Source organism: Borostomias antarcticus, assembly GCF_949987555.1.
Source record: "Borostomias antarcticus genome assembly, chromosome: 5".
NCBI classification, from domain to species: Eukaryota; Metazoa; Chordata; class Actinopteri; order Stomiiformes; family Stomiidae; genus Borostomias; species Borostomias antarcticus.
The window spans coordinates 19293668-19364778 of NC_140238.1; the positions used below are offsets into that span (position 1 = coordinate 19293668).

The 71111-nt window shown below is 46.6% G+C and overlaps 3 protein-coding genes and 1 pseudogene across 7 annotated transcripts; 2 read left to right on the top strand and 2 right to left on the bottom strand.

The window, feature by feature from the left end:
* Positions 1-893: 893 nt before the first annotated feature.
* On the top strand, positions 894-16802 carry luzp1 (leucine zipper protein 1; the record flags this gene model as incomplete). Its single annotated transcript, XM_084438276.1, has 3 exons — positions 894-3980; positions 12470-12731; positions 16596-16802. 2 exons carry the CDS (start codon positions 894-896, stop codon positions 12689-12691), a joined length of 3309 nt encoding a protein of 1102 aa, XP_084294402.1. The 3' UTR covers positions 12692-12731; positions 16596-16802.
* An 8985-nt stretch (positions 16803-25787) lies between these two features.
* On the bottom strand, positions 25788-41056 carry kdm1a (lysine (K)-specific demethylase 1a). Its single transcript, XM_084438852.1, has 22 exons — positions 41015-41056; positions 40250-40301; positions 39280-39588; positions 38452-38617; positions 38074-38207; positions 37753-37831; positions 37528-37620; positions 36997-37103; positions 36597-36678; positions 36262-36356; positions 35132-35149; positions 34402-34544; positions 33867-33957; positions 33368-33502; positions 31892-31965; positions 31336-31447; positions 30297-30429; positions 29921-30108; positions 28858-28972; positions 28547-28674; positions 28111-28257; positions 25788-27553 (listed from the first exon to the last, which is right to left on the bottom strand). Exons 2-22 carry the CDS (start codon positions 40292-40294, stop codon positions 27362-27364), a joined length of 2586 nt encoding a protein of 861 aa, XP_084294978.1. The 5' UTR covers positions 40295-40301; positions 41015-41056; the 3' UTR covers positions 25788-27361.
* Positions 41057-41182: 126 nt separating this feature from the next.
* tmem30b (transmembrane protein 30B) lies at positions 41183-47169 on the top strand. Of its 4 annotated transcripts, none has more exons than XM_084438676.1 (8): positions 41183-41307; positions 42429-42634; positions 43051-43158; positions 43293-43400; positions 43962-44052; positions 44171-44308; positions 44592-44798; positions 46401-47169. In XM_084438676.1, exons 2-8 carry the CDS (start codon positions 42449-42451, stop codon positions 46577-46579), a joined length of 1017 nt encoding a protein of 338 aa, XP_084294802.1. In that variant the 5' UTR covers positions 41183-41307; positions 42429-42448; the 3' UTR covers positions 46580-47169. The 4 variants fall into 4 exon arrangements, with proteins under 4 accessions (XP_084294802.1, XP_084294799.1, XP_084294801.1 ...); XM_084438673.1 differs by lacking the exon at positions 41183-41307 and adding an exon at positions 41368-41773; XM_084438675.1 differs by lacking the exon at positions 41183-41307 and adding an exon at positions 41655-41778.
* Positions 47170-57774: 10605 nt separating this feature from the next.
* On the bottom strand, positions 57775-59403 carry LOC311309657 (NLR family CARD domain-containing protein 3-like; annotated as a pseudogene). Its single transcript has 2 exons — positions 59395-59403; positions 57775-59006 (listed from the first exon to the last, which is right to left on the bottom strand). The product of its transcript is annotated as an NLR family CARD domain-containing protein 3-like (transcript).
* Between the last annotated feature and the right edge of the window lie 11708 nt (positions 59404-71111).

A 71111-nucleotide genomic window follows, 5' to 3' on the forward strand; every position in this document is an offset into this window, starting at 1 on the left:
TCAGCCGTTTCTTCCTCTGGTGAATGGTGTTCCATTCACTCTGATAATAATTAATAACCTGTCATATTATAGTCGACTACTGTGTGTGTGTGTGTGTGTGTGTGTGTGTGTGTGAGAGTGTGTGTGTGTGTGTGTGTGTGTGTGTGTGCGCGCATGCGCACGGGCAGGCGCTTGCTAGTTTGTGCTATTCATCCCTCTAGCCAGTGTTCCATTCAGACCAGTGCATTAGCGTGTGTGGTTGGCCAATAGCAGCCTCGCCCCCAGCTCTCCTCCCTGCTCTAGTCGGGGTTTGTGTTGCAGTAATCAGGCGGAACTGGGAAATCATATGCTGAGTATGCAGGTCTGCTACAGTGTGCAATCAATTACAGGCAAACTAGACTCATTCTCTCTCTCTCTCTCTCTCTCTCTCTCTCTCTCTCCTTCTCTCCCTCCTGCTGCATTCCTTTTCTTCTGCCATCCTCAGGCCTTTTTACACCTCAGTAAACTTAAATCAATGCTGTTGTAGTAGTTTTTTGCCCAGTGTTACTTCACCACTACTTGTGTGTGTGCTGACTGATCGAATATTCATAATGACCTCTGTAGTAATTATTTCCTTTACTTTCTCTCCTCTAGATGATTCACATCCATGTTGAGCTGCGGCCTGAGGGAACATCTACCACTTAGAGGATCACCTGACCTCAGGAGAGGAGAGAGGAGAGGACAGGGAGAGGCTGAAGGAACTTGTCTCTACCCAGCTACACTGACCTGGGACTCTGAACCAAGGCACGGGAAACCAAGGATCACCACACAAATGTGGACCTCCCAAAACGTTGTGAAATAATATCCCTCCTCTCTCTCTCTCTCTCTCTCTCTGAAACAACAAATCTACAAGAACGAGAACAACAAACTCGGCCATGTCCGAATACAAAGACACCACCAACCGCCACCTGCGGCACAAGCTGCAGAGCCTTGGCCGGCGTCTGGACGAGCTGGAGGAGGCCACCAGCAAGCTACAGAAGTCTGAGGACGAGCTCCTGGACCTGCAGGACAAGGTCATCCAGGCCGAGGGCAGCAACTCTGCCCTGCTGGGCGACGTTGAGGCACTGCGCAAGCGCCTCCTCAAGATCGAGGGCAAGGACGAGGAGGTGTGCAAGGCCGAGGACCTGTGCCGCACGGTGCGGGAGAAGCTGGAGGAGGAGGAGAGCCTGACCAAGGAGCTGAAGGCGGAGATCGAGCGCCTGCAGCAGCGGATGGCCGAGCTGGAGAAGCTGGAGGAGGCCTTCGGCAAGAGCAAGTCGGACTGCAGCCAGCTGTGCCTGAGTCTCAACGAGGAGAAGAACCTGACCAGGAAGCTCTCGTCGGAGCTGGAGGCCCTGAAGGCGCGGATGAAGGAGGTGGACAGCTCGGAGGCCAGGCTGGACCGGGCGGAGCAGGCCCTGACCGGGGAGCTGGAGAAACTCAAGGGCTTCACTCAGACGTTCGCGAGCGAACGCAAGCGCCTCCTGGAGAAGCAGCGGGAGGACGAGAAGCTGATTCTGAAGCTGACGGAGAAGCTGGAGAGGCAGAAGAACCGGACGGGCCTGGTGGACTCAGGACGCGCTGACCTGAGGGAGCTCCGCATTGAGGACGACCTCTCCCCCGGCCTGACTGGCAAGCTGGGCCGCAAGAAGAGCCTGGACTACGTGAAGCTGTCCGACGACGTCGGCCTGAGGAACAAGTCAGAGAACGAGAAGAACAGCTTGGAGGGCCAGGAGGACAACAAGGTGAGGGAGCTGACCCAGGAGGTGGAGCGGCTGAAGGGGCGTCTGAAGCAACTGGAGCTGGTGGAGGAGGACCTCAAGAACACCGAGTCCAAGAACGGGGAACTCCAGGAGAAGTTCCAGAAGGAGCGGAGCCGCACCCGGCTCCTCAGCGAGCAGGTGGAGCAGCTCCGGACGCAGCTCGGTGCCGCCGGCGCGGCCCCCGGCGGCAGCCACGGAAACGGTGGCCCCGCCAAGGTCCTGGAGAACGGCAAGGCGGAGAACGAGGAGATCAACGTGAGGGGGGGTTTCCGGCAGGAGAAGCCCAAGTACCGGAGTGCCGCCGCCACCGAGCCTGCCACTCCCAAGCTCAAGACCCGGGAGTTGTCTCCCCAGCACAAGAGAGAGACCAAGCTGAGGAGCAAAGACCTGGGCCACTCCGAGGAGAGCCCCAAGTCTGTCAGGAGGGCTCTCAGTCCCGCGCACAAGAGCAGGCGGACCCCCAAGACCACCGCCGCCTCCGATAACGGAGTCAGGGAAACGGGGAGGGTAGCGGAGGAGAAGAGCGACAGGGCGGCCGCCCACAGCGCAGCTAGCTCGTCCTCCGGCGACGGTAAGAAGGCCTCTGTCCTCAGCCGCTACCCCCCAGCGGCCAACGACCAGAAGTCATGGAAGACCTCCCAGAAACCCGGCGAGAGCGAGAGCAAGAAGCTCCGGGTGGAGAAGTTCTCCAGGCTCTACGCGGGCAGCGACAGTGAGTCCAACAACTCTGACGTGGTGCTGGAGAGCTCCGGTAAGGCCAACAACGTCTCCCCCCCCGAGAAGGATGGGTCCTCCGATCCGGAGCTTCTGGACCAGGTCCAAGATGGCCTCCCGCCGGCACCGCCTGGCGTCTCCAAGGCCAACGGCTCCTACACGGCCTACAGGTCTCACGTCTCCCCTCTGCTACCCAGCGACCACGGGTCGGAAGGCCATTCCTCGGCCTCCGAGACCGAATCCACCGGGTCCAGGCCCTCGGAACCGGAACCGGTGGCCGAGGTGACCGCGCTGAGCAGTCGAAGTGCAACTCCCAAGTACCCCAGATACTCCCGGCTGCAGCCGGACTCCCCCTCCGAGGGTTCCTCCTGCATGAGTTCCTTTGACGAAGAGCTCCAGAGACACCTCCTGGCTGCTGAGGGTGGCTCCCAGGAGACGTACACCCCCTTGGGGATCGAGATCCGCCGCATCTGCAGCCCCCGGGAGGCCCTGAGGTCCAAGGCTGTCATCAAGCCCGCCATAGTGGAGATAGACCGGAAGGAAGTCATGATGTCAGGCGGAGGGGCCGAGCCCTTAACGACCAACGGCAAGCCTAAGATCTCCACGAAACCGGTTCTGACCAGTAAAATGACCAGTAGCATCACCATCTACCCCAACGACCCCAGCTCTTCTCGAACCAGCAGCCGCAGCAGCAGCGTGTCCAGCGAACCACCAATCAGAGAGCGGCACACGTCCACCAGCAACATCCTGATCGGTCCATCCAGCGAGCACCGCGGCTCTGTCTCCATCCCGTACGAGATCTCCATCCCCAAGAGTGAGATCACCCTGAGGCCCAGCCTGGACCCCGGGGAGGACCCCGGCCCCCAGGGGGCGCTGGAGGCCACCAGAGTGGTAGAGACACACCTGCGCTCTCGCAGCAGCTTCAACCTGCAGTCTCCAGAGACCACCTCCGACTTCAACAATGACACGGAGTCCGGCTTCGAGAGCAGTAGCAGCAGCACGACCACCGTCACCAGCTGGCGAAGCCACGCCCACGGCCACGCCCTCGGCGGGCACGCTTCCCTAGACGACAGCCTGCCGGAGATGAGGAACGTGACAGTGCGGAGCACCTGGAGGAACCGGTCCGCGGACGAGCCCTGCTACCGTGGCGGCGGCGTCGGGAGCGGGGTCAGGACTGATGGAGGGTCGGAGGACGAAGTGGAGTCGGCGACCACCTGGAGGGCTTACCGCGCCACCACCATCCTGGACACAGAGGACGCACTGAACGCCACCGCCGTGGCGGGCGTCGTTTCGGCCGCGAGCACCGTTTCGGCGGCCCAGCGGGCGGCCAAGCCGTCGCCGGCGGAGGTTTACATGCGCAGGATCAACAGCGGGGAGACCTGCGGCGGCGGCGAGGCACCACGCCGAAGCAAGAGCGCCCTGTCGACCACGGAGGCCGCAGGCTTGGGGAGGAGCATACCCCACGAGCCCGTCAGCTCCCAGTCCTGGGGAAGGACACCGCCCACGGTGAGTAGACTATTTGGAGGAATACACATAACTAGCCCAGCGTATCATAACATAATACAAAACACCATGTTTATCTGCTCAGTTTTCATAAGATTTTTGGCAGCTCTTTTAATGCCTTTTAATTTGTCTCACAAGATGATACTGTATCTGACAGCCTCGGATCTCTGTTCAAGTTCTGGGTGAAAAGTGAACATTTTTCTGGCAGAATTTAGCCGATATTACATGCTTGGGATGAATTTTGAAGATAAGGAGAGAAAATACTCCCTTGTACGAGCATTAACGGAAGCTGGAGAAAGTGTTTTCTACCCTGTTCCATTTCTGGGAGATATTTAGGATCTATTAATATGATGGATAGTTCCTTGCATTGCTGCTCCACATATATTTTCATAAGGTTTTGTTTACATTGGATCTCCGAGTCTTGTCTTGAGACGTTACATCTGGCGCTTGGGCATCCAACGGGTCATTTGTTAGCTTCAGATAAGTATTTTTAGCTCTGTTCTCCCTGTGCAGAAGTCCGTCAGAGAGTGAGTGAGTGTGTGTATGGGGGCTGTTTTCTTTCTGTCTGTACTGTAACTAAATCTCCGAGCCAGTTTGGCAGCCGGTGAACCTGTGTCTGGGTTGTGGCTGCATACCTCACCTTCAGACGACTCCCCTCACCCATAACCAGATAAAAAAACAAATTGCGGTCGAGCGTATCTATCGCTGTATCCCTTTTTAGCTAAACGCGTTTTGTCTTTTGGAGAAAGACGGGAGCGTTTCTCCGGGGTCTCCGCCGTGCGTCCAGAGCGTCGTGGGCTGATGTTTCCCCTGACGCCAGGCCTGCGGCGTCCAGCTTAGCGCAGCGGTTCTCCCGCCTGGCGCGCGGGCCGCTGCCCAATTTAGCACAAAGAGGAAAAGGGTGGGACGAAGAAGAAACTAGAGAGATGACAGAAAAAGAAAAGACTTCAACACTGGGGGGAGAAAAAAACGTTAGGAAAACCCACAAGGCAGGGAAAATAGCTTGCTTGTATGTTTGCCGGCCAGCCAGCCGGAGAGTTTAGCCGACTGTGCCGTGCCAGGCTATTCCTGTCATAATTGAAGATGGGCATTGTTGTTCAAAGGCTCACCTCTGAGCGGCCTGCCCGCCTGCAGACAGCTGGGGAGGGATCCCCACAATGCAGTGTGGCGCGTCGGCACGCTGTGTGTCCAGGATGTTGCGGTGCCGCGCGGCAAACGTCCTGTTTGATGTTTCGGTGTAGCTGGTGTCGCAGGGGTCGTTCGGAACCGCAGTCTTGTGATGAGGTCATCTAGACCTACCTGAGACTTGAAAAAGTCCTCTTGGTCTGGAGGAGAGGTTATTTCTGTGTTTTGGCCATGTGTGGAGGTCTGCGGCCTCTCCTGGTACTGAAGGTTAACCAGCGTGTCAGAGAGCTGAGGTGAACATAACTAATGACCTGCTGTCACAACCACCTTGTCTGTTTGTCAAATGGCTAGACTAACACTGACAAAACTGGGGATGCTGCAATAACACCTCCATGTGTGTCAGCCTGCCAGGCCGGCCAGGACCTGTGGCTCTGCCATGGATTCTAGTGTTTTTCTCTGGAGATAAACCGGACGTGACCAGGAGGGAAGATTAATGTCACTGGCTACTAGCCCCTCCAGCTTCACCCTCATACTCTCACCCCCTCGCCCCCACCTCCATCCATCAGCCAAGCCCGTCAGTCTTCTACTGTATGTCTTCTATTTGAGGCATATGTGAAGGGAGACTAACATGAATGGTGATAAAAAGGTCATTTATATAGTCTGTATTATATATCACCAACAATTCCTCATAACTCAACCCAGTCATGTTTATTCAGTAGAGACGGATGTGTATAGTTATTATGGGTTGTGGGACATCATCACACTGTTAGTGTTGTTGTTGTTGTTGTACTTGAGGACAGAGGGCCATGGGGACAGGACCCTGTTTGATGACAAAGCTGTTCACAGTAGCATGAGAAGGACGGCTCAGTATTGTTTCTCATGTTTACCTGGTCAGCTGCTCTCCTGCGTCATGCTCTCTGTGTACACACACACGTGCATGCATGGACACACACACGCGCACATCCCACCCCCCCTCAGTCATACCAAACAAAGCCGGCCCAGACCCTGTCCCCACACTGGGCCCCATATCTCCAGCAGCCCCGTCATTAAATAACCACGCGAGGTCCAACACCAAGGCCTTAGAACTTATAATTCTGCCGCGTTCCAGATAGGATTTTGAGCTCGTAAGTTACGACTTCAAGTCACGACTCACAACTTCATAGAGTTCCAGGCAAACTGTCTGAATGCGTGGCATTCTGGATAAATGTAAACAAGCCGATATGGTAAAAGCTTGAGATTCGGCACATTGTCAGAGCTGGCAAGCTAAACATTGTATGCCTAATTTCGCTATGCTAAGAAATCGTACTTTACATTTTATTTATTGACATCATCAACTTTTCGCCGTTTGCATGGTCACGTTCAGGTTTACCTTAATGTTAGCTAGCTAGCACTAGCTATCTCTTGTCAACATATTTGGGCATCATTACATACACATAGCAGGTTGTGGTGCATAATCGTTTGTATTATTTTGATTACAACGTACAAATTTACTTTACGTTGCCCTAAAGTTATCTTTGTCGCCATACCCATGGGGGCTGCCATCTTGCTTAGAGGGCTGTGTGACGTCAGAGAGCACAACTGGGAGTACATCGATCTGTACGAGTTCACGGGTGGGAAGTTACGGGTTTGTCTGCCATTCCAGAGCATTTTCACATGTAGGAGGTCGGAAAAACACGAGTTACGGGTTGCCTGGAAAGCGCCATTACTGTCACTCTACAACGGTAGCCCCTCCCTCTCGTTATTAGCTGTCAAAAGGCTCAATTAAATCAGTCGACTCCCCCCTCTCTATCGAGTCCCCCTGGGTCCTGCTGCGTCTAGGTCTGCTCTCTCCATCTCTTTCTCCATTACTTTCTTCCCTCAAATTCAAATATGCTTTATTGGCATGACAGATGAAAATCCTACATTGCTAAAGCAGTATAGAAAATTATTAACATTGACATAAAAAATGAATGTACAATAATGTACAAGTATCAGCAATACAATCAAAACCATCTAACAACAATTCTGTTTAATATAATAAAATGGAGATGAATAAACTCAGGAATCAGGATACATATTTATTTTATGAAAGAAAATCTCTCAAATCTTTATTTATTTATTTATTTATCTATCACAGTATAGTAAAAAGTGAGATTCTGTTCCTGATGACAAAGTGGCCTCCCTGGGTAGCCAGTCCTGCCTGTGGCTGCCTGTTTCTATGGCCAGGCTGCGTCCACTCAGGCTGTATACTGTCGTTTTTCAGATTTCTATCAGTCACAGCAGTCAGGCATCCTGCCACCATCTACTCTGTTTAGGGTCAAATATAATTTGTTTGTGATTTGGTGGTTTCGTTCCAATAGTTTATATAATTTTATTTTTTGTCTTGAGATGATTTGGTTGGGCCAGATTGATTGGTGTTGGTCCTGAAGCCCTGGTGTTTGGGCCAGATTGATTGGTGTTGGTCCTGAAGCCCTGGTGTTTGGGCCAGATTGATTGGTGTTGGTCCTGAAGCCCTGGTGTTTGGGCCAGATTGATTGGTGTTGGTCCTGAAGCCCTGGTGTTTGGGCCAGATTGATTGGTGTTGGTCCTGAAGCACTGGTGTTTGGGGGCAGAGCTTCAGGACCAGCTGGCAGAGATCCCCTCTTTGTTCAAATCTGGCACTGAAGGGCTTTGTAGTGGTAGGAGTGGGGTCACAGATGTTTCCAGAATTTGATGGCTCTCTTTTGAATTTTTATTTTTAAAAGGTATTGGCCAAGTTCTGCCCTGCATGCATTATTGTGTCTGTGAACTGTTATTATGCTTTTGCACAATTGTGCATGAAAGGCTTCCAGCGGATGTTTTTCACATTTTGGGAAATCTCTCTGGGCTGGTTATGGGCCACACACTTCACTGCCATAATAATATTTTATTCGGGTCTATTGCGGAGTTTAGGATTTTGAGCCAGGTCCTAATTGGAATGTCAGTAGGAATGTTTCTTGTGACGCTGTAAAAACCCCTTCTTGCCTTCTCTTTCTGCTCATTCACAGCCATGCCAACATGTCCAGTGCAATTGATAATCAAGCCTTAATATGTAGAATGTTTTGCATGTTCAATTTCTGCGTTTCCTGATGTGAATGAATTTTTCTGAGAGTTGGGTTGTTTTTGAAGGGTCAATATTTTGGTCTGTTTCATATTTACAGTTAGTGCCTATGTTTGGCTGAACTTGTGGAGGATGTCCCGGCTTTGCTGTAATCTCTCTCTGGAGGGAGACAGGAGGACCAGGTCCATCGCTCTTGCCTGCCCCCCCCCCCCTTGTCCGTGCCCCGTCTCAGGTCATTTGTTTGAGCGGGCTGTCAGGTCGATTCCACCACATGGAGCTGAACCCCGGCAGGTTGATCTGGCCGTCCCTCCCTTCCCTCATCACTCACGCGGCAGATAGACTGGTAGCGGCCGGCTGCTGCTGGAGCACTCTACCAGCTGTGAGCTGATTAACTGCTCTAATTTGTTGTGATTCCCTCTGTCTTCAATCAGTCAGTGTCACCCCCCCCCCCTCTCTCTCTCTCTCTCAAAGGGACTATAATTATAAATCAGAAGCTAGCCTTTAAAACATGTCTCCTTCCACCCCAGTATCACCAAACACCCAGCACCCTTTCAGATCCCACTTGTGCGTACAGTATATTACTATACCAGTACGAGCGCGGGGCGGGGGAAGGCTTTTACTGTTTAGATCTGCAGTCAATAGAGCGGTTAGGAGAGTGGGGAGGAGGGAGAAGCGATCGCCGTGTCAAAGGTCAAAAGCAGTTAGTGGAATTTGCATCTAGCAGACGACTCTGGTTATGTAGTGGGAGGGTGCGGCTGCAGGTTGGAACAGTGTTACAGCCGGTCGGCAATAACTGCCGTTCCATACATAGACATATGATGATGACCGTGATGTGATGACTGGTTTTACGACCATAGATCGGTCAGCGCTGCAGGTATATCATGTGCGGCACCTAACCCCCCCCCCCCCGATTTACCATCTGCTGAAGTGAGGTAGACTGAGTGTGTGACTGTTGGAGCAGTATTCAGTTATTCAGTAGCAGAACTAAGTGGCGCTGATCTCCCGGCACCTTGGTCAACTCCACCGGCCATGCTGCTTGTAATGGTAATAGAGAGTAGCCATACTGGAGAGTGATGACAGCAGTGATGATGACTGATGACTAGCGCCACTCAATCAATAGTCATTTAGGAGAAGACACAGCACTTGATTCCATATGGCACCCTAGAGTGGTCTGGACCTGCTGACAGCTCATCGATTAGCTATCTATCTTATATATAAATATGTATATATTATTTGACTGTCATTAGTTTCAGTTCTTCTATGCAGGGTGATCTCCTCCTGGAAGGTCACTGTCAAGGCACGGTTTTTATAGCCAGTATTCAATCAATGGCCATTCCCTGGACCTGTGCAACCCAATGTGAAACAGTGTTCAAATGATCTGTGTTCATGGCTAGCCATGTTGCTCATGCTGAGGTCAAACCAGAGCAGAGCACAGTGGTCAGCCAGGCTAGAGACTAAACGACTGCATCCACAGTCTCACCACCATGCTATCCTCGCCTCCCAGCGCAGAACAGAACACTGTAGCGCCCCCACTTCTGCAACACCCCCAGATCTCAGCTGATATGTGAGTGGGCTGTGAACTTATGCTTGGCTTCTGGCCCATGGGTCGATGTGGCTGATGGAGATAGGAAAACATCCTTTGTGGGGTCCAAACCCCCCCACCCCCCCTGGCAGCGAGGTGAAATGTGAGGCTGGAGCTGTTCGCCTGGGTTTTTGCCTGACATGACCCAAAACAATCTGGAAAACCAATTTGTTGTCAGGAGTTGAACTTGGAAAGTTGTGCAGAGCGCATGTAGGTGGGTTGAAACATCACACAGGGAAAGTGATCGAGAAACAGTCTCTGTAAGGTATGTTAGAGTTATTAAAGCCCCTGCCTGGACGAAGCAAACCTCACTCAAAATAAACATTAATAAGCAGATTGAATTAAGGCTCCTCTGAAACATATCACCCTGGATGTCATGAGTAGGGTCTGTTTGGAGAGCGACCTGGAGGTCATGAGTAGGGTCTGTTTGGAGAGCGTCCTGGCACGCAGACTCCCTCATAGGGATATGGATTTAAAGTGTGGGGAATGTTAGCCAAGAAAGGACAGATTTAACATGAGCCGTGAAACATGCGCTACATCTTTCATGCATGCAAACTGTTTGATAGTGGCCGTTTAGAGGGGAAGTGTTTTCCTGTCTGCCTCAGGCTGATAGATAACTGAAATGAACTCTGAAACTTGTTTTCAAGGTCCCAGATTATTCTGTATTGACTTAAAACTGCACAATCCATGTACTGTATCTTCCTCTGACAGATAATGTACTAACCTGTCAGTAGATAAGGGCTCAGCAAAGACTAGTGAAAAACAATAATAACTATACGCACATCGCCGGCGGATACTGGGTCAAATGTAGATACTATTGTAGAGAGAGTGGAGCCCGCTCACCGATATCACACTACAGACTTCTTCATTATCAGCAAAGGTTTACACACTACTCTCGTTTTCTTGAGTAGTCAGATATGAGTTATTGTTTGTGATCTGGACTTCCTGTAAATACCAGCAGCATCCAATCAGAGCTCCTATCCTAGGAGGAGGAGAGGTTTAGAGCAGGTCTGTAATTGGCACCTCAAGGCTTCCATACTTCGCCTCAACTCTGGATGTCTTGCTCTTCATGTGACACAGCAGATTACCTGGGGCCATTCGTGACATCCTGACTGGCATTCCTGCTGCTCAAATCAAGATTTAGTAACACAGAGTTTACGTCGCCCTCACACAGTTACTGTGAGAATGTTCTGTGTGTGTCTTTGTACAGTATATGCTGTGCTTGCTTTACCCACTTGATTCGAGATCTGGACTTTGTCTTCAGTTGTACCCTAACAGTCCTTTTGTTTAAAACAAGGAGTTACTAAAGAAAAATGCCAAGAATCACAGTCAATAGCTGATAGAATTGGAGCAACTGTTCTTTTCAGCCAGTGTAAATGTACTGAACATAGATAGAATCCATCATAGGCTAAGTGCTCTTGAATCTCATTTAAGGCTAGCAGTTACACAGTAACTGGGTTCTGGGTTGGCAGTCAAACACAATGCCAGTCAGGCCTGGTGGTTTTCTCCTAGTGCAGCATAACCCTCCTGTTACCATAGAAGGAGAATGTGCTGCTGGGGCGGTTTCCTGCCACTGGTGACCAGGACAGGAAGTGGCCGTGTTGGGCCGGCCCATTTGGCAGTGCTCGGGTCGTAGCAGGCTTCCTGTCTGTGACTGCTTCTTCCCCAGGAGACACGGCTCTTAATTTAGGCCAATTAGCAACGCTTAGCTCTCTGCTCCCCTGCTCTACTCTTCTCTACTGTACTCTCCTCACCTCCTTTCCTCTTTCTCCTCCTCTCCTCTGCTCTCTTCTCTCCAGCTCTCTCCTTATCTCCTCTCTCCCTTCTCCTCTCCCCACGTTCTCCTCCCCTTTACTCTCCTCTCTTCTCTTCTCCCCTGCTCCTCTCCTCTCTACCCCTCTCCTCCTCTCCTCTCCTCTGTCTCCTCTCCTTTCCTCTCTTCTCCTCTGCTCCTCTCCACCTCTTTCCTCTCCTCTCATCCTCTCTCCTTCTCTTCCCTCTATCTTTCTCCTTCTCTCGTCTCCACCTCCTCTTTCTCTTCCTCTCCTCTCCACCTCTCTCTCCTCTTCAGTCTTATTTTCTCCTTTGCTCCTCTCCTATCCACCTCTCTCCTTCTCTCCTCTCCTCTCCTCTCCTCTCATCCTCTTCAGTCTTCTTTTCTCCTCTGCTCTGCTCCTCTCCTCCTCTCTCTCATCATCTCCTCTCCTCTCCCCTGCAGCATGGAGGCTGTCAGGACCAGGGCCCAGCTTCTAGCCATCCGCCCGCCCGCCTGTCACTAATTATGGGCCTTTTTTTTAAAGGCTGAATTACAGGCGGTCGGTTAGTCTGTTTAGAACTCCACCGCCGTCTCTCACTCTGCCGAGAGGAAGGTTATTGAGGTCGCCTCGGAACAGTTGCTACAGGGCGTTTAGTCTTGAGTCAAGCCACCCAAAGCAGATTAGAAATCCCTCATCTTGGGGTGTCTGTGGGAGTTTTCTGGTTGTGGGGGGGAATTTTTCCAGATTTTTATGTGGGGAAAATCCAAATTACAGTCATAATATAACCTCGTGCCAGATTTCACTTCCTCTCCTCCTCAGAGGCTGCTAACTAAACAGGTCGTTTCTGTAAACAAGAATATATCACCCCGTCGACTGGTTAAATTAAGGTCACATTAAATCAAATGAAAAAAAGGGGCCGGCCTCTAAAGTGTGTGTTGTGTCTGTTCCCGTGTGTCCGACCACCGTGCAGGCTGCGGAGGACGCCAGCCCCAGCCCCAACCCCGCGTCCTGGAGGAGGCAGGGCCCTGGTGACCCCCCCTGCGAGCCCCGGGGCTCCCGGGCGGACAGGGATGGCAGGGGGGCCACCCCCAAGGGGGAGCTGTGGTCCAGCAGGGGTCACCACGGCGCCTGGGCCGAGGGGAGGGCCGGGTCGGCGACGCGACCGTGGAGCAACCGTCAGTCTGACAACTAAGAGACCACGGCCCTCAGTACCCCCGCAGAACACAGTCCAGGTAAGATACAATACAGACCCCCCTCTCTCTCTCTGCCTGTCTGTCTGTCTGTCTGTCTGTGTCTGGTTCTCTCTCTCTCTTTGCCTGTCTGTCTGTCTGTCTGTCTGTCTGTGTCTGGTTTCCTCTTTCTCTCTCTCTCTCTGTGTTTTATCTCCATACGTTAAATAACCAGGCCAGGTCCAGCCTGGCTTATGTGTGTTGGCTGGCTTGTTTCTGTGCGGGACTGGTAGGACGGTAATGTCTGATAAATAAAGATGGGTCTTGTCACCTGGACACATCAGTTCCAATGCTTCCAATGCTAATCCAGCACAATAAGAGCGGGATAGCCAGTTAGCTCAACTAGCAGCAGCTTCCATAACATTAATGGTAACGGTCAGTGGCTAAAGCAGTTACACTGATGATAACATAAAGTCATCCCCACCAGGAACCCCGGTCTCCTGGGTGGGAGTCCAATGCTCTCACCACTACTCTACTTGTGCAGTGGAGATCGGCGGGTGGGTTTTGGTGTCCTTCTTCCAGTCCCTAGTGTGGGTTGGGGTTAGAATATGGGTTGGGGTTGGGACAGGATCAGATCTATAAGGCAAGTGGTAAAGGTTGGAGTGAAAGGATGAACATGTGAAGGTTTGGGGTATAGTCCCAAAAAATCATCCCCACCTGGTCTTCAACCCCAGTCTCCAGGGTGGGAGTCCAATGCTCTCACCACTACTCTACTTGTGCAGTGGAGATCGGCGGGTTGATTTTGGTGTCCTTCTTGATTTTGGTGTGCTGGGACTACTGCCTCTTGTGGTGCCAACAGAGAAATGCAGGCCAACATTGTCCGCAGTAACGGAGGGAGGGAGGGAGGGAGTGATAACCGGATGAACGCTTTACTAGGTGCGCTGGCTTACAGCCACGCACAAAAAAGCATCAATACATCAAGCTCATTTCTCCATCACCACCTAAAGCTGTGCCAGTCAACAGTCAGTGTAATCACTGAAAATAAACCACATAGGCGTAGAGCGACTGGTGCATCACATCCTATACAAAAATGAATTACTTTAGGATTTGAAGTGTCCTACTCCTATTGTAATGAGGACTGTCTGTCTATAATGCAGTAGCATACCGTGGGGTCTTGCACAGGGTCTTCTCCGACATTGTTATTACTCCCAATGCCCCCCGCCTGCACACCCCATACACACACGCAGATAGGGAGAGAAACTACGCACGTGGGGGTCAGTGGAGTCTGGTGTGTCCTAGAACCGGGTAAGCCAGGACCAACGAAGCACGCACGCACGCACACGCAGCGCGCATGATTTTTTGGGGAGTGCGCTGTCAAAGCATGCCCTGATGGGTTTCACAACACCAGAAGGGCGCTGAGCATTGGCATTTATATGTAAAAACATACAGGAAAACTATAGTAGTTTTCTAGGCTACTGATGTTTTTTTAAACACATCAACAAAGGCCAATAATTTGAGAGCGAGCGAATAAGAGGGCAATATTTAGGCCGAACCAACCAAGCTTTTAGGGACACACTAAATAAACTACAGAGCCATTATGACAACAATGGCCAAGCACCACGAAGAGAATGACAGGACGATAAAATACACCCCCTTAGGACACAGCACTCAATAGCCTACTCCCCTACTTCACTAATCAGTGTTCAGGCTACTAGCCTACTAGGCTACTAGGCGTATTAGCCCACCTCTCCAGGTCTTGATTTGGTCTTGATTTGATTTGGTCTTGACTTCCGTAAGCTAGAATCATTTTATCTGGCCTACAATGTTAAGTGAATAACGAGCTAGTAAGACCGGTGTCAACGGACCGTAACGTGGATTGTATTTTCATGAGGACTGTAGGGGGCGACGGAGCACCAACAAAATGCTAAACACGGATGAAAATGAAGCGCTATGGCAGAATACAAGACGCATTTAAGTCAAAAACAGTCTGAAATTCCATTTCAGGCTTCACCTTATGGTGTCAGAACGATGGCTTATGATCAAGTTTTCAAATCAAGTTTTATTTGGATTTGTATGGGTAAGCCAGGATTACCCTGGCTTATAGGAGCAATCGCCACTGGTAGGGGTACCAATAATTTGCAACACTTGGGACAATTTAATTGTTCCTATCAAAACGTAAACAACTATAATTCCGCACCAAAACAAAGTCCATTAGGCTATGACAACTCGTGCTCAAACACCACAACGCCTTTTATCAAACTGAAATAGCCCTGCCAGTGCTAACCATCTCTGGGCTACTGTATTTAACATAATAACATCGCATTCATAAGCCATCGTTCTGACACCGTAAGGGGAAGCTTGTCAATGACATGCGACAACAGGTCCTTATCACTCACAACAATTGCCAACATGATCAATCTGAAATGCATACGGTTGCATGTCCACCGACAAGCTGTATTTTAGGGCGCTATAGGGACGAGAAAATGACTTACCTGATGTAAAATGGGCACCGCAAAACGCGGGCATTTCTGATTATGTCCTCAGTCCATGCTTAGCCACAGGCGACTCCATTTCTGAATAGGCCGGTTTCCTCTTGAAACGAATAAGGTTTGTCACTAGAGCGCCGATTTGTAGCCTACACCCATAGAAGCAACAGCCAGATATATTGATGGTATATAAAATACTAGTCTTTGCACAAAAATACGGCTCGCTCTGAACTCGTCTGTCTCCACCTGCTTCTGTTTCAAGAATGCGCGCGCATACATAGCTGGGTCTATAATGAACAAATATGACCCACGCTCTATTTTAACAAATTCTGGGTTTTGAAGCCTCGGCGCTACCAATAAATAACTTATTTAGACGCGTTCTGTCCGAGTGAAATAATTTTTCCGAGGTAGTCTTCTTCTGTGGTGGTGGCGGTGCTTTGAAGCTTCAACCCAGCATTTGTTAAAATAGACCCTTTTGCTTAGGTAAGTGAAGTTTCATGTTTATCTGACACTTGTAGGCTAAATATGAGCGCCTCTCCTAACTAGGCCGACACCGATTTATTTTGACGGAAAAGTGAATGGACCAGCAAAGGACTGTTGTCTGGCATGCGCGAGTGGAATGCGACAACGGGACTGAGAAGGGCGACATTTCAACCAGACATTCCAGTGAAACCAGGTAGTCAAAATAACTTACCTGATATAAAATGGGCACCGCAAGCAGGCATTTCTGATTGTTTCCTCAGTCCAGTCCGTAAGCTTAATAATGGCGATTTCGTCTGTCTTCCTCTGCTACTGTTTCAAGAATGCGCGCGCATAGGCTACTTGTGCTGACTAGGCTGTAAAAGGGTCTATAATTAACAAATATGACCCACGCTCGTTACATAACTTCTACAACATCCAGTGACAAAATATTTCATTGTACCTTAATATGTCCACACCAAAGATTGAACTCACAACCTTCACGGTGATAGGCAGCGCACTATCCACTCGGCCACCGCTGACCTGGGAATTCTGTGGAGTCTTTTGGTTTTGATGTTCTGGGACCACTGCCTCTTGTGGTAGCAACAATGGAACTGCAGTCAACAACACGACGGAAAGAGGGAGCGACAAATAGGATTCCCTCTTCTTGGTGTGTCGGCTTACAGCCAACACACAAAAAGATGGATGTCATTAGACTAGATAGGAGGCAGGATTCTAATCTGGATCTCAGAGAGCCATGGCTGCATTCTCAGTCAGCGATTCTGGGATCAGGAGGTCCATGGTGCTGAGTGTGCGTCATGAGGAGCAGAGAGGTGCGAAGTTGGGACTGAGTGCTCCTCCGAGATTAATTAACATGAACTGCTTAATTACTGCTGTGTAATACTGCTTACATACTGCCACGCTGACAGTTGGCTCACTGTCTCTCTCTCTCTCTCTCTCTCTCTCTCTCTCTCTCTCTCAGAGTTCTCCATCCATCCCTACACTTATCCATCCATCCCCAGACTGCACAAGGAGGAATGTCATGTATCTCCCGCCAGCCGGTCACAACAGCTGCTCAATCTCTGACGCCAACCAATCAGCCAGCCAACCAACAGCATCGTATCTCACCTCCCGCTCGCCAGCAGAGCCCGCGGCCACCTCTGGCCACCGACAACAACCTGCGGCGACTCCACCTAAAGACCCCCACCCACCCAGGAGCCATCTGAGGCTTCGTCTCCAACATCCGCCCGGCAACAGCACAGGCCTCGGCTAATAGGAACCGCTGCCACCTCCAGCTCCCTGTTCTTCTGGAAGCCCCAGCCTTGGGCTTGTTTCATATCAGTGCAGTGGGCTAGAGGTTAGCCGGGGGGGGGGGGGCTGCGGCTAGAGGCTGGTGCTGGGGGGCTGGAGGCTGCGGGTTGGGAGGCTGGATGCTGGAGACTGCTGGAGACCCTCTTCTGCTTTTCCTGCTGGATGTATCATAATGTAATCTTCAGACTCGACAAGGGAGAGGCCTCGCTGGGTTGGGGGGGGGGGGTGGAGGATGGGGGCGGGGGCGGTGGGATGGTGGTGTCAGAGGAGTGGGACTACAGCACGCTGAGAAAAGGAAAAATCGTCTGGTCAACTGTGGCGCTTTGGCATTTCAAGCAGAGGTCACACGCAGCTGGATGGATGTGCGTCACGTGACCAAAACCCCCCACACAAAAAAGCAGAACAGGAAGCGAATGACTGAGAATGTGGATTTGTACAACTGCAACTTTATTGCATTTGCTTTTTCATGTCATGATGAGTCGTTAGTGCCTGCATAGCTCCATGTAGACACACACGCACACGCACAGGCTGAGATGCATGTATTGAATGTGGAACATGGTATGAGGAGATTGGTGACTCCGCTATCCTAGCATGCTCTCTGCTTCTAGGCGGTCTGGCATACTGACCATACCTTCTGCCAACCAAAACATGCATTAACAGCCAACCTGTAGGTCATTAGGCCCTGTTCTAGCTCCATGCTGTTTTTATTTCCTATTCGTTCACATTTGCAGTCGTTCGCTACCCGTTTCTCTCTCCTTTGTGCCTCCTCCTCCTCCCCCTCTCCTCATGTTCTCTGTTGTGCTGTAGCAGATGTTTCAGTATGTTGGGACAAATGGCGCTCTGTGAATGATGGGATGGAACAAACTTGGAAAATGGAGGACATTTGTCAACTCCTATTCTGGAACAGAATTACTTTTCCCAGGGTGCTTTTCTGTAGGGCACGGATCAGCATTGGACTTTCTGCTTGGAATGAGAGCCAAGACGACGACGTGGAGACTAACGGAACTGAACTCTGGCCCCTGAGGGAACGCCAGAAGACATGTTTAGGCTAGACTGACGTGATGCCAGACTCTGCCTGTCTGTCTTTCAGTCTCATAGGAATAATGTTAAGGACTTAGAGCTTGGACCACAAGGAACTGTCAGTCCAGCGACTCGTGACTGGGGTTCGCCGTGCGAATCGTCTCAGCTTCTCCTTGACCCGCCGTTTTCTAGGTGTATTTTGTTTAAAATGTCGAACCTGGACTTGTGATTGGTGGGTGGGTAGGTGGGGGAGGAAGGGAGGGGGCAGGGATGTATGCTCACTGGCAAGAGACGCAGAGACCATGGCGTTGCTATAGAAACTCGCACAGATGGATCCAATATCATCTCATTATTATGGGGTGTGGGACACACAGATCCACTAAGATACCGAACGTTGACCTCCGGACTCTGACCTGTGATTGGTGGAGGTGCCATGCTGCTTCTGGAATGGCAGTCGGAACAGCTCGGCATGGACTTGACCTTTGACCTTAGCTTGACCTTGACCACGACTATACAGCGCCATACACGACTATAACTACAGAGTTAAGGCTCCACGCGCTTGATGGTGAACAGCGTTGATCCTTCCACGCCGTGCCCCAAAACGCCTTCGCCAGTGTCGTCACGGAGGTGTCACCAGCCCCTGAGAGGCATGCTATCATGGGCTGTCCAGAAAAGGAGAGAGGGGTAGTTTGTACCTTGGATGTTCTGGTCGGTCGTTCTAATTCAGCCTTTTCCTGTAATCAACTAGCCCTCTGTCTCTCTACACTTCGACGTTCATATTTATACATTACAACAGAGAATAAACTATTTTTCCATAGTGACAGTGCAGTCCGTTAGTGGGGACATTGACAGTCCTTCGGATTTCATAGCGTGTGGGAGTGTAGGAAGGGTATGAGTCAGTGATGATATGCAAAAGATGGTAAACCCCCCCCCCTCAGAAACAAATAACCAATATTCCTGTAGATGTTGATTGTTCTCTTGTGCTCACACACAAAGGGGATGTGAGCATTAGTCACTGTTTCCTTTAATAATTATCAGTCATATTCCTCCGGCAACAGCTGTGTGAGAGTACCCTCTCCTCTCTCGGCCCTCTCTCTCCAGAAACACAGACAGAGCAGCACCGGTGCCCTGACGCAGAGACAGAGAGGGGAGAGGGAGAGGGACGGACACCAGTTATTCAGCCCCTGTTTTTGTGTACGTATGACCCTTATTGTGATTGTGGTATAGGTTGTTTTTTTTTTTGGGGGGGGGGGGGGAATGTTTTAGAGCAGAGAAGAAGTCTCTTGTTCCAAGTGAAGAAAGTAAATATTTCCCAGAAAAGTAATATCCTCTAAAAAAAAAAAAAAAAAAAAGAAGACTGAATAGACTTTCTTTTTTTTCTTTTTTAAACTTCAAAGGACCCCTAAAAAGAATGTAGCCTACGCCGCCCAAAATGTTCTGCCCTTTCGATTTGCCTGTCAGAAATCCCTGGGCTCTGCTGGGACTCATAAAGTCTTAGTGTTGCCATGTGGCCCATTCACAGCTACTGGCCGGTCTGTGAACATGCGTTCATAACAGATAGAGATCACTGATTCTGATCAAATGACGACGCTGGCCTGCTTCACCATGGATACCGCATAGCCTGCCATTATGAAATAATTGCAATATTGCATCAGAGAACGGAGTTTTCGACAACTGAAATAGGAAGGAAAGCCAAGCTGTCACCATAGATCTCTCTCTCTCCATCCTTCTCCCTCTCTCTCTGCAGCAGTGTGTCTGCTCGCTGGGTTTGACCAGGCTAGTCACCCGGATGCCAACGAGGCCACAGTCTCTCCTCCCAGATTCATATTCCCGACTCGATCTGCCCTTCCTTCCTGTACAGCGGTTCTGAGAATCAGAGCGCTACTCCATCGCCCCCCTCTTTCCTCCCCCCGCCCCCTCCAGGAATGCCTTGAATCTTAACAACCGTGATATGCTTTGCTAGTTCTGAGGGACGTTTTATTGGCTGCATGGACGTTAGGCGGGCCCTGATGTATAGCCCCTAGGTAGCTGATGGGTGAAAGGTCAGGGCTGCAGCTAATCGCGTCTTCCCCTCAGACTTCTGGGTTATAAATAAGGAGAGAAAACCCAGACCGTTTGGCAGCAACCAGTCAGACCTAAAACAGCTCCGGTCGCCCGGTGCCCAGAAAGCGGTAGTGCCTGTCCTGTCTTGTTCAGACTTATTGGCCAGTTTGCATGTGTGCCCAATGATAGCCAGTGTGTTCATAGCCAGTGCGATGCTGTAGTTGAGGCTGTAGATGAAGACCCCCTGTCTGAAGTAGTTAACCACTGGTGAGTCTCCCCCGCTAGGAAGTAACTGACCCCCAACCCTGGGAGAGTTACGTCACCAGGGGGTCAGGTTTGGGCGATGATCCGATGGTGCCAGGCCCCTCGATCGACCTGTTCCTCCAGCGCGCAGACGGTCCGGTCTCATAGCCGATGCCTCTCTCTCTCTCTCTCAGCTCTGCTCCACCCCCCCACCCCCACCCTGCCTCCCCCACCCCCACCCTGCCTCAGAAGGGAGTCGGTGGTCGGAGGAAGAGCCCACAGCAGCTGTCGGAAACCGTAGGTTTTATGTGCTCTGGAGGTCGTCCCGGAGACAGGCTTCAAAGAGAGCCTCTTTTTAAATGGCAAGGCTGAAACTCCATCCCCAGACATGCATGTCCACGTTCCCCTTACACGGACCCCCTAGGTACACTAACACCGTAGTGGCAGCTCCACACGTGCGCACACCCTCCTCCAGTGGCTGCTCGCTGGCCAATCTGTGCCCAAGTAGGGGGTCAAAAAAAAGGCTTCACCGGTAGTTGGTTGGCTGGTGGCCCTCACCGGCACACTGCCAGAGTATTCCTGATGCCGTCCCTCTGACCTGTCACATCATGGCCTAACCCAGCCTTACAGGAGTACACAGGCCCAAGTTCAAAGGTCAGCGGGACTGAAGAATGTTGCTAGAAGGCCCATTCTGGTGGTTATATTAATGACCTCCTGTCTGCTTAGATAATGAACATGACTGCTGCTGCAGAGAGGTGAGAGAGAGAGGGAGAGGGAGAGAGAGAGAGAGAGAGAGAGAGAGAGAGAGAGCACAAGCAGAAAAACTTTACTGTAGAGAGAGAGGCTACCTCCATTGTTTTCCTGGACCACTATAAACTCCAGCTAAAGTCCTGACTCCTGGCTTGTAAACGTCCGTTATTTAGTAGTCTACAGTGTACTTAAAGAGGAGATCTGGGGGGCGGCCGAGCTGAAACGTCTGTGTGGTGTTGGCGTTGGTTGTCAAAGGCCTCCATTGAAATCAGAGAGTTATGGTGTCACTGAACGTCAGAAACACTAATCTGCACTTAACCAGCACTTAAGTTAAGCCCCTAAACATGTAAAGCTCCTCTAGCCCCCAATTACTTTGCATTTCTCACAGACATTTATTCCACTCGGTTATTCTTTTCTTTGTCTTAATACTTTGTTGAATGTACTGTCATCAAATATGTGTATATAGATCTGTATATGTGGTTTTGCACCGGCCAAATTGAAATTGATTTTTAAAAACAACAACAAAAAACAAAGTTGCTTGGAGCATTTACTCTTTCATAAACAACTTGTCACATTGTGTGAGGAGGACAGTGTTGAGGAGTCCCAAGTGTATTTGTACAGATAATTTAGTGAATCGTTTTTTGAAAGCTTGTGATGATTTGTTGAGGCATGGCACTCGCCTGTCTATCAGCCTTCTAACGTTGTGCCAAAATCATTCCACAGTATTCCCAGTTTACAGTCGGTGAGACGGTGCCCGTGTTTCCTGTCTGTAAGCTTATTATTACTGAGGTAAAGGGGAAATATTCAATTTGAGGGTTATTCCTTAGTTTTCTGCCTATGTATTATTTTTGTTTTGTAAAACAAGATGTCTTATTTTGGAAGCTGTATCGGATAGATTTTATTTAATTAAATCTTGTAATTTTGTAAAGTGGGCCTTATTGAAATATATTTAGTATTTTGTCCTCTTCGATTTTAAGGATATTTTTGTGCTGAATGTGTACCTTTGTCATCGATGCGCTCCTGGAGAGTACTTTGTTTCTGTCATTGTATTTTGTTGTTTTAATGCGAGCGATGTCTCTGGACGCTGGCTGAGATCTGATCGTGAGGTAGCCTCGCTCCCGGGGACTCCCCGGCCCGTGTCATCGTTGTTTGTTGAAGAATGAGAAACGTGTGTTTGATCAGAGCGGGGCAGCGCTGCTCGGTGCAGGGCGTGCTCGGCTTTAAGTCCTTCTCCATGTGGCGTCGTGTTTTATTAGCGTTTCAGGATTCAGACGCTCTTCCAGGTTCTTCACTCCTCTGTTTTTCCCCCTCTCATAAATTCAGGGTTTGTTAATCTTGTGTGCTGTATGGAAGTGCTGCCAAAGAAAGAGATGTTCAGGCCTTGAAACGCACGCACACGCACGCACGCACACACACACACACACACGCACACCGATGCAGTACACACAGGCACATACGCACACATACACAGGCTATAACATGATTGAAACCACAAACACTTGTGAAACTGGATATTCTCAAACACGCACACACACACACACACACAAGAATTTAGGCCTGTACAATCAAACACAGGAGTTGGAAGTCATGTTTTCTATAATAGTATATATTGCAGTGTTTCTAAGGGGATTGATCCAGTATGTGTGTGATGCGGGGGAGGGACAGTGGACAGGGACAGGAGGGACCAGACAGTGGAGAGTAATGGATGTTATGAATCACATCTAAGGGGGTTATTATTGCTATCTGGGCCCAGCTGCCCGGTCAGTGTTGGCCAGACACAGCAGCACAGCGTGGGACGATGCTTCTTATGTTTCTATAGTAAATTCATGGTGCATGTTTAACCTCCCCCTCCCTCTGCATGTAGGCCCCCCTGGCTACCCAGCTGGACAGCCAACTATGTATTCCAATAAAATAAAAAGCAACCTGTTTGTTACTTCACTTTGGTGTCTTGGTTTGTGTCCGTTTGACGCATGTGCCTTGACCGTTTGCTTTGGGCAAGTGGGGAATCCATACATTGCATTCATTTCTCCTGAGGAAGGCTATTTGGTCTTGGTTTAGTTTAACAACCGCTGCAAGCTTATATTCTAGCAGTACTGCCTCATCCTACAGTCAGAGAAAAAGGGTGCGGTGAAGAAAGTAAGAGGGGGGAGAGAGAGAACACACACCGTAACCTATATATTAGCCTACCTGCCGTTGAGGTTAGCATACAGCAAAAGTCTTTCGACGGTGTGCTAGATAAGCAAACTAGCAGACAAATGGGCAAACGTGCCCGATGAGGAGGGGAAACCACAGTCTAGTGAGGAATGCTCTGTCAGCACGCACACCTCTCTACGAAGCAGCTCCGCCGCAGCAGGACGGCTGGGCCTGAGCCCCTGGCTGGTTACACTGTAAGCAGCAGAGCTGCCTTGCCTTCCAGGGTTGAGGACACACACACACGAGACAGAGCCACAGTGGTGTGCTCCACAAACGGGTTGGTTTTGGGTCATGGTTTACTGTAAGCCTGACCTTATTAGAGACTGGTTTTGCCGATCATGGTATGGGTTACGGAACGGTTGCTGTGGCTGTAGTTGTCTGAGGCACATTCACATAGCCAGGTTTACCTCAGTTTGCATTTGTGGGTCTGTTCCATCTCATTCTGCTGGGTGAATTAAGAGTTTGACAGTATTTGCAAATGGCACTTGACACAGGTCTGTAGTCCCTTGTATAATTGAAATGTGTCTGTAGTGTTTATTTATGAGGGACCATTGAGACCTGGATCTCTTTTTCATTGTTTATATAAAAAAAAAAAAAAAACGGGCAATACTGTGATGTACAGTAGTGGAGAATGGAGGGTTAATCTGTTCTCTCTCTCTCTAGATCCTAATCTGTCAGGCGTATGCCTCCTGGTTCAGCATGGTACTATTACCCATGAGCACCCTGCAGTCGGTGGCTGAGCCCAAATTAGTGACATGAAGCCAGCCATGAGAAATGACTCATTCTCTTATATGCAGAAATGCTAATTTATGCGTTGAGAGGGTAACAGATCCCAGTGTTCCCGCCTCTCACACCACAGAGAGCGAGACCTTGATTAAAGAAACCTGCAGGATATGTTGACTAGTCTGATGCCCGCGGTGTAACACAAACACACACCGTGGTTTCGGTCAGGCAGGCATACGTAGGAACACACAACAGACCCGTTTATTTTTAATGGGTGTTTTTTACTCCCTCAGTAACCACCACTCCACTGTGAGAGGCCTACGTGACTCTAGTAACCTGTCAGTGCCTGCAGTTTGGCGTCTACTGTGAGGTGGGAGGCAGGAATACATTTCTACTGGTGTAACAGAGTTAGACTTCAGCTCCCCAGCTTTTGAACCTAGGCCTGGGTATCAGTAGTGTCTGTGGCACTACACTTTACGTCTGTTTGACGATTTGATTCACTGTTTGACGGATTCACACGCTAATGTAGCACGAATATGCACGGGTGTGTGGGAGAGAACTGTGTGTGTGCTTGTTTGAGTACATTTCCACCCCACCTGTGGTGTGTAGGCTATACAGCCGGCTCCAAGTCACATGGGGAGGAGAGGATCAGGCTCAGACACGCTCTACTCTCACAGCCAAAGGCCTTGTGTAACCAAGGCACCTGCTAGTAAGACAGGGCTGGAAGCACAGAGACCAAATGGGAAATGGAGTGCACTTATTTCATCCAAAGGACTTAACAATGACGTCTCTGATTCACCCATTCATACACATTTACACACCAATGGCGGCCAGCTGCCATGCAAGGTGCCAGCCTGGTCATTGGGAGCAATTCGACATGTTGCTGGGCTATTACCTACTGAGCCGCACAGAGACCCGGAAAGGAATTTCATACAGGATTTATCAGATTTGAGATGAATGGATAGGTATAATCACGATGGCGACAGTTCCACCGGGTCTGTCAGGTTATGGATGAAGCCGTTACCATATTGCCTAATCCTATCTGCGTATGTTAGATCTACAACATCTAAGGGAACAGAGGCTTGGGTCTGATAGGGAATTCAAGCAGTGTGTGTATGACAAACCAGCGTCCCACAAGCCAACCACAGTCCTGGGCCTCTGGGTTATACCAGAGCAATGAAAATAAGTTAGAACTTTGTGTCAACCTTGATGAGGCTATTTTTATACACACCCCAATTGAGATCACAGTAGTTGTATCAATCCCCTGTGCCCTTAACCACACAGCTTAGAAAAACAGCGCTAGGCACTACAGAGCTGGTCCAAGTTGACCAAACCTATTCTTCACTGGGAAATCAGATCCCCCACAATGACGGCGTTCTGCTACCAGATCCTCTCGCCGCACACTCCTGGGAGCAGGCCCAGTGCTCTGGTGGGCCAGGGAGGGTTCAGAGGTCAGCAGAGGGTCAAGGGTGGGAGATGGTGGGTCACAGAGAGGGCAGGGAGTCAGCAGGCAACACAGGCCACCCAGATCACAGCTCTGGACAGGAAGTGAGTCAGTCTGTGCGAGTCATTCTGTATCAAATTAAAGGATAAGCCTGCATCCCAATGGTCTGGGACCAGAGGTTGAAGTCAGACTGTTGGAATTCAAGGTGGTTTGTGGATCAGTGTTTGGAATGCCACTGACTGTGTCTGCACACAAGCTGCTCATGATTCCATTGGTTGATGACCATGTCCACTCACACAAGCACAAGATTTGTTGTTGTGGATAACATAGAAAACATAGATGGAAAGAATTCTTTCTTTAATTTATTTCTTTTATAACCAAATGTTGACAAAATATAAAAAAGTATGCAATGACAGCAATAAAATAATATTACACTTCAAAACAAGCTGCTAGAGATGTAAAGTCTAGTAAAGTATAGTAAACATTCACAATTTTCTTTTTCTCTTGGCATAATCATATCTATCTTTTTGCATTAAATACAAACAACAGCTATTTTGACTACTGTTCTATGCGTCAACCCCTATAATGAATAGTCCCTGTTCGGGACACAGGCATAGACTACAGAGCAACATTAGACTTAAGACAATCGATACAATGCCCTTGTAACAATGTTGCAGCAGCTAGACTCATATCAATAGAAAAATAAAACGTAGTTTCAGTGGAGTGAGACAGTGCTATGGTAGTCTGGTTGGAGGGAGCAGTGTGTTCTGGGATGAAGGCCCTCTATGGCTCTGTCTGGGGGCCCCGTCTCAATACTGTTGAAATGTGACCACCTGTCCTCTCTCCCTATGAGAAATGACCTTCTGACATGGCTTGATTAGTAACAAGCATCCGTGTTAGATCAGAGATCAGCCCCGAGGAGAGAGAGGGTATGTTTTCAGAGTGTTCAAACAGGCTCTCGGTCTGCGTGTTTGGAGTCCACTACACCTGGTTCCTCCTGTCAGTGATGCACTTTAATGCCAGGACCCTTGGTGTATTCGCCATTATTTCGATAGGAATTTCTCCAAGGGGACATGATACAGTAAATATAATTTAACGACAGCTATGGAATCTTTTCAGGTCTACTATGGTGGGTGTTGGAGCTGTATGTTGGAGCTATCTGGGGAATGGAGCTAGCTGGAGGTTAGAGCTATCTGGGGGTTGGAGCTAGCTGGTGGATGGAGCTATCTGGGGGTTGGAGCTAGCTGGTGGATGGAGCTGTCTGGGGGTTGGAGCTAGCTGGTGGATGGAGCTATCTGGGGGATGGAACTAGATGGAGGATGGAGCTGTCTGGGGGTTGGAGCTAGCTGGGGGTTGGAGCTAGCTGGGGGTTGGAGCTAGCTGGGGGATGGAGTAAGCTGGAGGTTAGAGCTAGCTGGGGGTTGGAGCTAGCTGGGGATTGGAGCTAGCTGGGGGATGGAGCTAGCTGGAGGATGGAGCTGTCTGGGGGTTGTTTCTGGACTGAGCCTGTACCTCAGAGTGGGCCTGAGCCGAGTCCCTCCGACAACTCAGAGGGTTAGCAGCAGAGCGAAGCCACAACAGTTAGCCATCTAGCTGTAGTATCACCCGTAACCACAACTACATTTTCCGTAGCACACGAGGAGGTGGGGGATGTCATAATAAAGGGAAGGGCGGGGTGGGTGGAGCAGTGGGAGAGAGAGAGGAGGGCAGGGTGGGTGGGTGTTTGGAGCAGTGCCAGACCTTGCTTCTGGCTCCGTCCTCCTGGGGGAATGTGCAGAGTGGTTTGACTGTAGCACTGGGCCGGGCCAGGCCGGGCTGGCCTGGCATCGGCGATGGAAAAAACATTAAACTTCAAAAAACGCGACAGGCACATTCTTAAATCTTGAAGAGAGTCTTTGCAGAAATTAGAGAGTCACCAACGTCACTTAAAGACTGGGAGTGATGGAGGTAGGGCGGGGCAGGAGGAGAACAGTGTGTGTGTGTGTGTGTGTGTGTGTGGGGACCGTGGTGGGGGGTGGGGTCTAGACGCTGGGAGAAGGCTGGGCCTGGGGGTTGGCGGTAGGCGTGGCCTGTCGGGGGAGGGTGTACATGGCGCCCAGGAACTGGTCAGCGATGCGTCCGGCCTCCCGGAGCCCGCTGAGCAGTGCCCCGTGTACCGTGGCAGGGTAGTTCCTAATGGTGTGCTCTCCAGCGAAGAACAGACGCGGAACCGGCTGCGGACGGGCGGATGGAGGAAAAAAACAGGAGAGAAAATGCCAGAAATCATCATATAAATATATGAGCGTTCACATCAATCAGACATGTCAACATCAAAAACATCTGCTCTGCGATGGTCTGGTCTGGTCTGACTCTCCTCTGGTCAAAAACTGTGGCTTGGCCGGGATTGGTTCACACATGCTCTGGTGGTAAGAGAACGAGAAGAAGAATGAAAATCGGCAGCGGCTCTTTATGGCATGGGCCGACACCGAGCCTTCTCATTGGCTCAGAGGGATGGGGCGTTGGGACTGGCGTCTGTATGAAAGAATGATGGACTGAGGACTGCACTGCGCTGCTAAATGGGGAGGAGCCAGGGTCTTCGGTGTCGGTACTACAGGGTAGTACAGCTGCGTTGTGTACGGGGCACTGTAAAGGTTACAGCACACTGCTAGTGTGCTGCACTGGGGACTAGTGTTGAGTACGTCGTACATCACACTAACAGAATCCCAGTCTAGTATGGTAGTGCATTGTGTAGAGTGTACACAAGGACAGTGGCGGTGGACGGAGCTGTCACCTGTGAGGCTCCCGGTATGGCGGGTCCGGGGGTGATGGGCTGGGCCATGAGGTCATAGTCGTTACCCGAGGAACCGGCCGCCACGTACGAGTAGGAGCCCCTCGCGAAGGGGTCGGCACGCCAACGAGTCACCACCGTCTCCTTGGGCTGCAATGGAAACATGAACATACACACACAGTGGTTGCTGAGTTTCCAGTAAACATCAGCTGGTAACTAGCTCCAGAGCTGACCATGGTATTGTGCATGTGATTTCAATCTATGAAAACCAGACCAGAATGAATGATTTGTGCAACTGGTGGCTTGGGCTGTGACTCCAGAGTGAGGGCACTCAAGACTCACACTCACGCGCGCGCACACACACACACACACACACACACAAAAAAGACTGTACACACACGCGCGCGCGGGGGTCCGTCCCGACAGCTAGTATACACACCTGCGGCACCGCGCTGCTTCCGAAAATGCCCTTCAGGATCGCCAGGCAGCGGCCCACGATGACGTCATCGCTGATGTTTTCCATGATGCCCGCCGCCTCCCCCGCCATCAGAGCCAGCAGGATGGGGGCTGGCGGGGGACAAAAAACCCACACGGGTCAACATGCACTCGCGCCCCGTCACAGAATGAGGAGAAATGTCAGGTCATGGTACAATTTTAATCCTAGTCTAAAACCACTCCGCGTTCCTCAGAGCCGTAAGAATAGAGAACGGGAGGTTGTGTTCTGGCCGGGGCAGAGAGGGGTGGACTCACCTTTGTAGAGGTTCCAGAAGAGGAACAGCTCCCCCCGGCTGGCCGTGGTGCTGCCCACATGGCCGAACAAGTTGACGCTGGGGTCCCAGAACACCCGGTCGAAACACAGCACCACCTAGAGGCGGGAGGAACACACAGCAGTTGGGTCGATCGTATCATGAGACCTATAGCACAGCCTGTACAACAGAGGACTCGTGGAGTCTGGGCCAAAAGATGACAACTCCATGAGTCAGGACTGCAGAGCTGAGCAGAGAGACGGAGGAGCCCAAGACAGAGCGCCCTCTGCTGGTTGAAACGTAGAACACACACACACAGGTCACATTGCATAATAATGCAGCATTCTCTGCTGCGGTAGAATTAGGAGAGCACACACACTGCAGTGAAGGACACTCCGCCAGAAGCAGAGACCAGACAGAGAGAGGAGAGAGAGAGGGCCCAACTGCAAAAAGGCTCTTTAACTCCCTCTCCCTCCATCCCTCCCTAAATCCTCTCTCCATCCATCCATCCATCAATCCCTAAATCCCTTCCTCCCCCTCTGAGCAGTGATGTAAGGCAGAGTAAGGAGCTACCATCCTCTGTTCTATTTCAGGAAGAGGTAACCTTGTTCTCTGTACTTAACATGTATGGTTCGTGCTGTGTGTGTGTTCCTGCAGCATGTGATCTGAAGGTCATCTCCCCGGCTCAAGGACTCCGCAGAGGGATGTCCCTGCATCCTGCACCCCACAGCCAGCGTGAGTCAGCAGCACGGACAGAGAGACGCTGACAGAGGGGTGGGAGAGAGTGAGAGAGAGAGAGAGAGAGAGAGAGAAAAGAGAGAGAGAGAGGGAGGGAGGGAGAGAGAGAGGGAGAGAGAGAGGGAGGAAGAGAGTGTGGGAGAGGGAGAGAGAAACAAAGAATAGAAAGAATGAGAGAGAGAAAGAATGACAGAAAGAGAGGATGACAGAGAGTGACAGAAAGAGAGAGAGTGAGAATGACAGAGAGAGAGAGAGAAAGATGGAGAGGTAAAAAAAAAAAACGACAGACGGAGAGAGAGAAAGAGAGAGGGGTGGTATGTTCTGTGTACCTTGTTGAGGTTTCCGAAGCCCATCCTCTGGATGGCGGCGGTCTTCCACTCGGGGAGGGGGGGCACGAACTGCACGGCGGGGGGCTGCTGCTTCATCACGCCCAGGGGGAGGGTACACAGCACCGCGTCACACTTGTAGATGAAGGTCTGGGTGGTGGAGCGCGTGTTCACTGCAATCACCTCACAGCCTGGGGGGGGGGAGAACACACTCAGACACACACCTACAAAACACCACATACTCACTTTGATAGCCAGAGAATTCTAGATTTGACAATATTTCGACAACGGTGTCCTTAACGCCGCTGTCCGTCTTGTGTTTCGGACGGAGCTCCCTTTGGGACCGCCGCGCCCTACGCCGCGCGCCCAGTGTACGTACCGGAGGCCGTGTAGCGGACCTGCCGCACTGCCGTGTTCAGCTTGATGTCCAGCCCCTCGGCCAGCGCCACCGGCACGCACGAGTAGCCGTTCCTCACCGTCAGGTGGCTGCCCGTGAACTCAAAGTCGTCGTCCTGGAGGCCAGAGAGCGGATTCGGATTCAGGTTTTATTTGACACATGCAGCGTATATAATAATAATAATAATAATAATGAACTTTATTTGTACAGCATATTTCATACAAATAAATAATAGTATATGGTACAGTGTACAAGTGTACAGTGAAACGTTACTGCGTGTATGTATGTGACACACATCGAAGCAGTCGCACGGACACTTGGATTACCCAAGAGCCCCCCCCCCCAATACGGAAGGGAGGGTGGGGGAGGAACGCAACACATTTCGGTTCGTCGTATTGTCTTGCGTGGCGCTGACGTTGTCCCTTGGGGGGAAACTCAACTCCTTCTGGGTGTGAGAGGGGCAAGCTGTGGGCCCCAGCCAGCTTCCTGTGACCGGGGTCGGCTTCGGAAGAACGGCCTAGTTCTGCTACTGGGCCTGGTGTCCTGTGGCACTGTGTCTTATGTCTGTGCTCTCTGACATCACCCTCTTCCTTCAGAGGCTGTAACCCTATCGGCTATGCGTAAGTACTGTGACCTGGTGTGTGCGTGCGCGTGTGCGCAAGTATTGTGATCTGTTTGGACCCTTGGGTATTAGTAGTGTGGTGTGGATGTGTGTGTTGTGATGTCGTCTAGGTGATTGCAGGATACAGTGAGTTTAGGTGCTGACAGCAGTGTTCTGGTGTTTTATAGAGGGCATCATAAAATCTACAGGGAAACAACTTGCATACTTAGAACCAGAGAATATTCAGATTCTTAAGTGTGCCTGTCATATACATGTAGCCTTTAGTCTCGCCCCGCGGCGATACTTTGCCAGGTATGCGGACGATAATCCACAGAAGTCAGGAGATCTATCTCAACAACAACCCGTTCTGGAGGTCCCGTAAGGTGAGGTCATGGTGAGGTCGCGTGAAGCGGGCCATACCTGATCCCAGTGTTTGAGTGACAGGGTGGAGAGAGGCGTGGCATTGGCAAACTCCAGGTTGGCGAAGTGCCAGTCTAGGATTTGTCTGTCTCGGGACGACAGGTACACATCACTGTGGAGGGAGGGAGGTTAAATCAGGACATGTATAGACAGGTATGTGGTGGTATTGCAAGGAGAATCGAGGAAAAGGGTTAGGTTTAGGTGGGTTAGGGTCATGTTAAATGAGGGACATCTTACCTGGGTGGGTTAGGGTCATGTTAAATGAGGGACATCTTACCTGGGTGGGTTAGGGTCATGTTAAATGAGGACATCTTACCTGGGTGGGTTAGGGTCATGTTAAATGAGGGACATCTTACCTGGGTGGGTTAGGGTCATGTTAAATGAGGGACATCTTACCTGGGTGGGTTATGGTCATGTTAAATGAGGGACATCTTACCTGGGTGGGTTAGGGTCATGTTAAATGAGGGACATCTTACCTGGGTGGGTTAGGGTCATGTTAAATGAGGGACATCTTACCTGGGTGGGTTAGGGTCATGTTAAATGAGGGACATCTTACCTGGGTGGGTTAGCTTCCAGCTCCTGCAGCTTCTCTTCTAGTTTCACCTGCAGCTCCACCAGCTCATCATACTCCTACAGGAGCAGGAGACAGGTCAACAACCGTGTGCTCCGGGTCGAGTAGACCGCACAGACCGACCCGTCACTAAGAGGGGCTGATTCACCCTGTTCAGTTTTCCCATATATGCACCACCTGGCCCTGCAACCAGCTGCCGAAACCACACACACACACACACACACACACATACATACACACACACACAGACACACACACACACACACACACACAACCACCCCCTCCCCCCCAGCAGCCAGACAGTGTCTTCCCTGAGGCAGTCAACCAGAAGACGTCTCCCACTCAGACAGCAGCTGTTTAAAAGTGTCTAAAACACCGCTCTGATGCTTCATCTGCTTTAAATACAGTACAGCGCTGCATCTAATGACACACACACACACACACACACACAGTTTCCATCAACAAAAAGATACTTGTGCAGAGCTGAAAAAAACAGAATACATTTCTGGATTTCATTTCTGCATACATTTCTGGAGCTTACAGCAGCTGCCTCACATTACGGCCGGCCCTCTAAAGTCCCTTTTCATACAAAGCACCTCGATAATCAGCTGAAAGGGGCGCAAAACGGGGCGCGATTCTTAACAAAACGCCTTCAATAACGACTGCATCACCTCTTAACTGAATCAGACAGTGGTTTTCAATCATACTATTCTGGCTGACTCTTCCAACCAGAATGAACTGAGGCCCTGGAGATTCTCCCAGAGCGGATAAGACAGATGCGGAAATGAAGCTTTTGTTCCCAGAAAACCAAAAGAAAAGCAAATGCCAGAGTCGTCGGGATGCGATCGTCTAACTGCTCACAGCTTGAAGGCATTTAGCAGGAAACCCAACAGTTTTTCCTCCTAGTCGCTGCTAACACGCCCCCTATCATTAATAACCTTTTAACCATGAGTTTATCTTTCTCCCCTATCCCTCCCTCCCTCTCTCTCCCTCCATCATTGATCTCTCTGCTTTCTCCCATGGCGCCGGCCGGCAACGTCCAGTTCAGGGCACTCGTAGACGGGATGCAAACATGGGACAAACTGCGACAACGCCCGCGCAAAATCAGCTTTGTCGGGCACGCAAATCCGCAGGCAGACACGCTAGCTATATGAACGGAACAGAGCCCTGCTAGCTAGCCACCCAGAGGCCGCTGCCCTGGAATGTGGTAACTTGACTGACATTAACGAGTGCGGGCTAGCTTATTCTAGCTGGCTAAGTTAGCCAACGCCGTGGGCTTCATCGTATTCGTGCTTGTTCCGTCTCCATCTCGCTGTCTTGATTTATACCTCCATTTATTTCACTCCCTCCATCCACCCAAACTTTCTCTCTCACCCTCACCGCGGAAGCCCCCAGACAGGGTGTGTGTGTGTGTGTGGACGGGGGGGCTTCCAGGGCGGTGGTTGCGTTGTGGACAGTCACCTTGCAGAGGGCAGTCAGGTCGCGGTGCTTGCTCTTGACCAGGAACTCAGCGGTGATGTCTCTGGGGGGTTTGACCTCGCTGGCCTCCTTGTACTGCTGGTGCAGCTCCTTCACTCTCTCCTTTGTGGTCACCATCTGGGGGAAGAGAGGTGGAGGACGAGAGAGAGAGAGAGAGAAATGAGAGATAGAGAGAGAGAGAGAGAGAGATGAGAGAGAAATGTAGAGAGAGAAATGTAGGACAGAGAGAGAAAGACCGAGAGGGAGAATATGAGGGAGAGTAGGACAGCACGAGGGGGTAGAGAGACAGATGGAGATAAATATAGAGGGAAAGAGAAAGAGGGGGGGAGAGAGACAGAAAGTGAGTAACATTTGACACCAGGCGGCTGGTGTTAAAGGTGTCTAGAGTAGACTGTGTCAGTGACAGCAGAGGTCAGAGTTCATGCTCACGTTGTTACCAGACAGTGTGTCAGTGACCGCAGAGGTCAGAGTTCATGCTCACCTTGTTGAGAAGCTCCTTCAAGTCCTCCTGGGTCTTCACTATCTTCTTCCAGTGTTCTATCTGCTCGTCCTTTACATGCTTCTCCTGCAGCCTACACACACACACACACACATACAGTAAATGGTAAATAGTAAATGGACTGCACTTATATAGCGCTTTTCCACCTTAGCGGCACTCAAAGCGCTTTACAATGGCCTCTCATTCACCCATTCACACACACATTCACACACCAATGGCGGTAGCTGCCATGCAAGGAGCTAGCCTGCTCATTTGGAGCAATTTGGGGTTATGTGTCTTGCTCAAGGACACTTCGACGTGTGGACAGTCGGAGATGGGATTCAACCACTGACCCTTCGATCATTGAACGACCCGCTCTACCAACTGAGCTACAGCTGCCCCACAGTGGATGTTTAGCACAAGACAACAATGTTCACCATGGATTGTAAGACAACAGGTCTGTGTGTGGTATATGTGTTTGTGTGTATGTGTGTGGTGTGTGTGCGTGCGTGTGTGTGTGGTGTGTGTGTCCACTCACTGTATGACCACCTCCAGTGCCTGTCCCAGGGAGACCGGTTTGTTGTTGAGGAAGTTGAAGTCCAGCTGGTGGCTGAGGTAGGAGGTTGCCTCCAGCAGACGGTTGAACTCCTGCTCCACCATCTCGTCCTTCTCCTTGGGCACCTGCGCGCGCCATACAGAGGAAACAGTCAGACGGGAAGACAAACGGACCTAAAACCCAGCTGCAACTCATCACCCCAGGAGGACGACACACAGAGGCCCTGTCTAGAGGAGAGCGTAGCAACTGTCCCTCTGACTGGATGGTTGGAACGGCCACCATTTTGCTTTCACCTGTCCAATTGCCATAGCTCTCCACAAGGACATGGGGGTTGATTGGCGAAGGAGACCTTAAGATCCACATGCTAGATGACGTGCCGGCTACTGACATTCTTCCTGGGCCTGTCTCGAACCCATGCTCGCTTCATGCTCTCACAACCTGCACTGAACACTCTCTCCGGCTGTGCTAAGCTAGGAGCTAAGCTGGGGCCATCACCAACACTCCCACACAAACATTAGAGCATTAAACGGTCGACGGGAGTAATGTATCATTAAGCCTGGCTAAGACCTAGCCGCTGGGGCCCAGCAGGCTACGTGATGTGGAAACTCTAAACTGCGGCGCACCGCTGAGGTAATGACAGCAAATACACACTGACTAGAATAAACATGTGAAATATGATAAATAAACCAATACATAATAAACCAATACATACACTGGTGCATCGTTCACCCTGGATAGAAGCAGGAGGAGTCGACAGAGATGGAGAGAGGAGAGAGAGAGAGAGAGGGAAAGAGAACACGTATCAGGCAAGCAGAAAAACAAACTTCACAGTATACAGGCAGACACAAACTAACAAACAAATACAAACAATATACACTTGATTTGAATGACATTAGTTGGAACCCATTTGCGTGAGGACGTGGCTCCACGCTCAAGTCCAGCCCAGCCAATCCCAGGAAGGGTAGCTGGCTGGAGATCAACCCCACCGCCCTGCTGTTTATCTCCAGTCTGATGCTTTTAAGAACCAGCTAGGCAGGCCCGAGGACAGACGGACAGACAAGGGGCCCAGACTGACAGCAGGGCTGCGGGATAGCTACACATCTACATCTAGAGGTCAATAAAGACACGGAGCTACTTTAGTTAGAACTGAGGAAGGCTAGGGTTGAGATACGTGCCCTAATATTACATAACATCGAATATTCCTGAGCAGAAGACGACATATTCACATTCACCCCTGTAGCAGATGAACTAAAGTGCCACACTATTCTAATCTGTTCTTTTTGATCCCTGATTCAAAATGGCATGGGTCTAGTCTAGGTGATGTGTCTATGTTAGAGCATGTGATATAGAATTTCCCTCTTCAAGGACATATGGTTTGATTCCTGGGTTACACGGCGGTAGGTTATTCTGGTGGTTAGTAGACACTTGGCAGTAGACTCGGCTGCGTAGCCACTTGCATGAGACGCTTGCAACAGAGACGCGGGCCGAGTTTGCTGATTTGGGCCACAAATCATTCCACGATGCAATTTTCCAACAGATGCATTTCACTGGACCGCCGAGCTTCTGTGTCGGCTGGGCCCCGGGCCCTACAGACGCTGTACCTGAACCCCTGATTGGTCGACCCAATTACAGCACATTAAGTTCACTCTGAACCCGCTACTTGACATACGAGTGGCCCCTTGAAGGAGGAGACACCGGGACCCAAAACAGTACAGCTGTTGCGGTTGAAAAGTTGAGAGCGCCCCAATCTCCAACTTCACTTCTAAGTCATCCACACAGCCAGCAGGGGTCAGTGTGTCAGACCCACACAGCCAGCAGTGGTCAGTGTGTCGCTGTACTCACGGCTTGCCCATTGGCTTCATACAGGGGACACTTCTGCTTGATCTTGGCCAGCTCCATGTTGACCTGCTTACTGACCACAGCCATGGGGTTCCCTCCTGGAAACACACATAAAGGTTAAATAAAAAATTTAAAAAATAAACACACACACACACACGCGCACACACACACACACACACACACACACACACAAACACACACAAGAACAATGTCAGATGTACTGTCACAGCATCATCTACAAATTAAGAGGTCTACAATCAAACTTGTATGTAGTCAACACCACCACCTGCTGGTGAGAAACAGTCAAGACTATGCGTGTGTGACCCCTGCTCTCTTACCCAGCCCAGTCACCACCATGGCCCCCAGGTCAGCTACGTAGTTGCCCTTCCGGAACGTCGCCACCCTCCCTCCGACACGATCCTGTCAGGAAGAAACGCGCACGTCAGTCACACTGTCACCATAGCGATAGGGAACACCCGACGTGATGTTTTAGCGGGGTTACTGTGAGCAGAGCAGAAGACAAATGTCCACTCACTACTTCTCAGATGCATCAGTTTAGTGTTATTCTATTCTCACTCTGTTTGTGATCACGTCCAAAGCAAAGTCCAGGTATCCGTGACATTTCTGTGCTAGTGTGTGACCTCCATGTTTATGTGCGATGCCCCCCTTATACCTACCAATGCGTCATGTCAATAAAGTTATATTCTACTCTGTTCCATTCCGTGTCCATCCTCTCACCCTGGCCTCCAGCACGGTGACGTCCATCCCGAAGCTCTGCAGCTGCCGAGCGGCCGCCAGCCCGGACACGCCTCCTCCGATGATGATCACCTTCCCCGTCTTCTTGGCTGCGGGGACGAACACGACACAATGTTGGGTTCGCGATCACGTATCAATGGTTATATAGGCCGATCCAGGGTCATGACCAGCTACTATGTACATGGTAAATGGACTGCACTTTTATAGCGCTTTTATCCAAAGCGCTTTACAATGGCCTCTCTTTCACCCATTCACACATACATTCACACACCAATGGCAGCAGCTGCCATGCAAGGTGCTAGCCTGCTCATTGGGAGCAATTTGGGGTTCAGTGTTTTGCACTAAAACACTTCGACGTGTGGACAGGAGGAGCCAGGATTCGAACTGCCGACCCTACGGTCATTGGACGACCCGCTCTACCTCCTGAGCCACAGGAGGTAAATAACTTACAGTGCATGAATTCCACTATGTACTCACACGTGTTGACGTCAACATGAGTGATGTTTTACTCACTAGGCAAAGGCTTGACTCTCTTGTAGATGCCAAAGTTGATGAGGCCGTGCCTCTCCAGGTAGCTGTGTATCCTGTGCACCAGCACTGCGTCGCCTGGGAGGAGCCAGAAGGAACACTCACTGCTACTGATCGCACACAGGTGCATTTAACTCAACCCCATTAGTCCTAGAGAGGGACGATGTGGACGGCAGTGGCCTGGGAGATGGTGGAGGGTTGATAACTCACTGTTGTAGGGAGCTTCGAGCTGCTGTGCCGTGGCCTCAAAGGTCAGCTGGATCTTTGGGTTGTCGAGCCAGAGTTGTAGCTGGAACATGGTCAGAATGAATAGATTATTTCAGTGTGTGTGTGTGCGTGTGTGTACGTGAGAGAGCGAGAGCAAGAACGAGAGAGAGACAGAGAGAGAGAGAGAGAGAGAGGTGAGGGAGAGGTGTGTGTGTACGTGAGAGAGAGGGAGAGGTGAGTGAGTGAGTGAGTGAGTGAGTGAGTGAGTGAGTGAGTGAGTGAGTGAGTGAGTGAGTGAGTGTGTGTGTGTGTATCTGTCCTCACCGTGCGGTTGCGTATGTACAGGAACACCTTCTGTGTGTGCTGGGGCCCGCTGATGATGTCAGGGAAGCAGGCGGCCTCCTGGGAGGTCATGCGGTCATGAGGAAGGCGGCTCTGGAAGGCTGCTCCCTCAACACCTGAAAAACACACACCACCCTCAATGTAAATAACACGCACACATACTCCATCTCCGACATTCAAGGTACTACACACACCTGCTAAATATTCCATCTCTTGCACATTTAATGTCACACACACACACACACTCACTCCATCTCTGAAATTCCAAGGTACTGTATTACACACACCTGATAAATACTCCATATCTAACACATTTAATGTCTGTCTCTCTCACACTCACACACACACATACACACACACCGGAGGGCTCCTCGGGCTCGCTGTCATTGTCCTCCTCCAGGGGCGGAGCCGGCGGAGGGATGACCTGTTTGCGCTCCTTCTCCGCCTTGGCGTTCCTCTCCTCCTCGGAGTAATATTCGTCCTCAGACAGGTTAGCCAGGCTCTCGTCCATCTCGCGGTACTCCACCTGCAACAAGAGGCACAATAAAAGCGCCATTAAAACCACGTTCTGGCTCAGCCGGAGGCGGCACGGTGGCCGAGGTCCCTCTGCTTCCCTGCCGCCGCTTTCACCACGTCCTCTCAGAAGAAAGGAAGGCCAGATTATCTCCACCCAGGACCTGGTAGAGAAACTCACAGAATTTGGGAAATAGTAAGTAATCCTAGTTTTCCAGCATATGATCTCGCCCCATGTTTCTAATGTAAGTTCTAGTTGTTGTTTTTTATTGCCACAGCATATGGGAATGAATAACCAGATGACCTCATCGATTTTGACAGTGACAGCTTCATCCAACATCCTCCTGACTCTCCTCTCCACCAATGGGCCTCTTAAACCAAATGCCAGTGTTTCCCATACAGACTTAGGCCTACCACAGCATACGTACCCCCCACCAGTTTCATATTGAACCCTTCCTCTTCCCCAAATTAACTGTCCACTACACTAGCGGATTGTTGTCTCATTTGACTTAATAGCTAGCGAATGTTAGCCTGACAGATCAGGCGATTCTTGCCTTGTCAACCTCCCCCACACCTACACTCCAACCCTGTGGGAAACGCTGACATTTCACACCTGACGGCGACCGGTCGTCTTCCCTCTCTAAGGAAGGGACAGCGGCCATATAGGATGCTTACTTTCGCTCGCTTGCGGCGGCTGGTCCTACGGACCTCCGCCGAGTCTGGGTCCGCCCCCCCGCCCGGGCCGGGAGGGTGGGGCAGCAGGGGGCCGCCCGGCTCCCCGCTGGGGGAGGACCTCTCCTTCTTCTTCACGTCCATGGGGCCGGGGGCCGAGGCTGGGGGGCCCGCCGTCTGGGTGGCAGAGGCCTGGGCCTCGGGGGCGGCTCTCTCTGCCACGGCCCCGCCGGACGAAGAGGAGGAGGAAGAGGAGCCTGCGTCCGACTTCTTATTACTGGACAGCATCATGGAGGAAGACAGAGGCCTCTCCTGAAGGGCCGAGGGCAGACTTTAGACCTTCAAGCTACGCCCACTGCTCAAAAGGTTTGCTTCGGCGGTGCTTAGAATGTGAATGGTTGTAACGATGTTGACCCTCTATGAAGTACAAAATATGCAATGAAACTTGAAACATTTCCCTTCATAATACCCGGGTGAGGATGAAAAGCAAGAAATGCAGGCCGAAAATGTTTCCATCTATCAGTCATAGTTCATGTGTTACTCATGATCAGGCTATAATCAATATATTATTCTATAGAGTTCAAATAAATATCTACAATATGAAACAAAAGGATTAGACAGATACTGCGGTTCACCCCCCTCCGATTTCCCCTGACAAGCCATGTTTACAAAAACTTTCCATTGGCATAACTTATTGTTTGGTCAGATTACAGACAATAACAAATTTTACTTCTTTAATAAACAACATGTGTGGAAACATGCACATCTTATCGCATCAGCAAATAGGTGAAGAACTTGGATATGTTTTTTTCTTTGTAGTTTTGGGGAGGGGGTTAAATGCACCTGCCGCAGTTTCATTTGAATGTTTGGTTTTGAGGACCCACAGCAAGACAATAAAGCACACTGCTAGCTAGATGCGTTATGGCAAAATGCACATGATGGCAAATGTATGAGGGCTTGAGAGTAGATTGACCTTGTCTTGTTTTACCCATTTCTCCGAGCACCTGGTTATATCCATTCAAACACTAAGAAATAAAGACAGAATCAGAGATAGGGTCATGGACAAAGGCTCATTAGATAAGTCCGTCAAGACAGCAGGGGGTAAAAAGCATGCTGTTCTTGGAAGCTTAGCTCGTACGATAACAATGTATAATGGATCTTAGTTATTCCTAGTGGGGATTGATCAGGTATCTAAATGAAGATTCGTGGTTTGTGTCAATGGTGATTGGCTTGCTCGTTCAATACGTTTCGTAAGGAAAGATGTCGGACGGACCAGCAGCAGCTACACTAGCATTGTAGCTATCGTATAGCTAGCCAGCCTAATCCAGTGCCAGTTACTACAAAACGTCTGGTTATTCGTGAGGTCCAAGAACACTCTCGCAACAAAGCTACTTTCGTAAAAAAAAAAACTGGTCAATAATTAAGCTGAATAGCTAATGGTTATTTAGGTTTAGCTATGTGACCATTTATCTAGCCAGGTAGCTAGCAAACTAGCTAGGGAGCTAACAATGAGACCCGACGCCAGCCAGCAAAAACACCAGCTGCAGCAACGTTAGCCTAGCTAGGGTGGTTAGGAAGGTTAGCATGCAGAGTTGCTTGCTTGCTGGCAAGCTAACTACATCGAATCCACACGTTGATGAAAGGTTATACACATGTATGCTACTTTTCAAATGCACAGGCAATATTAATTTATTGCTTGACTAAAGGCATTTATATTTAATTAAAATACTAATATTACCTCTAGGTCTCCGCACTTGTCAACACAAAGACAACACTCGGCTCTGTCCACCCGAATTCTCAGGTGATTGGGCCAGGGGAGAGCTACGCTTAGATTCTTAGGACTACAATTGGTTCAAGGTATTGTCAATCAACAAATGGGCGGGTCTACAACCTGGGTTCCCCGTTTTGAGATCCGGCGAAGCCTGTAGGCAGAGAGGTTTACCTTTATCCCTTTTAATAAGGATACCCCGTCATACAAGATGCAATACGGGAGCCAAATCGAGTGAGCACTCACGTGCGTCATTATTTGAGGTGAAGATTGTAACCATTCTTGGTTATGATTGATTGTAACAGAAACAGATAACCCTCAATAGGCTACAATTTGCTACTTGATTTAGCCTACTATTACCTCACTTTCATTCACTGTATCGAGAGGGCCTCGATCTAGCCACATGGGATATCCGAAGTCCCAAAACCTTATTGTGAGGTTACTGAGAGGAATAGATTTGACGATAAAAGAGATTGAGGGTGTAATTTGTGGCTCTAGAGTTTAGAGAGATAAGGTGTGCAAACATGCACTCTAATGATAAAACGAATGTATTTAGACCTATAGCCTATATATACCGACATTGTTGAGTTGCTGGCCTAGGCTATAATTACTAAGAGGTGGAGGAGTTGTTTCAAACTGGCATGTAAATGACGTATAGCCTAGTGTTTGAGGACGAACCCGACAGACAGGAAGAGGAGAAGAAAGGGGGAAGCAGCACCGCAAGTAAAGGTGAGGTGAGCGAGGCTGCGCCCATCTCTCTCTTCAGCGTCGAAACTTTTGAGGAAAAACTACCAGTGAATCCAATAGCAAAAAGGATATTTCAGGACTTAAACAGGTATAAGATAATTTCGTGATTTTAACGGGTATAAGAAAACTGTGAACTGATTGACAGCCAGCTTGGGTTGGATCCTGTAAAGGCGCATTGTTGGCGAACTGTGCTCATTATATCTTCACTGCTTTAATTTCAATGTTTCCAAACACGCAGTTTTGTTTAGCTGATCTTCCTTGGCCTTTCTTCTTTAAAGCATGCTATAAATAGACGATTTGGGAATTCAAGTTTCCAAAGGCACAGGCCTACAGATTATTTGAAAGTTGTGATATAGTTTTAAATAGTGAATTCTACTGAGGTCCCAATTAACTGTTCAACATAAATATTTATTTTCTTTATATATTATATAAATATTTGTTTGCTCTGCTGGGAAAGGGTTCATAGCCTCGCAGTGTTTTCTCTATTTCACCATTCCACCATACATGTACCTGAGCTGAGCCTCTCCTGTGTGCTGATTATGTCATTGCCCTATCAGTGTTTATTGTGCTGCAGTAGTGCAGAGAGATGGGTCTCACATAAGTACACAACGCTGGTGGTGGTATATTTATTTCCCAGAATCCCAGAAGAAGAAAGGAATGAAGGAAGAGGAAGAGACAGCCAACCGGCCAGACAACACGGCCTTCACCCAGCAGCGTCTGCCCGCCTGGCAGCCCATGCTCTCCGCCGGCATCGTGATCCCGGGGTTCATCCTCATCGGCCTGGCCTTCATCGGTATCGGCGTCGCCCTCTTCGTCGCCTCGAAGAACATCCAAGTGCTGGAGGTATGGCTCCAGTAAGCCACAGTAACAGAAGTCAGAGAGCATGACTCTGACCTGCTGTATTTCCAAACCAAATGAACAATTTTTCGTTTTGAGAGCTTGATAAACTTTATTTTGATATCACTATTGAGTTTGACTCTTTAGGGGAATCAGGAATGCTGATCCCAGGGTCTGGTGTGTATTACACATTGGATGAGGTGCGCTATACCCTTTTTGTAAAACAACATTACAGAGGCGCATACGTCCTGCTCTTGAATGTAACACCTACATTTTCACAGCCTTGTTTCCAGGGCTCAGGTTCAGAGGGCTGTGGTTAGCATGAGCATGGAGCGAGGTCACAGTGCCTGAGAGGTGTGAGCCGTAGAGGTGCAAGCTGATCAATATTTAATGGTAGTTTCTCTGCTGTTGTTGTTTTGCAGAGGGATTATACCGGAGTAGACATCGACTCTCCCTGTTACGAGTGCTCTGACAGCTCGTTCAAGAACTGTACCTGCACTCTGGACTTCTCTCTCAACAAGCTGTTTGAGGTATTGTTTTACACAGGCAAACACAAAGACTGTCCTGTTTCCATTCCTGTGCTTTACTAAACTGAGTGGATTTGTGAGTTTATCTTGTATAAATGAATCCTTAAATATATTTATTTTGATGTATCTTTTTGCAGGGTCCAGTGTTCTTCTATTATGGTCTGTCCAACTACTTCCAGAACTACCGCAAATACGGGGTTTCCAAAGACGACTACCAGCTGTCCGGCGATCTCGACTACTTCAAGGTGAGAGGCTATTCAGATTCTAGTAGAAAACAACATTTTTACGGGGAGAGTTTCCCAGACTTGGGTCCAGTCCAATCCGAGAGTCCATGGCTGCTTTCTGAATCACATACTGTACTTCTACTTTTTACAGCTAGTACGTACTACAGATGCCCCTAGAAAGTACCACTTTGCACGTAGTACACATACAATTGGGACATACTACTTTGTCATAACATTGCGCCTTGAAATTTGACCACATCCGTAGCAGTCCATAAAGCAACCTTCATCCACAGCTGTCGCGACACGCACGTGACGTAATTTCCACTCCGCACAGGATTGTGGGTCAGAATAGACAGAAAAGCCTGCTGGCTTGCATACTGCAAAATACAACCGGATGTAGTAAGACATCCTGGTATTTTTGCTATACTACATGTGGCTTACTATGCATTGGGACATAGCATTGGGACATACTACATCCTTTTTTGGCATACTATAGCCTACAGTATGGAAGTATGCAATTCGGAACGCAGCCCATGTGTTTTCACTGGAAACTCTTCATCTGTGTCTCTTTTTCTCTTCCAGACTCCTAGTGAAGACTGCTCTCCCTACCAGTATAACTCTGACAACAAGCCAATAGTTCCCTGTGGGTCTGTAGCAAACAGCATGTTCAATGGTACGCCAAACCCACTTAAGACATCATTTTGAGATACTTTTTTCCTGCTTTTGTATGACGCTGCACTGAGATTTTCAGGTACTTGATGCAGGTCTTCTTGTGTTTTGGGCCGATGTAGACAGGTTTGTGCTCTATCAGATCGTCAATGGGAAGAAGAAGCTTGTCCCCTTCGATGGCAAAGGGATCGCCTGGTGGACAGACTACAACATCAAGTACAGGAATCCCTCCGTCACCCCTCTGAAGTCTGCTTTCAATGGTAACTCTCTCTGCTCATTGTCAATTACATAGAAAAGGGGCTACTGTGGGTTGCCTGTGAATTAAAAACTCTCATGGGTAAGTTGACCTTACTGTCCAATTCTATTAAATTCTAGTTTGCGGTGGCCAAGCAGTTATAACATACTGGTATCTGTGTTTGTATTCTTTGAACCAGTTTCACACAATATAGCTGATTCAAATTTATTCATATATATACAGTATATAACATTATACAGCTGTGCACTGAAGCAGGTGATTGATATGTATATGCTTCTCTAATGTAGGTACAGTGAAGCCCCTCTCTTGGTCCAAACCAGCCTATGAGTTGGACCCCTCAAACCCATCCAACAATGGCTTCATCAACCAGGACTTTCTAGTTTGGATGAGGAGGGCGGCCCTGCCAGACTTCCGCAAGCTGTATCGACGAATCACAGAAGGGGATTACGCTGGTGGCCTGCCTGCTGGGAACTACTCCCTAGAAATCGCCTACAGTATCCTTTCTATCTTCAGTGTGACGGGACAGCCAGTGGGAAGGTGGGAGGGAAACACATCTGTGTCTAGCCGTCCTAATATTCTGAAGAGCTGAGAGGTGTATTTTAATTTAGATAAGGCAGGACAGATGATTTAAACGTTACGCTATTACGTCAAGCAATTCAATGACCACTGTCTTAAGTTGATAGGAGCTTATACCTTCCTAGATTTATTTTATTTTCAGTGAGCCTTTGTCACCTCCCCTTCAGTCACATTAGATGTATCCCTCATGCTAAATCATCAGCTAAATCAGAATCGACAGCACACGCATTTGGCATGACACTTGCGCTTTTCCTTCTTACTCTGAAACAATGAGCTTCTTTCTCACACTGTAAAAAACGTAACCGACCAGTCCATTAAAATGTATTGATTATGCGCACACTTTATTTTTTATTTTATTTTTTATTTAACCTTTATTTAACCAGGCAAGCATTTAAGAACACATTCTTATTTAGAAAGGCGGCCTGGCAAAAAGCAAAAGCCTCTTGCGGGAAAGGGGTTAGGGGGCTGAAAAATAAAACAAGGTTAAATATAAGTTCAAGAAAAACAGCATACATTGGCACAAGTGAAAAGTGAACTCTCAGCTGGTTGGTGGAAGTTGGCAACCCCGTCTAGATGTAGGGAGTGGTGATCAGCAGCAGGGCACCTTCCCTGAAAGGACTGTCGTGTTCCGCTCCCATGTCAGAGGAGTTGTATCGTGTTACAACAGAAAGCCCCAGCTTTGCTGCTAGCAAGATCGTGTGCTCCGCACAGCTCAGCCCGACTGGTTCAACCAGCTTTTGACTAGAGGGTGTGGCCCTCCTGATCAGAGAGAATGAGAGGGAAACGGTGTCACTGTGACTCAAGACCTCTGGAGCCTAGGAGGAAAACGATTTATTTGTATTTATTTAACCTAACCTTTATTTCGTCAGGCAAGTCATTAAGAGTAAACACAGGCAAGACAAAGCAGCTGGCAAATGAGCAATGTAAATACTGCACCTGTTGTGTGATAACAAGCCCCAGATTGAAATGGTAAATGGACTGCACTTAAATAGCTCTTTTATCCAAAGCACTTTACAATGGCCTCTCATTCACCCATTCACACTCACATTCACACACCAATGGTGACAGCTGCCATGCAAGATGCTAGCCTGCTCATTGGGGAATTAGGGGTTCAGTGTGTTGCCCAAGGACACTTCAACATGTCGACAGGTGGAACCAGGATTCGAACTGCTGACCCTACGTGGATGACCCGCTCTACCTCCTAAGTCACAGCCGCCCCATCAGCAAGAATCAGCCAAGTCTCTCTTGAGTGGCTGAAACCATCATACAATGTTAATAAGATGACTGTTTAAAATGTAGTTCAGGTATTTCTTCATGCACATGCAGTAAATAAGATGAACCCCTGTGAAAGAGCCTCCGTAGGCTAGAGATAATCAGCAATTAGATGGTCATCTTTATTACTTAACAAGGAGAATCTTCTTCAGCAAGTTAATAGCTCTAATAGCTAGCTAGTTTATAGTCCCGTATGTAGCTACTGTTCCATCAACACAGTCTTGTCCTTAACATCCGCTCCCCTCCAGACTACCCAGTGATGAGCTTCGACGGCCGGAAGAAGGTGATCATTAGCAATGTGTCCTGGATGGGCGGCAAGAACCAGTTCCTGGGCATCGCCTACCTGGTCATTGGGTCACTGTGTGTCGTCATGTCCATGGTCATGCTCATAGTTTACGCCAAGTTCAAGTTCCCAGAGGATGACTAGACTAGTAATTGGACCTCTGGACTGTGGGGGATTGTGAGTAGATGTGGAATGGGAGTGTTCACCAGTGGGGTCAGACACATGGAAGACCTGGTGTGATGGAAAGATGGTGGACTCTATACCTTCCCGTTATGAAGCTTGATTAATGTCTGCCTACTGCATTCAATTAAGACTTAATTGTGTGAATTGCATATTTTAAAATGCACAGGAGAATAAGGATTTTAATAGATATGTTGACCTTTCCATTATGTTACTGGTATTCTTCTGTGTGTTGGAAAAGCTACTGTTATTTGAAGTAAGTTATTTTTGTTACAGCCTAGGCTGTCTCTTGTCTAAAAGCTACTTTAATCAAGGCAAATATCTCAGTGAAAGGTAATGAATCCTACTGTAAGCCATACTGCACATGTCTGTTCTGCCTTTCTGATGAAGGGTACGTTGATGCTGGGATATTTTTATTTGAATATTTTCTATTGGGGATATCTCTCCTGTTCTCAGGGCCATAATAGGCAATGCAACTCAATTTATACATGCTGATTTTTAACTTTTGTATGTATTGATGTATGCTTCCTTTAACACAATATATTTTCCTGAAATAAAAGTACAATTTGAGTAATAGAACTTTCTGATGTCACTTTGTTGAGTTCACTACATAGAGAAGTTCTATGTAGAAGAACATGGAACACCTTGTCTGCTCTGTCATAATGATAAAAGTCCAAAAGTTCAACTGTCACACAGATTGTATGTAGGCAGGGTTCTGGTGAAGATATTTCAATATGGGCGTTTTCCAGCCCTCCACCCCAAAGGACCCCCTTTTTCCCCAGCCTCCCAGCTTGCTTGGGGCTAGGTTTCACCTGTGAGGAGCTCTGATTTGTTTGGATGTGACTCTAATCATGAAAAGAGCTTTATTTTATGTACTGTATCATGGAATTACTGTCTCCCTACTTGTCTGTGGCTTTGGTTAGCTTGGTTGCCTACAAAGTCCTCAAGGCATACATAAGGAGGCTATTCAAGCCGTCATTGGTACAGTAAGTGTTTGATTCCACACCACTCTCCACCATTATCTAGACATTTTGGTAGAGCACATTAGTTCCAATCTACACAATGCAAACCATATGTAATCCATCCATGTAATCCTGATTATATTGTGAGATCCTAAGAAAACTTATGTGCATACACATCTGTTACACACACATTGTATGTACTGTATATATCGCACCCACCGCACTGAAAACAGTTAACACTGTGAACGGTTCATCACTGAGAGGTTTGTTTTCTGTCCTGCAGAAGAGAGGCGAGAGGCTGAGCGATGAGGCAGACTAGGCCCTGCTGGAGGGGATGAAGCGATGCTGTGGGAGCAGCTGAGGCAGACCAGACCATGCTGGAGGGGATGAAGCGATGCTGTGGGAGCAGCTGAGGGGTGAAGTGTTTGTTGTCTTCCTGATATCGTGACACGGAAAACGCTTCCACTTCCACCACAATTTCCCGCCAGTGTACTAGCCAGTACACCACCATTCTAAAATAATAAATTCACAGGGTCTCATGCAGTCTCATGTCATGAAAACGATTTTGGGGCTCTTGCTAAGGCCAATTCATAAACTAATAGCAAGTAAAGGTGAATATTGAACTATAAAAAAGTTAGCTCATTGAGCTTTAAATATATGAAGCTTGTTATCTGATCTGTTAAGAGATGTATTAGATTTGAACCTCTCAGTACACTCAGTGTTTCCTTTGGAACTGATCTCATGTTGTGGTGGTGTGTGAAAAAAAGTCTGATTTCGAAACGGAAAAAGTGGGGGATCGGAGACCACCCTTCTTCCTCCTTTGTTCCTCTCTCCTCTCTTGCGCTCCTCTCAACAACCAACCTCTCTCTCCTCTTCTCTCTCACCAGTGCCTCCACTCTGTGCCTGTGCCACAGTCCTGTCTGAAGAGTAGGTCTATAAAGATGGCCTAACTTATCTCGTAAGGCTGGTAAAGTCTTAGAGCTTAAAATGTAATTAATTACATGTAACTGGACGGAATAAAACAGTAAACCCACACAAGCACTTAATAAATATGGTTTATAGACATATTTTAATCAAATGTATTGTAGGTTACCATTATAACAGCAGTTGTAGATAAATAAATAAAAAGGTAATCTAGTCTTTAAACATGCCTAAATAATTTTTTGCTTTTTCAGTTATTTTGATTGGCACATTTTAGGTGGCTGGAGGAACATTAACGCAAGCTAGTGTTAGTTCAGCCAGCCAAAAAGACGGTCGCACAATCCATCAGGCAGCGCTGCGCCTGACTCGCACGAAAGTTGCAGAACCTACTCGCGCTTGTGGTTTATGTCTCCTTGACAACGCTCGCTTGAAGAGCTGACAGACTGACAGACAGCAGCGCGTAGCTCAAATGGAGCAGGCTACGCTTCAGCTCAAACTGTATTTTCAGATAAGGTTACGTAACGTTAGCAACACAAGGCCAATTTATAATATTCATTTTTTTACTTGTCCGATCAGACACCTGCATGAGGCATTCCTCTTGCCCGAACAGAGTTTACTGGTCCCTGGGAAGCGGGCAAAACTGTTAGCCTACAGGTAGCTTGCCTTGTTCCTGAATCCCCCTGATGTGAATCATGGCTAGCCGGCAATAACATAGCCTACCTGACTGGTCTCATCATTCTCCTCTCTCTTCCTCTTCAATAACCTAGCCTACCTGACATGGTCTCATCATTAGTGTGAATTTTTTAGAGCATTCACACTATTGTTATCCAGTTCTTTATTTTTTAGGGGCCAGGCAGCGTAGCTGCCGGAACCCTATTGTATTTGCCTATATTATTATTATTATTATTCTCCATCTTCCACTGAAGTCTGACTTCCCATGGACAAAAAATCACCAAACTTTGCACATAGCTCCAGTACTGTACCCAAAGTCCTCAACCTACATTGTAGGTCAATAAAGCTGACGATGGCGCTACAGCAACAGTCTAAAGTTTAAAACTTTAAAAAATCATAACAAATCAGCCATAGGTGCTCTCACTGTAAAACCACCATGTCAATGTAGTCCCAAGTGAGACAAAACTTTCATACGCTCTGACCTTGCAGGAATTTTGAAGTCCATCACTCTGATTTTTTCATAAACTGTAAAACCTATCAAATCCTCCCACATTTTTTGTTCAATTGACACAAAAATGTATATACTGTATCTTCAGACTCTCCTTACCAAACGATCCTCACAGATTTTTGAAATATGAAAAATTGAGCCCACAGCACATCAAAAAGTTTTACTGTTAACAGTTCTGTATACAGTTCCTATTAATTCTCGCCAAATCAATGTCTGATCATCCTCATAAAAAGTGACAACATTGGCCACATATCCAAGATGTAGTGTGATTTTTTTCAGAATTTTATCTCAAAAATTTAATAAAAAAAAAAAAGTTTAATTCTGTCCTCTGAAACCAACACTTCATACAGAGAAAACTACAGATGTGAGAACATAAGATTGTAACTTGACCCGCGGTATTGTAAATGAAAATCTTACTTGGTTTAGTTTAGATTTCAAAGAACACGCTGAGTGGTCGGTCAAGCTGGTTTTAAACAAAGGCAATAGTTTTATTCTGTTACGATACTGCAGAGTCGGACTCTAGCACAGGAAGTGACATCCAGGCAGAGTAAAGATACTGAGAAAGGGGGAACTCTATATAGGGGGTACAGGGGATGTGTGACGCTACAGACCAACTGGTCTGAATAAACAAGATCACTTCTGTGCGAATGGAGTTAACTTCTGGTTTTCACAAATGTTGTAAAACAATAAACTCAGAGAACTTCAGGAACATCAATCAAGTAGGAAAACAGAAAAACTATTTTTGGAGTGAACACCTGGGTGATGACTTGAAAATACTTTAACAATTCCCCAGTCTTGTGGGTAAAACATCCACAACAATAATATAAATGAAAGAATCAACCATGTGGAATCAAATTATAAAATATCATAAAAACAGTCAAACAGATTTGGTAAAAACCTAATTCTACACATATGGAAAGGAAGTAATCTATTCTCCACTAGGTGGAGCATAATAAAGATGAATAAACTCAAGGTTATTTAACACACTAAGATTATTTTCTTCCCATATGCAATCACGTACCAAAACTCCTCACTTTAATTTGGCATAAGCAAGGTAAAAAGATAACATGATTACTAATCTAAGACATTTCATATATTCATGACTAAGTGGGAAAAAACCTTTCTTCGTTTTAGAGGAAAACCCTTAAATTCAAATTAGAACCAACAGATTATGTATCAAAATATTCCAAATATTCAATGTCAATGGCACAGACATCATTAAGGTCTTGAATTGAAATAATAGTAAATGTAACTTTTTAAGGCAGCATCGGCATATCTGTGACAGCAGTTAAACATACACTTAAGAATATTTTAAAAAATAATAACGATGAAAAACACATAAAAACGATACACACACATTTGAGAATATCCAGGACTTGAATAAGCATTCCATTTAGGAACATTATTTAAAGTTAAATACGCTATTTCCCTAAAGCTCAAAAATACGCCATTTGGAATGGCTCTCTGAACCTTAATTTCACATATCATAAATATGCTTAGATCATTAATTTGTCCTAATCTGTGTGTTGTATCTGAAAATATTAATACATGCTGTGATATATTGAAGAGGTCACTTCAAATTGTTTAACTTGCTTAACTTGTTTAACTACGTCTGAGTTGGCAGCAGGAACTGGTACGGGCCCAGCCAACGGGAACGGTGGTTTCAGGTCTCGGATCACAACCCACTGGCCTGGTTGGAGATGCAGGAAGCCCTCTCAGGTCGGCAATGTCTTTCAGAGACATGGGAGGAGAGACCTGTGAATCCACAGATGAGAGAGACAGCATAGACAAAACAGGAGAGCACCGCAGCTTTAGCAGCGGAGTTAGCAGCCATACTACCTATGGACACAGGATCAGAGGTTTCAACAGGAGCTTGGCCTTTGCCCACTATTTTAAAATATTACACATTAAGTTTCTTCTTCAGCTCTGCATCTTGTTCCTTCAACTACTTTCTAATTTCCTTCAACTACGTCCTCATTACCTTCAATACAACTTCCTCACTACCTTCAATTCAACTTCTACTAGTCTGTTTCATTAGCAACGACCAGTTAACGTGATAACATCCTTCACTACCCCTGTTTTTTGAAACATGATCTGGTCAGTGTGCTAATTTGAAAACATAATTAAAGCATGGAAGATGCAGTATAGGTTACGCTAACTAAACCCTGCTGTTTCGTTGTGAATATACCTGATTATCTCTATAGCCTCCAGATAGTTTTTTCTGTCCCCCCATCGGTAGTTGCTCAGTGCGAGCGTTGTTGTTGAAATACCTAAACTGTGCGGCTTGTAGTCTCAGAGTCCCTTTTTTATCTCAGCTTCACGTTGTTCACTGAGCAAATGGATTATTGGCAAGCATAGTTTACCAAACTCATTAACCAGATGTTCAACAGAATCAGCAGATCTAAGATAATAACCTGGACGGTCATCTTGTGAGTTAGAAGCAGAAACAAAGGGATGGGGCAGAGACGGTGTGGCAGTGTCAAAGGGGTGATCAGGGGTACTGGAGGGTGAGACACATTAGGAGGGTATGACACAGGGAAAGCAACCATATGGTCAATGGAAGAGGGCCCAGAGGGTGGGGTGTCAGAAGAGTAATAACCTAGGGGAGCCGATATTTCAGACATCCTTGTTTGGGGTAAGGGGGCTCCAAAGATAGTACCAGTTAACGGCAAGGGAGTTGATACCTGAGACATAGGAGGTGCAGGGGTGACAGATGGCTGAACAACAGGAAGGGACGTAACAGGAGCAAGGGACGTTTGGACAGGAGGTGTTAGAACAGGAAGGGGGGCCTCATGCATAGGGCCTGGAGCGGGGGCTGGTTGAGCCTGGGGGCCTATCATGTGTGAATCAGGAAACGGCCTACATGTGCTTAGCAGATCATCATTATCTGATAATAAGTTATGTGCAGTCGTCTCCCAGACAGAAAAGTGAGACCAGTTAATGTGGTGCTTTGGCTTCTTCCCTAACTTAGTTAATTCAAACTTCTCCAGCTGTCCCTTAACTATTCCTAGCAACTTAACAGATAAAGTACCTGACACAGGGGGAAAATCACTATATTTAACCCCCAAAGCAATTTGCTCACATACAGTAGGATCACAGTTCAATGCAACTAACTTAGCAGCGCCAAGAAAAGGTTCACGTTTTGGTGTACTAGCAGTAGCTCCCATTTTAAAAGGAAATATGAGAACAAAATACAATGTCAAAAGTACAGTAAAAAAAACTAAACACGTTCACTCAACCAAATCACTGCTGTACTGAGAGATTATCTTTCTTTTTTTTTCCTGTTATTATTATTTTTTCTTCTTTTGTTCCACAAAATGGCAGATTAACTTTTTACTGATTAAAATAGTGATTTTATGATATTTACACGCTGAAACCTCGATTTTCCCGCCACCACTAGATGGCAGACATGTATAACTTTGCTCTCGATTCAGTATGACACCATCTTCCAATGCAATATAGTTGAGAAAATCTCATTACGAGTTCCCTATTTTATACACGGGGCGCGCCAGCGCTCCTAAATACCATATGTTCTTTAGGACGGCATATTTCTGAAATAGTTTGACCTAGAGACAAGCGTTTTTTTACCTGTAAAAGTAGACAAATTGCGCTGTCTGGCAAGCTCTGGTTTATCCATTTGTGTAGCCGACTTCCGTATTTACGTCCAACCACAAAGTTGTAAACTATGGGGATAGGTTGCTTTGCCTGGTGCAGTAGCCTACTTTGTCTATCCATGTGGATGGGGATATACAATTACTAGAAAATACCAGGATGGAGAGTTCGATTGCAAGATAGCCTACCGTCTAAAGTTGAGTTTTTGCGTTGTGTTTGTACAAATAACACATCCCACGTACAACAAAATAATCTCGACAAATCTAGCGACTTTTCCTGGTCATTTGGGAATGATTTAGGTGACGAAGCCCTGCACATTCCGTGGTTCACGTTACAACCGATTTCACCAGAGCTGAGGGTAAGTCTCATCCTCTCCATGACACTCGGCCAGTCTGACTAGATAGCGTCATATTTCCAGCTCAGACACCGTGGCCGCTCGGAGGAAGAGCAGCCTGCAAATGAATCGCGCGCGCACAACTTATGACCAATCACAACAATGATTTTGTACAGTTACAGTAAGCACAGTATATTTATAGATATGTTTTTGTCCTCTCTCACGTTTACTATAAATACACACGATGACTGTTCATTCAGTTGTGGGTTGAGCGGAGCGGAGCAGAGTTATTGAGAGAGCGAGTCAGCAGAATTTAGTAGATTATTGCGTTGGAAAAACGCCAAATGTCTGCCATAAGGTTTAATTGTGAGCAAGTTTTGGATGATATTTGTCCATGGGGCTGGTAGAGAAATCAGAGATTGAGGATTACTGGGCACAGTTTTGGCCAACTTTTACACCTGGATTTGGCAAAGTGATCTAGGAACAGATTTGAAATCATCCTGTCACTTCTGCATTTTGTAAACAATGATGAGTAGGCCTATGTTGAGAGGGGACAGCAGGGCCAGTGTGTGGCTCTGTGTGCTGTGCCTTGCAATGAGAGGTACCACACTCTGAAAAACTAAACAGTGTCACCTGGATAGATATGTACACTGGATAGATAGGTACACAGGCCTCTGCGGCTAAGAGACGCCTTCTGTTTACATGAGTGATGCTACTATGTGGCATAGTAATTAGTTTGTTTACTACTGTTGGCTTACCATTTTCTGTTTCCCTGTTCATTTGATATTTGGATAACATAACAAATGGACAGAGGTGGGGAAATTTGTTGAAATAAGTTCAAATTGATTCAAAATATCCCATATTTCCTTGAAAAATGGCATAATTCAAGTTGGCCGCCACCCTATGACATCATAATATGCAAATTAGTTGGATACATTTAGACCCAACATAAACTTTGGATCATTCTCAACATTTGTCTCATTTACAGTGAGTCTCTATCTCTAACCACTTTAAAGCCACACTCTTTAGAAATTTCAATGTCAAAATATTGTTTAAAAAGAAAAAAAACCTGGCGCCAAGAGGGTTAAGTGGCAGTCAATTCAAATTATTAAAAGACTTGCGGTTCCAACCGGTTTGGCATTTATCCGGTAGTCCAGGAACGTCAGTTCTCTGTAAAACTCAAAACCAATGAATGTGCATCTGAAATCAGCTATAACATGAAATCTTAAACAGAACAAAAAAAATTCTCAAAATTTGGTTGTCAGACAATATGTATCAGACTAAGATATTGGCAAATATGAATGTTTTTTACTTTCTTTCTCTTCCCTTTTCCCTTTTCCCCTGTCACATACACCCTCGCTCTCCCTAGACTTTCCCTACTGAAATATCTATCTTATCTAGTCAGAATCCACCACCCTGTGGAGTATTAACAAAAGACTTTTGAAATTTAGCGTATAGTCTACATGTCCTCTGTAAATGATCTCTTCGGTTGCAGAAATAACAACGCTGATTAGATTTGTAAACCCTGCTGTTTCGTTGTGAAGATACCTGATTATCTCTATAGTCTTCAGATTGTTTTTTTCTGTCCCCCCATCGGTAGTTGCTTAGTGCGAGCGATGTTGTTGAAATACCTATACTGTGCAGCTTGTAGTCTCACAGAGTCCCTTTTTATCTCAGCTTCACATTGTTCACTTAGCAGACGGATTATTGGCAAGCATAGTTTACCAAACTCATTAACCAGATGTTCAACAGAATCAGCAGAACCATGGATCCAATATCTAAGAAGCCTCAGCTTCACATGAAACGCAGGATGCAGCAAATGCAGTCTACCACAAACACACACATCCAAGTCTACAAACAAAACGAAACAAAATAAGGATTACGTCTTAGGTACGAGCTACCCAGCTAACCCCCCCGGGGATTCCAAATAATCTTTCGAAGTGAATCAGCCATCTCTGTGTGCACTTCACAACAGGAGTAAATAGAAACAAAAACAACGAGCCTCAAGACAACAACAAGCCCCCTCGCGTCGCGGCAACCCCCACAACGCGGATCCCAAAACAAAAATTCAAAAGAGAAGGCTTTCCGAAAGTGAACGTTGTGAAGTACTTCACGAACGTTCCAAATGCGAACGCTTACAAAACCAACCCTGGTTCAGTTATATAGGTTTTTAAGCGGGCATGCGGCTCAAAAACTGGCTTTAGCTAACCAGGGCACACGTGCGCAACACCGGCTCGAATAAACACTATTGTCTAAGTTATCAAAGCCGAACAAAGAAAGGGACCACTCTAAACTAGGTTCAAACAACGTACCAGATTTCAGCAAGTTCCAGACTGATTCGAGCCTCGGGGGAAAACCCCACCAGCTACGATGGAGTCCCCGAGGTTGAAGTCCCCCCGTCCTTGAGAAAAGCACGTCACGAGTCCGTGTAATCAGCCCAAAACAAGACGAAAATCAAGCAGCCGTCCCATAGAACATTCCGTCGCCATAATTGTTAAGGAAATTACCTTTTGCTTTAGTTTAGATTGTCAAAGAACACGCTGAGTGGTCGGTCAAGCTGGTTTTAAACAAAGGCAATAGTTTTATTCTGTTTACGATTCTGCAGAGTCGGACTCTAGCACAGGAAGTGAATCCAGGCAGAGTGAGTTCACTTGAGGATGAGGTCGTTAGGTTATACAGTGAAAAAGGAAGTGACATAGTTTCAGGATGAAGGACAGAGAAGTGATGTCACACAGGGAAGAATTTGTAGTTCTAACAGACTGATCTGATGAGAACGAACTACAAAGTTTAGAACAACAGTCAAGGGGGAAAACAGAACACGTTGTTGAGACTTGAAATTCATTCACAGGAATGCCGTAAAGCGCCTGTTAGAATACTGTTAAAGTATTTTCAAGTCATCACCCATGTGTTCACTCCAAAAATAGTTTTTCTGTTTTCCTACTTGATTGATGTTCCTGAAGTTCTCTGAGTTTATTGTTTTACAACATTTGTGAAAACCAGAAGTTAACTCCATTCCCACAGAAGTAATCTTGTTTATTCAGACCAGTTGGTCTGTAGCATCACACATCCCCTGTACCCCCTATATAGAGTTCCCCCTTTCTCAGTATCTTTACTCTGCCTGGATGTCACTTCCTGTGCTAGAGTCCGACTCTGCAGTATCGTAACAGAATAAAACTATTGCCTTTGTTTAAAACCAGCTTGACCGACCACTCAGCGTGTTCTTTGAAATCTAAACTAAACCAAGTAAGATTTTCATTTACAATAATTGGCGACGAGGAAAAAGGAGAAAAAAGTCACTTTCGGGACGACTGCTGGTTTTTCAGCGAGCTCAGGAGGAGAAACATGGGCCCACGTCAACTTTATAGTTGCGGAACGACTCCGGGGCACCGTCGTAGCCTGGGGGTGTATTTTCCCGGAGCCTGCTGTTCCGAAGCTCGCTGGAAAGCTGGTACGTTGGTCGAATCTTATAGTGGTCCTGCATTGTTTGCTCAGCTGTATAGACTTAAGAAGCTTTATCCATTAGGACAATTCAAAAGACAGATCAGGGACCAATTCAAAGGACAGATCTTTTCTGATCATTGCTTTCATTAAGTGTTTAGCACCTTACTCAGCACTGTGCATTCTGTCTATTGTATTTTATATTCATTTGTATCAGATTTTTTGTATTATTGTATTTTTGTATCTACAATTGTATTTTTGTGTTTATAGTTTTATATCATGTTTTGTTTGGAGGGCTCCCGTCCAGAAGATACCTCTGGGTCAATGGGACAGACAAGGTTGAATAGATTGATCACATTGAGAAAGATGTAAGATGAATACTTACATAGCTTTTCTGCAGACCTGCACAGCTGGGATCAGTCTCCTCCGCCCCTCCTGTGATGTGTTATATTTGTTCAGGTCAAACTCATCCAGAACCTCCTCTGACATCTGCAGCATGTAGGCCAGCGCTGAGCACTGTATTGGAGTCAGGGATTGGGTTGATGTCTTCTTCTGCATGTAAGCTTGGATGCTCTGCTGAATTGAATGGTCATTCATCTCCATCAAGCAGTGGAGGAGATTGATGCACCTGTCTGGGGAGATGTTCTTCTCTTCTCCTCCTGTTCTTGAGGAATCTGCTTCTTTCTTGGATGCTCTCTGGCCTCCTCTCAATCTAAGGCAGCAGGCCTCGTAAGAGTCTCTGATTGGACTCCAGAGAGAGGCCGTGGAGGAAGCGGACAAAAAGGTCCAGGTGTCCATTCTCACTCTGCAAAGCTTTGTGTACCGCCCCCTCCAGCAGCTCATTCAGAGACAGCTCATCCAGAGGCTCCTCATCCGGAGACTCCTCATCCTGAAAGAAGTGCTCCAGTACCTCCATGTTCTTGGTTGCGTAACAATGGTACATGTAGACCGCTGAAACTCCTGAATGCTCAGATGCACAAAGCAGTAGACTGACCTCTGAAAACGCACTGATTCTACTTTGAAGATTGCTGTGCAAACTCCTGAGAACACTGCTGCCTCTTGGACATCGAGGTCACACTCTTTCAGGTCTTTTTCATAGAACATGAAAAAGACCTGAAAGCCCTTCTCCAGATTGTTGAACGCCGGCTTTGCCAGCTTCAGGAGAACTTCCCTGTCGGACCTCAAGAGCTCCTCCTGGTTGGTCTTGATTTCCCCTTGATACTTCTGGTTCTTCAGCTTCATCTGAATGAGCAGGAAGTGTGTGTACATCTAAGTCAAGGTCTTGGGCATCTCTCCTTGCTTCTCTGTACTCAGCATGTGCTCAAGGACTGTGGAAGAAATCCAAGAGAAGACTGGTATGTGGCACATGATGTAGAGGCTCCTTGATGTCTTGATGTGTGAGATGATTCTTCTGGCCAGGTTCTCATCACTGATTATCTTCATGAAGTAGTCTTCCTTCTGTGCGTCATTGAACCCTCGTACCTCTGTCACCCGGTCAACACACTCAGAAGGGATCTTACTGGCTGCTGCAGGTCGGGAGATTATCCTTAGGAGAGCAGAGGGGAGCAGATTCCCCTGGATGAGGTTGGTCAGCAGCACATCCACTGAGGTTGACTCTGTGACATCACAGCAGGTCTGGTTCTTTCTGAAGTCTAGGGGCAGTCGGCTCTCATCCAGACCATCAAAGATGAACGTGGCTTTAGAGACAGCAAGTTGCTCTGCATCTTCCATGTGTAGTTCTGGGTGGAAAACATTCAGCAGTCTCGTCAAATTCAGCTCCCGGAAAGGAAGCACAAACATGACTTCCACATCTTGATTTTCCTTTCCTTCAGCCCAATCTAAGATTGACTTCTGCACACAGACGGTTTTTCCTATACCAGGGATGCCCACAGTCAGCACAGTTCTGATGGGTCTCTCTTGACCAGGCAGGGGTGTGATGGGTCTCTATTGACCAGACAGGGGTGTGATGGGTCTCTCTTGACCAGGCAGGGGTTTGAAGATGTCATTGTAGTTGATGGGTGTGTCATATGTGATTTGTTTCCTGGATGCTCTCTCAAGTTGCCAAACCTCATGTTCATTTTTAACCCCTCTGCTCTGTCCCTCTGTGATGTAGAGTTCAGTGTAGATGCTGTTAAGGAGGGTTGCATTCCCTGTTTTTATGATTCCCTCAATCACATGTTCAAACCTCCTCTTCAAAGTGGCTCTTCTAGAGGATCATAAAGAAAGTACGCAAATTAGATTGACAGGAATACAAACATTCATGGCAAAGCTCTACAGATGGTGAGAGGATCTAAATCATGTTAGAGAACAGATAACCAAATGAATCTCTTACTTGTTTCATCACTTCTCTGAACGTACTGCTTTCTGGGTGGCTGCAGTATAGGTGGTGTTCTGGGTCTCTCTCTACACTGGGGGCAGGCGTGGTCTGCTGATGGACCAGGCCGCCGCCAGAAAGTGAGGAAGGCTCTGAAGAACCTGTGCCCACGGGAGGTGAGGACTGGGTACTCAGTCAGGGCAGCCCTGCTCCCCTCACTGCTCCCCTCACTGAGAAAAGCGTTCTTCAGGCATGGGAACACAAGAGGTGAAAAGGTGAATAAAAGCATTTCTACCACAATAATCTATGTTCTAATGATGACTCCTATAATGGTGCGTGCTCTTCTACATGGGAGAGACATTCATATTGACCAAAATAACTCGGGGCGCATGGAAAGTCAAAATGTTCCTAAGACACCTCTCTCTCACTGAGAAAAGCGTTCTTCAGGCATGGAAACACAAGAGGTGAAAAGGTGAATAAAAGCATTTCTACTACAATAATCTATGTTCTAATGATGACTCCTATAATGGTGCGTGCTCTTCTACATGGGAGAGACATTCATATTGACCAATATAACTCGGGGCGCATGGAAAGTCAAAATGTTCCTAAGACACCTCTCTCTCACTGAGAAAAGCGTTCTTCAGGCATGGAAACACAAGAGGTGAAAAGGTGAATAAAAGCATTTCTACCACAATAATCTATGTTCTAATGATGACTCCTATAATGGTGCGTGCTCTTCTACATGGGAGAGACATTCATATTGACCAATATAACTCGGGGCGCATGGAAAGTCAAAATGTTCCTAAGACACCTCTCTCTCACTGAGAAAAGCGTTTTTCAGGCATGGAACACAAGAGGTGAAAAGGTGAATAAAAGCATTTCTACCACAATAATCTATGTTCTAATGATGACTCCTATAATGGTGCGTGCTCTTCTACATGGGAGAGACATTCATATTGACCAATATAACTCGGGGCGCATGGAAAGTCAAAATGTTCCTAAGACACCTCTCTCTCACTGAGAAAAGCGTTTTTCAGGCATGGAACACAAGAGGTGAAAAGGTGAATAAAAGCAATTCTACCACAATAATCTATGTTCTAATGATGACTCCTATAATGGTGCGTGCTCTTCTACATGGGAGAGACATTCATATTGACCAATATAACTCGGGGCGCATGGAAAGTCAAAATGTTCCTAAGACACCTCTCTCTCACTGAGAAAAGCGTTCTTCAGGCATGGAAACACAAGAGGTGAAAAGGTGAATAAAAGCATTTCTACCACAATAATCTATGTTCTAATGATGACTCCTATAATGGTGCGTGCTCTTCTACATGGGAGAGACATTCATATTGACCAAAATAACTCGGGGCGCATGGAAAGTCAAAATGTTCCTAAGACACCTCTCTCTCACTGAGAAAAGCGTTCTTCAGGCATGGAACACAAGAGGTGAAAAGGTGAAAAAAAGCATTTATACCACAATAATCTATGTTCTAATGATGACTCCTATAATGGTGCGTGCTCTTCTACATGGGAGAGACATTCATATTGACCAATATAACTCGGGGCGCATGGAAAGTCAAAATGTTCCTAAGACACCTCTCTCTCACTGAGAAAAGCGTTCTTCAGGCATGGAAACACAAGAGGTGAAAAGGTGAATAAAAGCATTTCTACCACAATAATCTATGTTCTAATGATGACTCCTATAATGGTGCGTGCTCTTCTACATGGGAGAGACATTCATATTGACCAATATAACTCGGGGCGCATGGAAAGTCAAAATGTTCCTAAGATACTCTCTCTCACTGAGAAAAGCGTTCTTCAGGCATGGAAACACAAGAGGTGAAAAGGTGAATAAAAGCATTTCTACCACAATAATCTATGTTCTAATGATGACTCCTATAATGATGCGTGCTCTTCTACATGGGAGAGACATTCATATTGACCAAAATAACTCGGGGCGCATGGAAAGTCAAAATGTTCCTAAGACACCTCTCTCTCACTGAGAAAAGCATTCTTCAGGCATGGAAACACAAGAGGTGAAAAGGTGAATAAAAGCATTTCTACCACAATAATCTATGTTCTAATGATGACTCCTATAATGGTGCGTGCTCTTCTACATGGGAGAGACATTCATATTGACCAATATAACTCGGGGCGCATGGAAAGTCAAAATGTTCCTAAGACACCTCTCTCTCACTGAGAAAAGCGTTTTTCAGGCATGGAACACAAGAGGTGAAAAGGTGAATAAAAGCAATTCTACCACAATAATCTATGTTCTAATGATGACTCCTATAATGTTGCGTGCTCTTCTACATGGGAGAGACATTCATATTGACCAATATAACTCGGGGCGCATGGAAAGTCAAAATGTTCCTAAGACACCTCTCTCTCACTGAGAAAAGCGTTCTTCAGGCATGGAAACACAAGAGGTGAAAAGGTGAATAAAAGCATTTCTACCACAATAATCTATGTTCTAATGATGACTCCTATAATGGTGCGTGCTCTTCTACATGGGAGAGACATTCATATTGACCAATATAACTCGGGGCGCATGGAAAGTCAAAATGTTCCTAAGACACCTCTCTCTCACTGAGAAAAGCGTTTTTCAGGCATGGAACACAAGAGGTGAAAAGGTGAATAAAAGCAATTCTACCACAATAATCTATGTTCTAATGATGACTCCTATAATGGTGCGTGCTCTTCTACATGGGAGAGACATTCATATTGACCAATATAACTCGGGGCGCATGGAAAGTCAAAATGTTCCTAAGACACCTCTCTCTCACTGAGAAAAGCGTTCTTCAGGCATGGAAACACAAGAGGTGAAAAGGTGAATAAAAGCATTTCTACCACAATAATATATGTTCTAATGATGACTCCTATAATGGTGCGTGCTCTTCTACATGGGAGAGACATTCATATTGACCAATATAACTCGGGGCGCATGGAAAGTCAAAATGTTACTAAGACACCTCTCTCTCACTGAGAAAAGCGTTCTTCAGGCATGGAAACACAAGAGGTGAAAAGGTGAATAAAAGCATTTCTACCACAATAATCTATGTTCTAATGATGACTCCTATAATGGTGCGTGCTCTTCTACATGGGAGAGACATTCATATTGACCAAAATAACTCGGGGCGCATGGAAAGTCAAAATGTTCCTAAGACACCTCTCTCTCACTGAGAAAAGCGTTCTTCAGGCATGGAAACACATGAGGTGAAAAGGTGAATAAAAGCATTTCTACCACAATAATCTATGTTCTAATGATGACTCCTATAATGGTGCGTGCTCTTCTACATGGGAGAGACATTCATATTGACCAATATAACTCGGGACGCATGGAAAGTCAAAATGTTACTAAGACACCTCTCTCTCACTGAGAAAAGCGTTCTTCAGGCATGGAAACACAAGAGGTGAAAAGGTGAATAAAAGCATTTCTACCACAATAATCTATGTTCTAATGATGACTCCTATAATGGTGCGTGCTCTTCTACATGGGAGAGACATTCATATTGACCAAATTAACTCGGGGCGCATGGAAAGTCAAAATGTTCCTAAGACACCTCTCTCTCACTGAGAAAAGCGTTCTTCAGGCATGGAAACACAAGAGGTGAAAAGGTGAATAAAAGCATTTCTACTACAATAATTTATGTTCTAATGATGACTCCTATAATGGTGCGTGCTCTTCTACATGGGAGAGACATTCATATTGACCAATATAACTCGGGGCGCATGGAAAGTCAAAATGTTCCTAAGACACCTCTCTCTCACTGAGAAAAGCGTTCTTCAGGCATGGAAACACAAGAGGTGAAAAGGTGAATAAAAGCATTTCTACCACAATAATCTATGTTCTAATGATGACTCCTATAATGGTGCGTGCTCTTCTACATGGGAGAGACATTCATATTGACCAATATAACTCGGGGCGCATGGAAAGTCAAAATGTTCCTAAGATACTCTCTCTCACTGAGAAAAGCGTTCTTCAGGCATGGAAACACAAGAGGTGAAAAGGTGAATAAAAGCATTTCTACCACAATAATCTATGTTCTAATGATGACTCCTATAATGATGCGTGCTCTTCTACATGGGAGAGACATTCATATTGACCAAAATAACTCGGGGCGCATGGAAAGTCAAAATGTTCCTAAGACACCTCTCTCTCACTGAGAAAAGCATTCTTCAGGCATGGAAACACAAGAGGTGAAAAGGTGAATAAAAGCATTTCTACCACAATAATCTATGTTCTAATGATGACTCCTATAATGGTGCGTGCTCTTCTACATGGGAGAGACATTCATATTGACCAATATAACTCGGGGCGCATGGAAAGTCAAAATGTTCCTAAGACACCTCTCTCTCACTGAGAAAAGCGTTTTTCAGGCATGGAACACAAGAGGTGAAAAGGTGAATAAAAGCAATTCTACCACAATAATCTATGTTCTAATGATGACTCCTATAATGTTGCGTGCTCTTCTACATGGGAGAGACATTCATATTGACCAATATAACTCGGGGCGCATGGAAAGTCAAAATGTTCCTAAGACACCTCTCTCTCACTGAGAAAAGCGTTCTTCAGGCATGGAAACACAAGAGGTGAAAAGGTGAATAAAAGCATTTCTACCACAATAATCTATGTTCTAATGATGACTCCTATAATGGTGCGTGCTCTTCTACATGGGAGAGACATTCATATTGACCAATATAACTCGGGGCGCATGGAAAGTCAAAATGTTCCTAAGACACCTCTCTCTCACTGAGAAAAGCGTTTTTCAGGCATGGAACACAAGAGGTGAAAAGGTGAATAAAAGCAATTCTACCACAATAATCTATGTTCTAATGATGACTCCTATAATGGTGCGTGCTCTTCTACATGGGAGAGACATTCATATTGACCAATATAACTCGGGGCGCATGGAAAGTCAAAATGTTCCTAAGACACCTCTCTCTCACTGAGAAAAGCGTTCTTCAGGCATGGAAACACAAGAGGTGAAAAGGTGAATAAAAGCATTTCTACCACAATAATATATGTTCTAATGATGACTCCTATAATGGTGCGTGCTCTTCTACATGGGAGAGACATTCATATTGACCAATATAACTCGGGGCGCATGGAAAGTCAAAATGTTACTAAGACACCTCTCTCTCACTGAGAAAAGCGTTCTTCAGGCATGGAAACACAAGAGGTGAAAAGGTGAATAAAAGCATTTCTACCACAATAATCTATGTTCTAATGATGACTCCTATAATGGTGCGTGCTCTTCTACATGGGAGAGACATTCATATTGACCAAAATAACTCGGGGCGCATGGAAAGTCAAAATGTTCCTAAGACACCTCTCTCTCACTGAGAAAAGCGTTCTTCAGGCATGGAAACACAAGAGGTGAAAAGGTGAATAAAAGCATTTCTACCACAATAATCTATGTTCTAATGATGACTCCTATAATGGTGCGTGCTCTTCTACATGGGAGAGACATTCATATTGACCAATATAACTCGGGACGCATGGAAAGTCAAAATGTTACTAAGACACCTCTCTCTCACTGAGAAAAGCGTTCTTCAGGCATGGAAACACAAGAGGTGAAAAGGTGAATAAAAGCATTTCTACCACAATAATCTATGTTCTAATGATGACTCCTATAATGGTGCGTGCTCTTCTACATGGGAGAGACATTCATATTGACCAAATTAACTCGGGGCGCATGGAAAGTCAAAATGTTACTAAGACACCTCTCTCTCACTGAGAAAAGCGTTCTTCAGGCATGGAAACACAAGAGGTGAAAAGGTGAATAAAAGCATTTCTACCACAATAATCTATGTTCTAATGATGACTCCTATAATGGTGCGTGCTCTTCTACATGGGAGAGACATTCATATTGACCAAAATAACTCGGGGCGCATGGAAAGTCAAAATGTTCCTAAGACACCTCTCTCTCACTGAGAAAAGCGTTCTTCAGGCATGGAACACAAGAGGTGAAAAGGTGAAAAAAAGCATTTATACCACAATAATCTATGTTCTAATGATGACTCCTATAATGGTGCGTGCTCTTCTACATGGGAGAGACATTCATATTGACCAATATAACTCGGGGCGCATGGAAAGTCAAAATGTTCCTAAGACACCTCTCTCTCACTGAGAAAAGCGTTCTTCAGGCATGGAAACACAAGAGGTGAAAAGGTGAATAAAAGCATTTCTACCACAATAATCTATGTTCTAATGATGACTCCTATAATGGTGCGTGCTCTTCTACATGGGAGAGACATTCATATTGACCAATATAACTCGGGGCGCATGGAAAGTCAAAATGTTCCTAAGATACTCTCTCTCACTGAGAAAAGCGTTCTTCAGGCATGGAAACACAAGAGGTGAAAAGGTGAATAAAAGCATTTCTACCACAATAATCTATGTTCTAATGATGACTCCTATAATGATGCGTGCTCTTCTACATGGGAGAGACATTCATATTGACCAAAATAACTCGGGGCGCATGGAAAGTCAAAATGTTCCTAAGACACCTCTCTCTCACTGAGAAAAGCATTCTTCAGGCATGGAAACACAAGAGGTGAAAAGGTGAATAAAAGCATTTCTACCACAATAATCTATGTTCTAATTATGACTCCTATAATGGTGCGTGCTCTTCTACATGGGAGAGACATTCATATTGACCAATATAACTCGGGGCGCATGGAAAGTCAAAATGTTCCTAAGACACCTCTCTCTCACTGAGAAAAGCGTTTTTCAGGCATGGAACACAAGAGGTGAAAAGGTGAATAAAAGCAATTCTACCACAATAATCTATGTTCTAATGATGACTCCTATAATGTTGCGTGCTCTTCTACATGGGAGAGACATTCATATTGACCAATATAACTCGGGGCGCATGGAAAGTCAAAATGTTCCTAAGACACCTCTCTCTCACTGAGAAAAGCGTTCTTCAGGCATGGAAACACAAGAGGTGAAAAGGTGAATAAAAGCATTTCTACCACAATAATCTATGTTCTAATGATGACTCCTATAATGGTGCGTGCTCTTCTACATGGGAGAGACATTCATATTGACCAATATAACTCGGGGCGCATGGAAAGTCAAAATGTTCCTAAGACACCTCTCTCTCACTGAGAAAAGCGTTTTTCAGGCATGGAACACAAGAGGTGAAAAGGTGAATAAAAGCAATTCTACCACAATAATCTATGTTCTAATGATGACTCCTATAATGGTGCGTGCTCTTCTACATGGGAGAGACATTCATATTGACCAATATAACTCGGGGCGCATGGAAAGTCAAAATGTTCCTAAGACACCTCTCTCTCACTGAGAAAAGCGTTCTTCAGGCATGGAAACACAAGAGGTGAAAAGGTGAATAAAAGCATTTCTACCACAATAATATATGTTCTAATGATGACTCCTATAATGGTGCGTGCTCTTCTACATGGGAGAGACATTCATATTGACCAATATAACTCGGGGCGCATGGAAAGTCAAAATGTTACTAAGACACCTCTCTCTCACTGAGAAAAGCGTTCTTCAGGCATGGAAACACAAGAGGTGAAAAGGTGAATAAAAGCATTTCTACCACAATAATCTATGTTCTAATGATGACTCCTATAATGGTGCGTGCTCTTCTACATGGGAGAGACATTCATATTGACCAAAATAACTCGGGGCGCATGGAAAGTCAAAATGTTCCTAAGACACCTCTCTCTCACTGAGAAAAGCGTTCTTCAGGCATGGAAACACAAGAGGTGAAAAGGTGAATAAAAGCATTTCTACCACAATAATCTATGTTCTAATGATGACTCCTATAATGGTGCGTGCTCTTCTACATGGGAGAGACATTCATATTGACCAATATAACTCGGGACGCATGGAAAGTCAAAATGTTACTAAGACACCTCTCTCTCACTGAGAAAAGCGTTCTTCAGGCATGGAAACACAAGAGGTGAAAAGGTGAATAAAAGCATTTCTACCACAATAATCTATGTTCTAATGATGACTCCTATAATGGTGCGTGCTCTTCTACATGGGAGAGACATTCATATTGACCAAATTAACTCGGGGCGCATGGAAAGTCAAAATGTTCCTAAGACACCTCTCTCTCACTGAGAAAAGCGTTCTTCAGGCATGGAAACACAAGAGGTGAAAAGGTGAATAAAAGCATTTCTACTACAATAATTTATGTTCTAATGATGACTCCTATAATGGTGCGTGCTCTTCTACATGGGAGAGACATTCATATTGACCAATATAACTCGGGGCGCATGGAAAGTCAAAATGTTCCTAAGACACCTCTCTCTCACTGAGAAAAGCGTTCTTCAGGCATGGAAACACAAGAGGTGAAAAGGTGAATAAAAGCATTTCTACCACAATAATCTATGTTCTAATGATGACTCCTATAATGGTGCGTGCTCTTCTACATGGGAGAGACATTCATATTGACCAATATAACTCGGGGCGCATGGAAAGTCAAAATGTTCCTAAGATACTCTCTCTCACTGAGAAAAGCGTTCTTCAGGCATGGAAACACAAGAGGTGAAAAGGTGAATAAAAGCATTTCTACCACAATAATCTATGTTCTAATGATGACTCCTATAATGATGCGTGCTCTTCTACATGGGAGAGACATTCATATTGACCAAAATAACTCGGGGCGCATGGAAAGTCAAAATGTTCCTAAGACACCTCTCTCTCACTGAGAAAAGCATTCTTCAGGCATGGAAACACAAGAGGTGAAAAGGTGAATAAAAGCATTTCTACCACAATAATCTATGTTCTAATGATGACTCCTATAATGGTGCGTGCTCTTCTACATGGGAGAGACATTCATATTGACCAATATAACTCGGGGCGCATGGAAAGTCAAAATGTTCCTAAGACACCTCTCTCTCACTGAGAAAAGCGTTTTTCAGGCATGGAACACAAGAGGTGAAAAGGTGAATAAAAGCAATTCTACCACAATAATCTATGTTCTAATGATGACTCCTATAATGTTGCGTGCTCTTCTACATGGGAGAGACATTCATATTGACCAATATAACTCGGGGCGCATGGAAAGTCAAAATGTTCCTAAGACACCTCTCTCTCACTGAGAAAAGCGTTCTTCAGGCATGGAAACACAAGAGGTGAAAAGGTGAATAAAAGCATTTCTACCACAATAATCTATGTTCTAATGATGACTCCTATAATGGTGCGTGCTCTTCTACATGGGAGAGACATTCATATTGACCAATATAACTCGGGGCGCATGGAAAGTCAAAATGTTCCTAAGACACCTCTCTCTCACTGAGAAAAGCGTTTTTCAGGCATGGAACACAAGAGGTGAAAAGGTGAATAAAAGCAATTCTACCACAATAATCTATGTTCTAATGATGACTCCTATAATGGTGCGTGCTCTTCTACATGGGAGAGACATTCATATTGACCAATATAACTCGGGGCGCATGGAAAGTCAAAATGTTCCTAAGACACCTCTCTCTCACTGAGAAAAGCGTTCTTCAGGCATGGAAACACAAGAGGTGAAAAGGTGAATAAAAGCATTTCTACCACAATAATATATGTTCTAATGATGACTCCTATAATGGTGCGTGCTCTTCTACATGGGAGAGACATTCATATTGACCAATATAACTCGGGGCGCATGGAAAGTCAAAATGTTACTAAGACACCTCTCTCTCACTGAGAAAAGCGTTCTTCAGGCATGGAAACACAAGAGGTGAAAAGGTGAATAAAAGCATTTCTACCACAATAATCTATGTTCTAATGATGACTCCTATAATGGTGCGTGCTCTTCTACATGGGAGAGACATTCATATTGACCAAAATAACTCGGGGCGCATGGAAAGTCAAAATGTTCCTAAGACACCTCTCTCTCACTGAGAAAAGCGTTCTTCAGGCATGGAAACACAAGAGGTGAAAAGGTGAATAAAAGCATTTCTACCACAATAATCTATGTTCTAATGATGACTCCTATAATGGTGCGTGCTCTTCTACATGGGAGAGACATTCATATTGACCAATATAACTCGGGACGCATGGAAAGTCAAAATGTTACTAAGACACCTCTCTCTCACTGAGAAAAGCGTTCTTCAGGCATGGAAACACAAGAGGTGAAAAGGTGAATAAAAGCATTTCTACCACAATAATCTATGTTCTAATGATGACTCCTATAATGGTGCGTGCTCTTCTACATGGGAGAGACATTCATATTGACCAAATTAACTCGGGGCGCATGGAAAGTCAAAATGTTCCTAAGACACCTCTCTCTCACTGAGAAAAGCGTTCTTCAGGCATGGAAACACAAGAGGTGAAAAGGTGAATAAAAGCATTTCTACTACAATAATTTATGTTCTAATGATGACTCCTATAATGGTGCGTGCTCTTCTACATGGGAGAGACATTCATATTGACCAATATAACTCGGGGCGCATGGAAAGTCAAAATGTTCCTAAGATACTCTCTCTCACTGAGAAAAGCGTTCTTCAGGCATGGAAACACAAGAGGTGAAAAGGTGAATAAAAGCATTTCTACCACAATAATCTATGTTCTAATGCTGACTCCTATAATGGTGCGTGCTCTTCTACATGGGAGAGACATTCATATTGACCAATATAACTCGGGGCGCATGGAAAGTCAAAATGTTCCTAAGACACCTCTCTCTCACTGAGAAAAGCGTTTTTCAGGCATGGAACACAAGAGGTGAAAAGGTGAATAAAAGCAATTCTACCACAATAATCTATGTTCTAATGATGACTCCTATAATGGTGCGTGCTCTTCTACATGGGAGAGACATTCATATTGACCAATATAACTCGGGGCGCATGGAAAGTCAAAATGTTCCTAAGACACCTCTCTCTCACTGAGAAACGCGTTCTTCAGGCATGGAAACACAAGAGGTGAAAAGGTGAATAAAAGCATTTCTACCACAATAATCTATGTTCTAATGATGACTCCTATAATGGTGCGTGCTCTTCTACATGGGAGAGACATTCATATTGACCAAAATAACTCGGGGCGCATGGAAAGTCAAAATGTTCCTAAGACACCTCTCTCTCACTGAGAAAAGCGTTCTTCAGGCATGGAAACACAAGAGGTGAAAAGGTGAATAAAAGCATTTCTACCACAATAATCTATGTTCTAATGATGACTCCTATAATGGTGCGTGCTCTTCTACATGGGAGAGACATTCATATTGACCAATATAACTCGGTGCGCATGGAAAGTCAAAATGTTACTAAGACACCTCTCTCTCACTGAGAAAAGCGTTCTTCAGGCATGGAAACACAAGAGGTGAAAAGGTGAATAAAAGCATTTCTACCACAATAATCTATGTTCTAATGATGACTCCTATAATGGTGCGTGCTCTTCTACATGGGAGAGACATTCATATTGACCAAAATAACTCGGGGCGCATGGAAAGTCAAAATGTTCCTAAGACACCTCTCTCTCACTGAGAAAAGCGTTCTTCAGGCATGGAAACACAAGAGGTGAAAAGGTGAATAAAAGCATTTCTACTACAATAATCTATGTTCTAATGATGACTCCTATAATGGTGCGTGCTCTTCTACATGGGAGAGACATTCATATTGACCAATATAACTCGGGGCGCATGGAAAGTCAAAATGTTCCTAAGATACTCTCTCTCACTGAGAAAAGCGTTCTTCAGGCATGGAAACACAAGAGGTGAAAAGGTGAATAAAAGCAATTCTACCACAATAATCTATGTTCTAATGATGACTCCTAT

What these genes read in the sequence shown, in the direction of transcription:
- kdm1a (XM_084438852.1), bottom strand. Translation starts at nt 40,294, where the DNA reads ATGGATATAACCAGGTGCTCGGAGAAATGGGTAAAACAAGACAAG. An exon ending in GCTCGAAGCTCCCTACAACA is followed by an intron (nt 37,621 to 37,752) that starts GTGAGTTATCAA and finishes GGCTCCTCCCAG; the next exon opens with GCGACGCAGTGCTGGTGCAC. An exon ending in CCATACCGGGAGCCTCACAG is followed by an intron (nt 27,554 to 28,110) that starts GTGACAGCTCCG and finishes GCCCGTCCGCAG; the next exon opens with CCGGTTCCGCGTCTGTTCTT.
- tmem30b (XM_084438673.1), top strand. Translation starts at nt 41,692, where the DNA reads ATGACGTATAGCCTAGTGTTTGAGGACGAACCCGACAGACAGGAAGAG. An exon ending in CTCTCAACAAGCTGTTTGAG is followed by an intron (nt 43,159 to 43,292) that starts GTATTGTTTTAC and finishes ATCTTTTTGCAG; the next exon opens with GGTCCAGTGTTCTTCTATTA. An exon ending in CTCCCTAGAAATCGCCTACA is followed by an intron (nt 44,799 to 46,400) that starts GTATCCTTTCTA and finishes GCTCCCCTCCAG; the next exon opens with ACTACCCAGTGATGAGCTTC.